Below are 72,089 nucleotides of genomic sequence, written 5' to 3'. Positions count from 1 at the left end.
ATGGAGAAAATTCCAAAAAACAAATCCCTTTTTTTAGAAATCCCAAAAGCCCCGAAGTTCTACACAAATTCCCAAAAGTCTCATGGAATCTTAGAATTCAGCCGAAATTCTTTTAAAACTCCATAAATACCCAAAATATCCAAAAAATTTCCTTCTTAGGGAGCCCAAATTTTTTATAGGATTCCTTGGAGAATCCAAAAAAGAGCCAAACATTTGTTGGAATCCTAGAATTCAATAAAAAGTCAAGGATCACAAAAGTTCCACTTAATTTTTGGATATCTGTTTCTAGTAAAAAAAAGTGATAAGGCGAAGTCCTTGCCCTTGAGTCGAGGGGAATTCATAAAAAATCCATGTCTGTGCAGAGCACCTTCAGCTTGTCAGCCTTTGTCAGATGTTCATACCGAGCACAAGTAATCTTCTAACCCTAGCCGGCAAGATGTAGAATTCATTTTTACCATATTTTAGAATAATATAGCATGATATCTAGCTGTTATGCTATTCATGATAGTATAGTCAATTAAATATAGTATATATTTTTGTCAAGGATCATTAAATTTAGGAGATAATATTTAAATACAAGCATATGACCAAATGACCAGTTTAAGAGGGTGAGGTGCGTGCCTAGCACTTTCCAACCCCTATAACCTGACATAGACCTGTACGTCTAAAAGTGACCATTTATAAAGTTAAAATTCAAGCTTAGATCTCTAATCGGAATTGGGCTTTGTAGACTCCAAATTTTGTCACTCTTGGAAGGGTTGAGCAATGAAGAGTTGGTATACCCCTGAGATTCAATGTGATAATGTATTTATACTCAAGATCTTCTCTCAGACCTAAGCAATGTATCCGTTCTTCCATGCTGGAATAGGATGGTTAATTAATCAAGAAAAAATGTTTTCAACATTGGTTAATGGCTTTGACACATTTAGAATTGACCAAGACCACTTAACAAACCATGGATGGGTCCTAAAATGAGCCAAAACCCAATTAGCTTGGACCCTCTGAGTTAACTCGAGCCAAAGTTGTATTGACTCAAGCCAGGGCCCGACACCATTTGCATCCAGTCCAATGTTGTCCAATTACCATCTATGTCAGCCATAGAGCATTTTGTGTCGGGTTATGTGAAATAGTACGGATTTGGTGAATCTTCGGCCACCACCTCTCCATCAGGATCTGCTACAAATTGAGGTCCCAGTTGCAAACCTGCAATTGTGAAAAGTCATCGAAATCCATATCCCTAATATTCTTCTGGACGACCAGACATTGGTCATTGTACTACTGAAGTATGTAGTCTAGTGACTTATAGTTCTTCATATAGTGAACCTTCCACAAGAGAGTCAGCTAAGAAAAGTCAGTTCAATACAGAGCAATACAAGGCCAGACATTATTATCCATAAAAGATGGTGATAAAAAGAGAAAAATTCCAATGAAATTCTAAATAGAATCCTGAATGATACAACCATATAAACCCTATACATGGGGCTCCACAGAAAAAATAAGTTAAAAAGATAAAGTAATTACAATGTTGGGTGTCCAAACCTGGTTGCAGATGTGGGTAGCCGTACGTATTCCTCAGGTGCTTCCCCATGTACCATCAAGCATGTTCATTGTGCTTGTGCTCATCGTCTATCTAATGGTCATCACCAAATAAGGCCTCCACGTCCTCGGAGCTCGATTGGGAAGATGATTATGCCTCCGGTATTGCCTCCCTCATAGTGTTTTGTGCCTCAAAGATAGTAATGGCACTCCCACATGGCTGGATTCTCCTAGTTAGAGGACTCTCCCAAACCATTGGTCGTTTTCCCTTGTTCTTTGGTGGCATGGCTCAAACACTAAAGGAGACCTATGGTTTCAAGGTTTATACAAGAAGAAGGAAGTGAGTGAGTTCAAGCAAGACCCCTAAGCCCTTCTTATACAAACTCATCTACCAAAAATGACCTTAACTCTACAAAATTTACACCCTAAATTCCCCAATCAATAGAGAAATTATGCACCAAACATGGAAGTAGTTAAAAGCGCAACAAGGTAAGGAAAGAAAATCCATAAAAGTGATCCAAATCTAAGGAATCTTGGTAACTTCAAGAAATGGAACAAGGGCTCACACTCCAGAACTCACATGACTAAGATCGAAAGAAAAAAATGAGGTTCAAAATCCCTTGGACCCACTTAAACCCACGAAGAAGTCCAAGGTTCTTCCGAAAACCCAATGCTATTTGCACCCTGTCCAACAGCCCATGCCATATGCTGACGTCAGCAAAAGCCTAGCGGATGTTGGCTAATCACAACTAATTTCAAATATAAAAGGAAAAATAAAAAAGGGGTGGATACATTTTCTATACCTAGTGATCTCCATGACATGATAATTCAGAGTATCCATTCCCTAAGTAGTAGGACCATATTCCCGTAATCACCATTGGACACAACCAACAATAATAGATACACACTCCCTATCAGATCACAGTTCAACCAAACATTGGAAGAACTTAGAAATGGAATACAATACACATCCCTCGTGAAGCAACTATTGTTGGATTTATGGGCTAAATTAATTATTCGGGTTGATTAAATGGATGAGAGTCAAATTGCATGAACCGGTTTGGTCCACTCTCAAGTTTAGGGATATCCTGGCCCAACCCATTGTGGTTTAGGGTTTTGGGTGCAGGACAGTATTATAAATACTAGATTTTGGGTCCCTACAGCTATTATTCACTCTTCCCCACTTTACCACTAAAGTGAGAGGACTAAGGAGGTTTAAGGGGCTATAGAAGATCCATAGCCAAGCCAAGAGAGCGAAAGTGGGAGTGACCAATATCAATCTTCTTCAACATACTTGGTGAAAGGTACAATTAGATCCTCTATAATTTTATTAGATTCGTGTTCTTATTTCTCTGTGTGGTTTCTTCAATTGGGGTTTTGAATTCGAACCCCATAGGGAGATCTAACAAGTGGTATCAGAGCCGATCACATGGGACAAGAGAATTGATTGTGATGATTGATAATGGTTGTGATTATCTCATTTAAAATAAAATAAATAAACTGAATATTGGCATTGAGTTATTTTGAATTTAAATCTGTTTTTTTTTTTCATATGGGGTTTTGATTAACACTTACATCACTAGTTGTAAGATCAAGAATTTATTCTATCCGATTTTGGTTTGAAATCGGGTTTTCATGAAGAGGGACTTTGGGTGTTTTGAATTGAACCCGCTGTTTCTTATCTTCTACTTATAGTCAAAGAAACAGATGCATATCTTTGGCATATTATTAAGGCCTCTAACCTAGAGAGATAATGATTGCAAAAGCAAAACATTATACACAACTCCATGATCGGTAGCGGCAACGGCGACTGCTGTAATTTAGGTTTAGAAAAGGTATAGGGCAAATCGTGGTTGATGTGGTCTATCAAAGTCTTTGTTTTAAACGTAAAAGGGACTAATGGGTTGAGCCCATGGTAAAATGGTTTGGTTTAATTTTTATTTTTGTTTAAAATTTAAACTTAAATCCATTAGGCTAAGCCCATATGTTTTGTTTTAAAACTTTAAGTAATATTCAATGGACTAAGGTCCACTGGTTTGATCCATTAAAAGGATTAATTGATTAATATGGTTCAATCAAAGAGAAAGGGTTCAATCGAACCGAACCGAACCAAATAATCTGAATATGATCGAATCGATTTAGGATAAATCGAAACATCCAGGTCGGCTCGACCCAAAACCAACCCAATAACCCAACCTTTTGACCCACTTGGGTTTTTCGGTGGATCAATGGAAAAACTTGTCAGGGAAAGTCGTCGGCGATGAATTTTCCAGCATTGACCGGTTTTGACTGGAATGTATTAAAAAAAAAAAATAAACTTAAAGGTATTGTTTGGTTTTTTGTTCTTTTGGGTTTTTATTTTAAACCACTTTAAATTCCATTTTAAAGGTCATTTTAAGGCCAAATTGAGATCCATTATTTGCGTTGGGTTCCTTATTACAGGCCACATTTAATGATCTAATTTGTTATATGACATGTTAATTGAAATTTTATGTTATAATTGTTGTTTGTTTAATTATTGAAATAAGAAGACATTGATCAATGTTATATGTTAATGGTTACCATGAGATTGGGAACGATTTTTAAATTGAGATGTGTTAATATGGAAAAGGGTGTAAGATTCCACTCATTTTTAGCTACAAAGTAATTTTTTTTATTAGAAAACCATGAAAGGGTGAGGTGGAATCCACTAAAGTGGCACATCTTATTCTTTCATGGTTTTTCACAAGGCAGCAATGTAGGTGACATTTGCCCAAAGATGATGTCACCAAAGTTAAGAAAATAACAATAACTTAGAGGTTCCTAAGTCCGAAGGTGAGGGAATTTCAAAAGTTATTGTTCTTTTCACAGTAAATATGGATTTACAAGAGGACCAGTGCATTCTTAGTCAAAAGGATTGGAATGTAGTAACGGTTGTGACTCTTGTATGGTTATTGATGTCCTAATGACATTTAAATGTATGTTTTGAACATAAAGATATATATCTTCAATGGAAAAGATATGATAGAACTGAGTGAAACCCACCAAAGTGGTACATTCAGTTCGATTGTATCTTCCCCAATAATAAAGGTGATACTTTCTCAAAGGTATCATCAAGGTTTGAGGATAATTATCCACGTTTCAGAAAGGGACATTGAATTAGGAGTTCTTTTACCCAAAGGTGATTGAATTCCGAAGTTAGTGTTGTTTTCACAGTTAAAAGAAGAATATAAGAGCATCAGCTAATTCCTGTCCCAAAGGATAGGGATACAGTTTTAGTTGTAACTCTTATTTAAAATATATTGATGGTATTACATGCTTTTATATTATGATTTATATTTTGAAATTTGGCATGTATTGTGTTGTTGTTACTATTGTAGTAGGATGGTCATTCCCTCAAGTTATGTATCTTCCATCCCAATGCTCACTGGTAACAACTATCAAAAGTGGGTGGAGGAATTAGAATTGCATGTAGGTCTTCTTGACTTAGACTTGGCACTTAGGGAGACTCAACCTGAGCCTCTCACAGACTCGAGCAGAAGTGCTGAAAGGACCAAGTTTAAGAAATGGACTAAAGCAAATAGAAAGTGCATACTGGTTTTAAAACAAGGCAGTTCCTAAAATTATACATGGGAACATAGAGATCAAAGACACTATAAAAGAATTCTTGGATGTTATTAAAGCCAAGTTTCAACATAACAAGAAAGCTGAGAAAACCACATTGATGACCAGACTAATGAATACAAGGTATGATGGATGTGGGAGTGTTAGAGAATATAATTTAGGTGTAGCTACTGATGCTGGTAAACTTAAGGATCTTGGAATACAGATCGATGAAGAATATATTGTATATATTGCACTGAATGATGATTGGAGCCTAAATGAGCTCATTTTCATTTGCACTCAAGAGGAAGAAAAATTGAAACAAATTAGGTTTGAGAGTGCACATGCAACTTTCCATAAAGGATCTTCTGGTGGACCAAGCAGAAGGAATAAGAATTTTTCAAACAGAGGAAGCGTCAAGCCATATGACAGGACTGATAGCTCTCAAGAATTTGACACATCTCAAAAGGCTCAGGATGAAGAGAAGACTAACAACGTAGAGTGTTTCTGGTGCCATAAGAAAGGACATGTGAAGAAGGACTGCTTTATTTTCAAGAAATGGTTAGAGAAGAGGAAGAATTCTGAGGCTGATAAGCAGGATGATACCAAGAAAGGGTGAGGTAAACTGATCACCAGCAATTGAGAGCAAGTAAAAATTGGTCCCATCAAGTAGTTAGGATTTCTTTACATACAGCTATTTGAAATGCTTGATTAGTGGGAGCTCTGGTTTTGTTTAGTATTTGTTTATGTTTTGAACCTTAGCCTGTATGTTTTGGGGCACAGTTTGATGAATTATGATAAAGTTTTAGCATTTACATTATGCACAGTTATTTCTTTTATTATTTAGTTTATGATTTCATTTGAGAATGTTTTTATAGGTAGTAATTGTCTTAGTTATAGGTAACATTTTGTCACAGTTCAAAAGGTAATGTGTGCCACATTTTAAGATAGTATTTGTCACAGTTCATAGGCAATATTTGCCATAGTTTATAGGTGGAAAGCCACAGTTAGATATTAACCACAGATCAAAGGCGATTTACCACAGTGAAGGTTAATATCACAGTTAAGGACCTACATGGAATGACAACAGTGTAATTTGAGGATATGTCAATGTTTCTATGATAGTATCCCATATAGATTTGTATTGAGAAACTTACTTATGTTTGTAATAACAGAAAGTTGTATGCTGTATATTGATGTGCATCTTCTGCTGTTATTCGATGTGAGTGTTTTTTCAACTGAATCACTGTAAGAGTGGTTAATGTAATAAGATTTTATGGCCATACCAATTTAAAAGACATCCTTATAATTAATGTAACCCAAGTGGGAGATTGTTGGATTTATGGGCTAAATTAATTATTTGGGTTGATTAAATGGGTGAGCGTCAAATTGCATAAACCGGTTCGGTCCACTCTCAAGTTTAGAGATATGCTGGCCCAACCCATTATGGTTTAGGGTTTTGGGTGCAGGACAGTATTATAAATACTAGGTTTTGGGTCCCTACAACTATTATACACTCTTCCCCACTTTACCACTAAAGTGAGAGAACTAAGGAGGTTTAAGGGGTTATAGATCAAGCCAAGAGAGCGAAAGTGGGAGTGATCAATATCAATCTTCTTCAACATACTTGGTGAAAGGTACAATTAGATCCTCTATAATTTTATTAGATTCGTGTTCTTATTTCTCTGTGTGGTTTCTTCAATTTGGGTTTTAAATTCGAACCCCATAGGGAGATCTAACAACTACAGCCACAATGATAGACAAGTGCACCAAGCAATGACCAAGTGCAATACCCAGTGAAGATACTGATAAGATAGTAGGTGCAACTCAAGTAGCCCAGGAAACGACAACAGAAGGATTCAATCCCCATATTGAAGTGTTCAAGAGAAGGCCTTGTGTTGGTATGACCTCACAATAATCAAATCCCGAGGTTCCAAATCCATACAACTGCCGATGGGAATTTTCAAAAACGTAACGTTTCGAAGACATAAACGGCTGCCATTAGGGATGTTCAACATTTTTATTCAATATCATAAAGTTTCAAAGCTTTATGGCTGCCATTAGGGATTTTCAACATGATCATCTCCAAGGACTCTTGGTTTCCAACTAACACGCCCTATATGTTTTAAATCTCACTTGGTTTTGATTTCGATGATGTTTTAACAAACATGGTGTTATTTTTTATATTTTACCATGTTTACCATCAGAACCCCTAAGCACGTACTGAAAACTTTTTTCTCACCTGATGAAGTGTCCTGTCCAAGAATCACTTATTTAACTTTCGACTGTTTCACAGCCTCAATCAAAGAAGAGGCATTCTCTAGACACCACATTGTCACCTCCAGAAGAGTTAAACAATGATGAGTTGGGAACCCCCTGAGACAGGTAGTGATCATGTATTTACGGTTAAGATTTCTCTCAGACATAAGCAGTGTATCAATGCTTTTATACTGGCGTAGGATGGTTAATGAATCGAGGAAAAATATTTGCAACAATGTTTAATGGCTTTTCCACATTTAGAATTGACCAATACCACCCAACAAACCATGGGCCGGTCCTACATTGAGCCAAAAACTGAATTGGACCAGATTCCCTAAGTCAACTTGGGCCAGACTTGCATTGACTCAGACCGACGCCATTTGCATCCAAGATGACGTCAACCAACTACCAATTATGTTTGCCAGAGACATTTGTGCGGGGTCTACAAAGTAGTAGGATTTGGTGAATCCTTGGCCATAGCTCGTTCCATTCTTTTACTTACAGCCTAAGTCATGCACCTAGACACAGACTAAAACCTCTAGGATATCTAGAAGACTCTATAAATCCATGTAAAAAATGTGTAATTTCTCCACACCTCTTGAGAATTTGCATTTCCCATATATAGATCCAATGTCTCTCTCCAAGGAGGGAAGAGATCACACCCTATTTGGAAGTATTTCTACACCTTCCTTGGTTGGCCAGGAGGTCTCCAAGCTATAAATATATGATCCCTCTTATGTTTTGGGGATCCCCACACACACGTATCCTACACATGACCCAATAATCCCACCATAGTTCTAGCTGCCTAGATTCACGCACTTAAATCGTAAGAGTTGTTTGTTGTACTTCACATCAGTTTTAGCTGTTACTAACAACACTTGAGCCCACACCAATCCAATCATAGTACATCATTCATGAAAGTTTTAGGGGGTAAGTCTTCCTTCTTTTTCTTTTAATGTTTTTGCATTTCGAGTTATGTGCTTTCAATTATTATACTTCTATTGAACACACTCACAGTTGTCTTAATAAAGCAACAATGAAGTGTTATCATTTACATGGTTTTTAGTAGGGATTTTCACGAAGTTCCTTGTTCATAGTTTTATATTTAAGTCATTATCTATTTATTGTTCAATTTTCATAATTTTAGGATTTATTTTATTATTTTTTTCTGATTTATTTCCTTGTTGGTCTATGCAAAATTTGAGATTTCCCTTCAATGGAATCTTACATTACAGGCCTACTAATTTTTTTTTTATTATTTTATATATATATATATATTTAACTTGATTTTTTGTGATTTCTGTAATTTTTATTTTATTATCTACCGATGGTTCTCAACAGTCAAGTTCCTCTTTTTCAACATATTTGTATGCATTCTATTCTATTAAGCACTCTAACACTTCATCGAACTTGAAATGAGTGTTTTAGGAGAGAGAAGCTCTGAGCCAGGTGGATAGGACTTTGGGCGGTGGTTCTACCCCTCATGGTGACCAACCACCCGATTGAGGAAAACAAAAAAGGATTACTGATTTCTAGAGGCCTGTTCTTTGTTCGTAGAGTTACCCTTCTCTTGCATCTACAAATAGGAATGATCTAGTGGATTCCCCTGCGAATGTCCCGACGACGGTGGAGACTGCTCAGCCTATGGAAAAGCTAGCTCCAATAGATAACTCAGGTAGGAATGAGAAGAATAAGGTTGGAGGTTAGAAACAATCCTATGCTACGATTGCTCGTAGAACCTTGCCGGATGTAGAGGACTTGCCTGATCCGATTCATATTGGATCACTCACCAAGGTGGTTATACCATAGGAGGCATATGAAGAGAAGCTTCAAACTTTTAATTTTGCCCTGATTGGTAGGGTGGGGAACTTTTGGTTCATGTCAATGGATGGTGTGCGAAGCAACTCAAAGGAAGCCTAGAATTTAAGAGGAAAGGTCAATCTGGCTCCACTGGGTAAAGTCTATATTTTGTTCCGGTTTGAACTTGAAGGGGATATGGCCTCCATGTGGAAAAGAGGGCTGGTCAAGGTGAAGGGGCAAGTCATACGATTTCAACATTGGCGGCTGGAGTTTAACATCCACGAAGATCACATTCAGACCAAGCTGTCTGGATCTGTTACCCTAAGTTGCCAATGGAGTATTAGCATGAGAAAATTCTGCTCTCTATGGCAACAGCATCGGGACGGCCTGTTGCGATTCATAGAAGAACTTTAACAAGTTCTATAGGGAATTTTGCTCTAGTTCTAGTGGAGATGGAGTTGGCTGGAGGAGATACAAGTGGCAAGGAGACAGCCAAGGAAGGATACTCTTTTTTGGTTTAAACAAAGAATCACCTATGAAGATGATATTGGGCAATGCCGATTCTGTAAAATATTGGGCCACTCCTCTTTTGATTGTAAAGAGAAGACAATGACAGAGATGAGAGAAGCAAACAAGAGGGGAGAAGAGCACTTGGGCAGAGATCCTGATAGGCCGGAGGAGGAAACAACTAAGGTGTCTCAATGCTAGAGGTCCTCGGATGGTAGGAAATCCCTCTTCTCCATCTTTTGTGGAAACTGCCACTCCTAAAACCAATCAGAATGGAAGGAAAAATTCGGTTGCTTCTTTGAATGGGTCTCATGACAACTTGGACAATGTTAATTTGGAAGTTCTTCTCCCAATAAGTAACGCTCAGAATCGGATCACTCAGGATACATTTATGGTGGATAACCCACTCGGGGAAAGTATTTATGGATCTAACCCAGTGGACTCTGATTACGAGTTGGACCGGTCTCAAAATTCCAGAGATGAGGAGTTATAGGTCAGCACAGAGGAAGGTGACATGGGAACGTTGGGAGCTGAAGGATGATCTCTTATGTTCCGTACCTTGCGTCCGCGTAAACCCAAAGTTGTCTATGTTGGTGGTTATGGTCAGGCTTGGGGTGGCAAAAGCGGTCATGGCCAAGAATGGGGGGGAGTAGAGCACATTATATTTGGTTTATCCTTATCGTAGATTGTGGGAGGTAGAATGATCATTCAAAGCAAGAAGTGGCTGCCCTAAACAATGCTATCAGCCGTGCAGAGGGTCAAGTTAAAAGAAAGGAAAAATACACTGCAGCGATAGGGTAGACTTCAAAGTCTGCTCGTCATGCTATCACTAAAAAGTGATTTTATGAAGATCCTCTTCTAGAACATTAGAGGAATGAAGAAGGCGGTTGGGAGACGCGCCAACGAAGAAGGATCTAGAGCTTGTTTGCATTGCTAAACCCATGGTGGATGTGAGTACTTTTCCTAAATTATTTTTCAATAAATTAGGATTTTATTATGATTTTATTCATAATAACCGTGAGGGTAGGACTCTTAATTTATGGATTTTGTGGAGAAATAATTTGAGTTTTTCGATGGTTATCTCTGAATCTAAGCAACATGTCACGATTTCTTTGCTTTAGGGCCTTCATCAGGTCCAAGTATTTTTTGTTCATGCTAGCAGTTTTAGAGTGGACAAGAGGTCTTTATGGATGAGTTCGGTGGAAGATTCCCCTTAATCTCCTACCCTGCGGACTATTCTAGGGGATTTTAATGCCACTTTGTAGACCCACGAAAAACGTGGTCCTGAGAACTTTACTCTGGGGCCGATTGCAGAATTTGGGGCCATGGTTGATGCTTGCGCCATGGTTCAGGTGCCATCTCTTGGTAGAAAATTCACTAGGCAGAATTTGGGGCCATGGTTGATGCTTACGCAATGGTTAGCAAAGGCAATGTTTGTGCGATCTTGGATAGGAGTTTTTGTAAAGAGGAGTGAATTTCTTGCTTTCCCCTATAATTGTCCATTTCACATCAAAAAAATTTGGATGGACCATGAGGACTTTAGTAACATGGTGGCTTCCTCATGGGCTGAATGGTGCTCAGGGATGCTAATTTTTGTCCTCATGAACAAGTTGAAATGACTTAAAGGGGCTTTAAAAAGTTGGGCAATATCTTCTTTTCCCCACTTTGTTAGAGCCCTGCAAGATGCAAAAAAAATCGCTCTTAAGTGGAGGAAATGATTGTGACTAATGGGATGGATGATTAGCTCTTTGCTATGGAGGAAGATGCAAAGACTGCCCTGGTGAAGGCTCTGGAAAATCATGAAAAGCTCTGGGCTGAGAAGGCAAGGATCAGGTGGATAAAGCATGGTGATAGGAACTGTAAGTTCTTCCATTTGTCAGCTAAAATGTGAAGAAACAAAAATACTATTAGATCTCTCAAAAAGCAGGATGGGACAGTTTTTGAAGGGCAGAGTGACTTGGGGGAGTACATAGTAGACTTTTATGAGGATTTTCACAAAGTTGTGCCAACCATTGATCATGTGGTCTTGTTGGACAGCATTCCATCGATCTTGCAACAAGCAGATGTGTTCTGCCTTGATTTTCTTCCTGGGGATGCAGAGATTAGAAAGGCAGTGTGGCAACGAGACCCAGATAGCTCCCCTAGCCCTGATAGCTTCTCAGGTGCTTTTTATAGGTACTGTTGGCAGATAGTGGAAAGGGAGGTGTGCAATGGTGTGAGGTACTTCTTCAGTACGAGTTGGTTGCCCAGAGGAGTTAACAGTAACTTCCTTATTCTAATTCCTAAGGTGGATGGGGTTGAGACTCTGGATAAATTCTGCCCCTTGTGCATGGGTAACTTTTTCTGAAAAATTATATCTAAGGTGATGGCAATGCGTTTTGAGCCTCTTCTCCCTAGAATTATCTCTAAAGAGTAGGGTGCCTTTCAAAAGGGGAAGTTAATTCATAACAATGTCAGTGTGGCATCCGAGCTAGCTAATCTATTGTTTTCTTCCACTAGAGGAGGGGGGTTGGGTCTGAAAATAGACATCAGAACGCCTACGATACCATTTCTTAGTCTTTTCCTTTTCTGGTGATGCGAAGATTTGGTTTTTCGGAAAGGTGGATAATCTCGCTTCATCAGATTTTGATATCAACTAAGATATCAATCCTTGTTAATGGAGGTCCTCAGGGGTTCTTTTCTGTGGAGTAGTGGATGAAACAAGGAGACCCCATTTCCCCTATGTTGTTCATAATAGCAGGAGAAGTCCTAACCAGAGGTCTATCGAAGCTGGTCCAGTCCAACAAGCTGAAGCTGATTAAAGGTCCTAGAGGTGCCCCTCCCCCTGGCCATATTCTCTTTGCGGATGACATTTTCATCTTCTCAAATGCTTCGTCAAGGTATGTTCAAAATTTGAAAGATTTTTTGTTAAAGTATCAAGAGTTCTCTGGTCAGTGTATTAATTTTGACAAAAGCAAGTTATTCCTTAGGAATATTGCTTTAAGCCGAAAGCAGTCCATCTCTGTGACCTTGGGAATTCCAATATTTAACTTCTCTACGAGATACCTTGGTGTGGAGATCTTCAAGGGAAGAGTGAAGAAGGACACTCTGCTGCCTGTGATGGATAGGGTGAAGGGTCGGTTAGTAGGATGGAAATGAAAGCTCCTATCGATGGTAGGTGGAGTGAAGCTGGTTGAGTCTGTGATCTCTGGCATTCCTAATCATAGTTTTGTAGTATATTGGTGGCCTTCTTCCCTTCTTGCTACAATTGAGAGATGGATGAGGAACTTTATCTTGACAAAGGAGGTGGATACCATGAGATAAATCACGGTGAAGTGGGATCACCTTTGTAAGCCTAAGGAAGAAGAGGGGTTAGGGATCAGGAGACTCAGAGATTCGAATAAGGCTATGCTAAGTAAGTTGGTCTGGAGAATCAAGCATAAGAAGTCGGTGGCATGCTCTTTCCTAAGGGCTCTTTTTTTAAGAAGGAAGTGAATTTTAATAAGGGTTGTCAGCCTTCTTCTATAGCTTTGGGTGTTAGCAAGATGTGGGATTTTGTGGAGAATAATAAGAGATGGGTTATTAGAAATGGCAACTTAGCTAATTTCTGGAAGGTCAAGTGTGGGGTCCGAAATTTGTGGTGGAAGAAATTAACTTTGATACCCTTTCCTCTCTCACTAATTTGGCCAATGTGAGTGCCTTTATTAGGAACAGTGATTGGGATCTCCCGGATGTCAACTCTAATCTCCTTAGTAATATTTTTAAGGTTATTAAGGAGATCAAGCTTCCCAATGGTTTATCGGAAGATGTATATGCCTGGTAACTGACTCCGTCGGGCTCTTTCTCGATAACTTCTGCATAGGAGGATATTAGGAGAAAGTCTTCATCGATGTATTGATGCTCTGTGATTTGGTGTAAAGGGCTCCCCCCTAAATATTCTACTTTAGGGTGGCGATTAGCTCATGGGAGGCTTCCTATTGATGAAATAGTTAGAAAAAATGGGGTTCAGTTAGCTTCTAAAGACTCTCTCTATGATAGAGTGGAGGAGAGTATGGACTATATTTTTCTCAATTGTCCCTATTCGGTGGAGATATGGGAAAAAGTCTCAAACTGCTTCAGCTTTGCTTAGTGTTTGAGATTTAAAAGTAACTGTAAGCGTACAGATCAGTGTAGCTATGGGTTGAACACAAGGAGAGCAACCACTTTATTTTTGGCTTCTTCTAGTAACGTGAAAGTGTATCAATTAATTATGGTGATCTTCTTCTAACTACCGTCCTAAAACGAATGCATTTAAAAGCGTCATAACCAACACATCTAGGAATTTAGATACTTCAAACCATGCAGATAAAAAGTAAATAACTGAAAGTAAAAGTGCTGAAATAAAAAGCAATAAAGTAAAAGTGCTGAAATAAAATAAATAAAATAAGAAGAAGAATAAAGTTAGAGAGAGACACATAAGTAGGTTTCTCTACTTAGCCCGAGGGATGCACCGCAAATAATGCAAGCTTCCCTACTTGACTAGAGAGTAACTCTTATAAGGGCTTCACTTCTTAGCTTTAGGAAAATGGAGGCAAAGTAAATAACTAAAAGTAAAGGCAATAAAAGGATGGTTCCATAGCTAGATAGGGGCAAAGCCAATGCATCGTCGAGCCAAGGACCTTGGGGGGAAAGGGAAAACAATAAAGTAAAACAAAAATTAAAAACCTAAGTTAAGAATGAACGGATAGTAAGAAGAGGGAATGGGGTGAGAAGACTTATGTAGAAGCCTACCTACCTGAACTTCAATACTTGAAATTGAAAACTTGGTTTAGATTTGAAATACTATCAGCCATAAAAATCAGATATGGAATAAATCAAATCTGAAATTGCTAGGACTAGAGAAGACAAATCTGAACTTGAAAAGAGATGCTCCACTCTTGGTTCTTGTCACTCAGAACTAAGCCTAGAACTAGAAATTAAACTTACAACTTCAATTGCATAAAACAATAAAAATAAAAACTTGCATTAACAAAGAGAGAGACTTGCATTCACTAAATAAACATCCATTACATATGTGCTTAAACCAAAAAGTAAGATAAAGACTAGAAGAAGAACTAGAGAAAACCTAGAGAAAAGAAAATCATAAAGTGAAGTGCCCCCTCTTCCCTCTTGCATGATTTTTATTCATAGGAAATAGGGGAGAGGGAGTCCAACCATTAGGGTTTTGATGAGGTGGAAGAGAGAGAAGAGAGAAAGGTGAGAGGATCGTAGGAGGTAGGGGAGAGAGAGTCTCCAATGAATTGGGTTTCCTAATTAGGGATTTTTTTTAGGTCTAAGGTGATGATGTGGATGAGAGAGACGAGAGAAAGGGAGAGAGTCGTAGGATAGAAAGGAGATAGTAGTCCAACCGAATTGGGTTTTGATGAGGTGGAGGAGAGAGAACAGAGAAGAGAAAAAATGATTTTCTTTTTTTTTTTTTCTTTCTTTTCTTTCTCTTTAAACTTGCGCACAAAACCCCTCTTGGCCAAATTTCTTTGACTTGGATATTCTTCTAATTTATATTGGAAATTTCGTCCATGCCCCTTGTGCTTTAAGTAGGTGGAAAATAAGAGATCTTCAACAAAATCTCTTAAAAAATAGGAGAGAGAAAGTCTTCAACACACAAGGGGGGAGAGTGTGTGGTCCAAGGTGGGACCCTCTTGCTTTGTTGGCATCTGAAATATTCTTACCTCTGGGACAATTATAGAAGGGCTGGGCCTGCATCTCAAATTCTTTTTTAGTCCATTATTCTTTTTCGGATCCAAAAAGAATAATCACGTGTACGAGTGTGTAAATGAATATGTACTTTTAATGCAATATGCTTATCTTGCTTAGAATTTCATCCTCTTTGCAACCATGAAAAAAAAAAGGATCTCTTTATATTTAAAGTTGAAGATATGGCACCCGATAGTCCCTAAGGGTTTTAAAATACAAAACCCGCAAAAAGAGAGTAAAACCTAAGGTAGCTCCATTCTAAATATGTAAAAATGGATGCTTATATCCTAAGATTTCTCACATAAATGTGCTTAAAAAATTCCTCCACAGTTAGACTTTGCTAGTCCTCAAGCAAAACAAATAGAATTAAAGGTAAACCACAAAAAACCTAACTCACTTTCGTAGGAATCACGGTTGCACTTAGCATGTGCAACAAGCCTTTAAACCCCTAGGTCACCCCTAGTGAAAGAGTTGTGTCTCGTGGGTGTTTGCGGTGAATATACACCCAAAATTTAAAAAAAAAAATCCCCACCTTGGCTAAAGGTAAGGGCCTTACTGATCCGGAGCAAAGATAATTCCTCTTACACTTGATCTAGGGAACCCCACACTTGAATTTTTATTACCCCATATTGATTCTATGGACCAGCATATTTCTTAATTTAGAACTCATCCTATCTCTTCCAAAATATCCTTATCTTAAGGCAAGACCACTTGTAAGTAATAGGGAACCAAGGAATAAGCCGTAGAGTGTTTTTTACCAAACATGTTACTAAGGCATTGATGACATTTGCACATACTTTCCTGTTGTGTGGTTTTCTTTCTTTTTTCTTTTTTTTTCATAATAAACTCTATCCTACTCCACTACTATTGGCCTGAATGACATGGTGGAGCAAACACCAGACACCTAAGTTACTATGTAGTTTCTTTTTTTACATATGACCACATAGACAGTGATATTAGAGTTCTTTCAGAAATTTATTCTTTAAGAGTTTCGATCAAGACACCATGCTTCCTGAGGCACAATGCCCTGTTTATTTCCAAAGAAATTAACTTTTATATCACTTTCCACACTTCATTTAAAATTATGTATTTTTCAACTCATGCCAATCTAAAAAGAAAGTCTCAACCCTAAATCAAGAGTACAAGGAACCCACATACTTACATATGGTCCAACACTGAAAAACAAGGGTCTCTTATTTTTCAAAAGAGAGTCCCACCTTAAGACATAAGCTTGTTTCTTTATTCTCAATAGGATTTTTATGTGTTCAAGATGGGTACCTTAATCAAAATTATTACTTTCATACATTAAGCAACCGAATGGTATGATCATTAGCCAAAAGCCAAAGTAGGACTTTATCCTTCACAAGCTCAAAAACAAAATGAAAAGCAAACACAAAACAAAGGAAAAAAGAAAAAACAAAAATAAACTGGTTTCCCTCTCTCACACTTAAGTCATGCAATGTCCTCAATGCATGGAAAGAATTAAAAGCATACACAGTGCAAGGGGATCATACCTGGGAAAGAGTTAGTCATCTGTGTAAAGAGGTTCATGGAGATCCATGACCTCCTCACTAGCAGTAGTAGGAAGCTCAAGGAATGGTTTTAAACGTTGACCATTAACCTTCGAAATTACCCCTATTCCTAGATTTAGAATCTCCACAGTCTCATGGAGATATATATTATGGACAATGAACGGGCCATCCCATTGAGATTTAAGCTTACCAGGGAAAAGATGCAATTGAGAGTTGGACAATAAGACCTTATCACCAAGTGCAAAAGATTTGAATAGAATATGCTTATCATGGAACGTTTTCGTCTTTTCCTTGTAAATCCTAGAACTTTCATAGGCATCATTCCTAAGTTCCTCTAACTCAGATAGTTAGAGCCTACGATGAATACCAGCATCAGACAAATCAAAGTTGAGCTTCTTGATGGCCTAAAAGGCCTTATGCTCCAATTCAACTAGTAAGTGACATGCTTTCTCATACACCAAACAGTAGGGAGACTAACCAAGGTTAGTCTTAAATGCAGTCCGATGGGCCCACAAGAGATCAATGAGCCTAAGGGATTAATCCTTACAGTTGAAATTAACAATTTTCTCCAAAATTTGTTTGATCTGCCTATTAGACATCTCCACTTGGTCACTAGTTTGGGGCTGATAAAGGATAGCTAACTTATGGATGATCCCATACTTTTTCATCAAGGCCTCAAAAATCCGATTATAAAAATGAATACCCCTATCACTAATTATAGCACATGGTATACCAAAGCGGGAAAAAATATTCTCTTTGAGAAACTAGACCACCATTTTGTGGTAATTAGATTTACAAGGTATGACCTTTATCCATTTAGAAACATAATCAATGGCCAAAAGTATGTACAAATTCCTAAAGAAGTTAGGGAATGGTCCCATAAAATCGATGCCCCACACATCAAAGATCTTAACTATCAAAATAGGGTTAAGGGGTATTATGATTCTCTTATTGATATAGCCAAAAGACTGGCAAGTGGGACAAGCCTTATAAAAATCAAAAGCATCTCTAAAAAGAGTGGGTTTATAAAATCCAGATTGGAGAACCTTTGCTACAGTCTTCTTAGGTCCAAAATGTCTACCACATGCATAATCATGGCAAAAATATAGGATTGAGTGCTGCTTATGATCAGACACACAATGATTGATAATTTGGTCAGGAGAAACTTTGAAAAGATAAGGATTGTCCCAAAAGAAATGCTTAACTTGGGAAAAGAATCGATACCTATCTTTGGTAGCCCAATGATCCAGAGTCACACCCAAGGCTAAGAAGTTGACAATGTCAACAAACCATGGCTCACTGGATACTGCAAGTAACTGTTCATCTGGAAAATGCTCATTGACTGAAGAATCGATAGTCAAGGAATTGGGAAGCTGGGATAAATGGTCTGCAACTAGGTTTTCACTTTCGTTCTTATCCCTAATTTCTAAATCAAACTCTTACAAAAGTAAAACCCACCTAATGAGACTGGCTTTGGCATCCTTCTTCTGAACAAGGTATCTAAGAGTAGAATGGTCAGTATACACCACATGTGAACCAACTAAGTAAGACCAAAACTTTTCTAGTGCAAATACAATAGCTAAAAATTCCTTTTCAGTGGTTGTATAGTTGAGTTGTGCATCATTTAGGGTCCTACTATCATAGTAAATGATAGTGGGCAGCTTATTAATCTTTTGACCCAAAACCACTCCTATGGAAAAATCTGAAGCATCACACATCAGTTTAAAAAGTTCAGGCCAAACAGGTGGTTGAACAATGGTGCATTGTTCAACTCCTTCTTAAGTTGCTTGAAGGATTCTAAGCACTCTTTAGAAAACTCAAAAGTGTGATCTTTCGCAAGGAGTGTAGTGAGAGGTCGGGCTAACTGACTAAAGTCCTTGATGAACCTTCTATAGAAACCAGCATGGCCCAGAAAAGATCAGACGTCCTTAACAAATAGGGGAGATGGTAAATTATTAATTAAATCCACTCTGGCTCTATCTACCTAAATTCCCTCCTTCGATACTACATGGCCTAAAACTATACCAGATTTAACTATAAAATGGTATTTCTCACAATTCAAAACTAAATTCTTAGATATGCACATTTTCAAAATAGGGAAAGATGGTCAAGACAATCAGAATAGGTATTCTCGTGAATCAAAAAGTCATCCATAAATACCTCTAAGAATTTTGACTCTGTCATAAAATATGCTCATCATGCATTGTTGGAACATAGCAGGGGCATTGTAAAGCCTAAAGGACATATGCCTGTAAGTAAATGTTCCATATGGGCATATAAAAGTGGTCTTATATTAGTCCTCTACAGCAATTGAGATCTAGTTATAGGCAGAAGATCCATCAAGAAAATAATAGTATTCATGTCCAGCTAACCTCTTTAGCATCTGGTCAATGAATGGCAATGGGAAGTGGTCCTTCTAGATTGCCGCATTAAGTTTCCTGTAGTCTATGCATACTTTCCACTCTGATTGGACACGGGTTGGAATTAGTTCATTATTAGCATTGGGAACTAAAGTAACACCAAATTTCTTGGGCACTACATGAACTGGGCTTACCCGTTGGCTATCAGAAATAGAATAAATTATTCCATGATCCAAGCACTGTAGGATCTCTTTCTTAATGGCTTCCATCATCACTGAATTAGCTCTTGTTTGGGGCTTCCGTGGATGGTTTGGAATCCACCATAAGATATATATGATGTTGCACAATAAAATGGCTTATACCCTTGATGTCAGACATGGTCCAACTTAGGGCTTCTTTATTGTATTTTTACCTTTTAGTAACTCCTCTTCCTGGCTAGATGTCAAATCTGGAGAAATTATTACAGGAAGAGTCTGATCAGGCCTTAAGAAAGCAAGCCTCAAATTAGATGGTAACTCCTTAAGATCTAGCTTAGGGGGCTCAAATATGGATGGTTTGGGAATGGAATTGGAAAGGGGTCCTAAGGGTTCCACAAGTGTGTGAAGACTCAAGACGTCAGACTTCAGAAAAAAAATTTTACTATCATCTTCTAACTTATCCATACATTCTTGGAATTCTGAATCAAAATCAATATCAAAGTTGGTAATTAAATCATCACAAAAATCTAAAAAATCCTCAAGCATATTGATCTCTTCTTCCATATGTGGTTTCTTTCCTATCCTAAACATATTAAACTCAACAGTTTGGTTGCCAAAAGATATCCTTAGGAAACTATTCCGGTAATTGATTAATGTATTATTGGTAGCCAGGAATGGTCTTCCTAGAATTATTGGGATCTCATTCTTGGTTGAGAAGGGCTTGGTATCTAACATAATGAAATTAATAGGAAAAATAAGTTCTCCCACGTTAAGTAAGACATCATCAACCATCCTTTTAGGAATCTTAACGGACCTATTTTGTCAACTGAAGAGGAATTCCAGTGGCTTTCAATTCTCCCAATCCTAGTTGCTTATACACATGGTAAGGAAAAAGATTCACACTTACGCTAAGGTCAAGTAAGGCATGCTTAATGTAGGAGTTGCCTATGACACAAGCTATGGTAGGGCTACCTGGATCCTTATACTTGGCTACTATAGGCTGAGTAATTATGAAACTAATATTACATGCAAAGAACGTCTTTTTGGGCACACTCATAATACGTTTGGGAGTACATAAATCTTTCAGGACCTTTGCATAGGCGGGGATCTGGGATATGGCATCCAAAAAAGGGATGTTCACTTCGACCTTTTTAAAGACTTCTAAAATCTTGTCCATGGAAACAATCTTCTTTTTATTTAACAACCGATTAGGAAAGGGGACAGGGGAAACATAAGGATTGTTAGGGTTTTTATTCTTTTTTAGAAGAATCATGTTTGGTTTCCTCAACCAAATCATCTTTAGTTGCTTTAGGTTCATCAGATGAACTTGAAATAAGAGGCACACTCATGTCTTCAACAGAAGGAGAGTTAATAGGAGTAATAGATGGGAAAGATTTAGGAACATTGTTAATCCTCTCTACCACTCCTAAGGGTATAAACAATATGACATTGGTCAAAGGGCCCTTGTTGGGTCTGACCTTGTACCACATTCAGTGATGCATTAGTGGGTGCTTGTGAACTAATAGGCTGATGCCTAGGATTAGGCTCTAGTTGACTGGGCAATATTCCTTTCTCCCTCTCACATCAAATTGAGACAACTTGGGTGGATTCTTTTGTAAGATTTTGATGGCTTGTCATGAGGAGGGCCATATTCTTTTCCAAGTCACTTATTCTACTGGCCTCTCAAGTGTTGGTAAACTCAGGGGGTTACGGATAAGATGAGAGGAGAGGGGGCCTAGGGAAACTAGCTTGAGGCCCTACATTTGGCCTAGGAAAAGTATTTGGGGCAAAAGGCTATTGAGACCTTTAGGATCTAGGCTGATTATGAATATGGAAATTGGGAGGCCCTGCTTGGTGGCCCCTGATTCCAAGAAAAATTTGGGTGATTCCTCCACCCTAGATTGTAAGTGTTACTATGTGGATTATTTTGATATAAGGCATTAACACTATCATTAGAAGTGCCTCCAGAGGTATGGGGCATTCTTCTATAATATGTCTAGGGGACTGGCACCAAGCACACATCTTAACTATATTGACTGATGATGGCTCTCTAGGAACAATAGCCTTAATTCTTTTGATTAGGCTATCCAAATGGGCTTCCTTGGCTACTATCCTTGTCATGCCCCATTCCCATAGAACCAAACCAGTGACCGGGTTCCCTCTGGGTAACTCAAAATGGCCAGGATCATTTGATGCAGTAACCACAACACAGCAAGCCACATGTATATAATAATGTAGTTTCAGCGAAAGTCTTGTCATGTATAAATATCTGTAAATCCCCATACACTTGATACCCAATTTGTTATACAAAGTATAATTACATGTGGATCCGTAGGCATAATATTTACACAGGAAATAACAATTTAATTATCAAGAGCACAAAAGGGGTGTATACCAAAAGAATAAAAAATGAGAACAATTACTAGAGTCTACTACTGTTGCCCTATAACACAATTCTTGCATGGGCAACCATCACCATGGTGTAATCGTTCTATGCTTCACCAATCCCCACTGGGGTTTTATCGGTGGGATCCGACACAGGTTCCTCTACCGAGTAGCTTACACAATCATCTAAAAAAAATGTGTACACGAGAGGTGAGCTCACTAGCTCAGTAAATGGAAACAAAGACTCACATAAGAGTTGTAATCAAATGATACTAAATGCATGCAATTCATTTTAATCCTATTTCACCTAAGCAACATTTGCTAGGTCATAGGTTACATATTATTCACAACCACAATGTGTGTATGCCCTGTCCCACGATTTGCCTATAGGGTTGTTGGAGAAGACCAACCGTGAGCACTTAGAAAACTAAATCATGGCCGAACCACAGCAGAAATATAAATCATGGCCGAACCATAGCAGAAAATAAAAGTAGTATAATTAGCCCTCTGAATATATCACCAAAGTTGTTGACTGCCCTAATGATCAACCGGGCATACTTCTAACTGCCACAACGGTCCGTAATTGGTGCTTTCCCCCAGTGATAACCTAACATGTGAACCCTTGTTTGGAAGGGTTATAGCACGAGGGAATATGAAAACCGAACCACATGCTCCTACATGAGATAGTATGACTGCATAGTACTTTCTCGTCCCATTCCACGGTGTATCAATGCATTCGTTTCCAAGCTGACTACAACATCTATTCTAGGAATCACATACATATTTGGTAAATTCTCATCATACTCCATTCATCAATAAATTTATGCTAAAAAATTCTCAACAAATAACGAACAATTGGAAATTTATAGATACAACATGTTCATTTCTAAATGCATTCAATAGCAGTCAAGCATATGCATGAGAATGGCATTCGTAATGTCAAAATGGTATATGAATGAACAAGATGCCAAAAACACTCCCAAAATAAGGTCAAAGTCCTCTCCCCACTTACTTATTTTTGTAGGAGAATATGCACTTACTTATTTTTGTAGGAGAATATGCACTTGTGGTATGGGTAAGATCCAGAGTGAAGACGAATGTCTCAAAACCTAACACAGATAGGAATTTAGAATACGTCTATTTCAGAATTATAAAAAGACGTAAAATATGGTCATGATGCGTTTAATAGCATGAAGAAGGTTGTCGGTGAGTTTGAGTTCCATTGGAGCTCATTTGGGCTATAGGTAGGTCATACAGGTGGGTAGGAGAACCCACCTGTGCAAACTACCCAGGCAGATAGCACACAGACACAGACCAGTAGGTCAAACCGATGGGTCTGGTACCCATCGGTCCTACCTGCCGGTATGCCTAGAAGCACTGGCGAGACTGGTGGGTTACATCGATGGGTTTGGTACCCTCCCATAGGTCTAGAGAAAACCGGTGGGTGCTACCGATAGGTCTGGTACCCACCGGTCCTGCTCGTCGATATACCTAAAAACATTGGTGAGATCGATGGGTTACACCAGTGGGTCTGGTACCCACTAGTCCTGCCCGCCAATAGGCCTAGAAGAGACTAGTGGGTCATAACAGCTGCCGGTCTTACCCACCTTTTGGATCAGAAGCCCAGGTCAGACTGGGGGGTCACACTGGTAGGTCTGACGACCCGCCAGTGCTATGCACTAGTGTTCTGCGGTTTTTGGTGAACTTCTTCTCTCCTTCATTCCACCTCTTAGGAATCCAAGGGGGTTGTTCCCACTTCATTTTCCACACATTTTAAGCTTCATTTACTTGATTATTCCATATATCTAAGTTAACATCAAGGTTTTGGGGAATGAAATTATACCTTAGCTAAAAAACCCCAAAACTTAAGTTCTTCTTTCCAAACTCAAAATGTCACCCCAATACCTCCAAATCTTAGTTTTCCTTTCCTCAAAGCTTCAAAGAAATCACACAAGGTTTCCATGACACCTTTGATTTGACCACACACAAAAGGGTTTCATTACATCTTAAGGGTTTATGGTGTTACATACCTCAAAACATAGATCTGAAGGCACCGGTGACGAAAAGGTAAGTCGGGGCTCTAGAATCCAAGGGGAAACCTTCTTCCTTCTTCCTTCTTCCTTCTTCCTTCTTCCTTCTTCCTTCTCTTCTTCTTCCTCTTTTCTCCCTCCTCTTTACTCCTCTCACCAAACTTGCTGAAATCATAAATGAGAGAGAGAGAGAAACAAAAATTCTATTTATACTATTGTTAATAAATATCTTCTAAGGCCTATTTGATTTTGCCCCTTCATGGACCAAAACACATTAAATCACGATTTTGGGTGAAATAACTGACATTATCAGGCATACAAGACCTCATTATGATGAGGAGTCTGAAATACACGTGCCCACCCAAGTTGGGCTTGCTGGGGCCCACGTTACCCCTACAGGTGGGTCACATTGGTAGGTCTCGCACCTACTAGTGACCACCCACCAGTTGGCCGAAATAAGGCCAACCTTGCTGTATTTTGGTGGGAAACGGGATTTTAACGCATATCTCGCTCTCGCCACGTATTGCAAACTAAATTCTCATCATTCAATGCCATAACGTACCTTTCCTATTCGTACATGGCTTTGTGATATGTGCAATGGCACGGCTTAGGCATGTGAACCACCTTAGTTACTGGCTCAATTTTGTCCGGCCACCCCACATTTGACATCACCCTTGTAGTTATGCACTATAGGGTACCAGCATCGACCCTTACCGGTTCTGATCCTGTAAGACCAAACCAAACCAATCGGTCAATAAACTTGGTTTAGAAAGTAGGGCTCTACAATCCTATCCACAAAATATTTTTTCCCTCTTATGGTTCTTTTATTTTCTTGGGTTGATTCCCACTCATGGGTTTTGTTAGATAAGTCAAGTAAGAATTCTCATTCCTTTCCTTCATTTGTAAAGGATGTGAATCCCTCAGGGCACATAGGGTCTATCACTTGTTTAGTTGGGTAACCAATACCCTCATAAATTATTTAGCATAAATGCCATAAGTCTAGGCCACGGTGAGGGCATTCGCGGAGTAGATCCTTGAATCTCTCCATAAGTTTAGAAAAGGACTCACTAGGCTTTTGCCTAAACTGAAGGATATCGCTTCTAAGTTTATTGATCTTATGAATTGGGAAAAACATTTTAAGGAAGACTATTGTGCATTGTTCCCATGTGGTTATGGAATTTGTGGGTAACCCATACAATCACATCTTAGCTTGGTCTTTCAATGCAAAAGTGATGAACCTAAGCTTAATAGCATCATCAGAAAGCTATTGAATCTTAATTAGAACACATACCTCTTCAAATTCCCTTAGAAATAGGTATGCATCCTCAGAAGTCAGCCCATGGAAGTGGGGCAACATAGTGATGTACTAAGATTTAAGCTCAAAATTATTGCCCTAGGCTTATGGTAGAACTATGCAAGAAGGTTGGGCTACTCAGTAGGATAGAACCTATCTTTCAGAGATTTAGGTGGAGGGTTTTGCTGTTGGTCTCCCATTTTAAAAAGTATTGATGAGAGTATATGTATAAGGTCATTACTTGTTGGATCTCTTCTTTCTAACCTATTCTTAGTACCCACCTAGCACTCATGCAACAGAAAACTACCCATAACTAGAGACAACCACAAAAGAACGGAATTTGTTTTTTATTTTTTTGGATTTTTGGGAGCTTACCAGTAGGGATCCAAAGGTTGCTCAATTCTTGAGGTATTGCTACAGGACGAACCTTGTATTTACCATACTGTGAGGCTTGGTGACCTCCACTGATATAACTATTATTGCAAGTTGTTCTTCTCAGGAATAAATGATGAAAGAAAAAGAAAAATAAAGCACTCCGATTTACCAAAAGAAAGCGAAAATAACATGGAACTGTCTCCCCGGCAATGGTGCGAAAAACTTATTTGAGATTTAAAAGTAATCGCAAACGTACGGATCAATGTAGCTACGGGTCGAACACAAGGAGAGCAGCCACTTTATTTTTGGCTTCTTTTAGTAATGCAAAAATGTATCGATTAATAATGGTGATGTATTTCTAACTACCGCCCAATAATAAATGCATCTAAAAGCATCCTAACCAACACATCTAGGAATTTAAATACTTTAAACCACGCAGATAAAAAGTAAAAAATTGAAAGTAAAAGAGCTGAAATAAAAGGCAATAAAGTAAAAGTGCTGAAATAAAATAAATAAAATAAAAAGGGGAATAAAGCTAGAGAGAGGCACACAAGTAGGTTTCTCTACTTAGCCCGAAGGATGCACCGTAAATAATGCAAGCTTCCCTACTTGACTAGAGAGTAAATCTTACAAGGGCTTCACTACTTAGTTTTAGGAAAAGGGAGGCAAAGTAAATAACTGAAAGCAAAGGCAATAAAAGGATGGTTTCATAGCTAGATAGGTGCAAAGCCAATGCATCGTCTAGCCAAGGATCTTGGGGGAAAGGAAAAACAGTAAAGTAAAACTGAAATTAAAAACCTAAGTTAAGAATAAATGGGTAGCGAGAAGAGGGAGTGAGAGGGGGTGAGAATACTTATGTAGAAGCCTACCTACCTGAATTTTAATATTTGAACTTGAAAACTTGGTTGAGATTTGAAATACTACCAGCCCTAAAAACCAGATCTGGAATAAACCAAATCTGAAATTGCTAGGACAAGAAAAGACAAATCTAAACTTGGAAAGAGATGCTTAACACTTGGTTCTTGTCACTTAGAACTAAGCCTAAAACTAGAAATTAAACTTACAACTTCAGTTGCATAAAAAAATAAAAATTAAACCCCCTATTTCTAGACTGCAATTTTAGTAATAATGTGTGGAGAGATATTCTGTATTTTCCCCAGGTCCAATGGAGGAGCTTCCCTTCAATTGAGGAGCTTTTTTCATGGTGGAAGAGGAAATCAAATGTTGTCCAGCTATCAACTACTTGGTTGGCCCTTCTAATATTTATTCCTTTTCATCTTTGGAAAGAAAGGAACCTGAGAAGACATGATAATGGTAATTCGAATGTTAAAATTGTTCTCAAAAGAATTCTTCATGATCTAGAAGAATTTTCAACGATGGGTGCCATTTCGATAAATGGAGTGCAGGAATTGATCTTATCCAGGCAGTTACACATCAAAATATCTCCAAAGAAGACACAAAATATCAGCGAGGTATTTTGGACTCTGCCCAGAGAAGGGACCATTAAGCTAAATATAGATGGATGCTCTTTGGGAAACCCAGGGCGGTCAGGAGCAGGGGGTTTTCCGTGACCATACTGGGAATCATATCCTAAGCTTCACAAGTGGACTAGGAATCACAACAAATTTTTTTGCAGAGTTGGAAGTGTTCTTTATGGGAATAAGGGTGGCCAAAACCTGGAATTGGGAGAGCTTGTGGGTGGAGTGTGATTCATAGCCAGTGGTAACCTATATCAAAAATCGCACCAGTCCATGGTTCTTTCAACAACATTAGCGAAGCTACAAGGCTTACTTAGACACCACTACATGGTCAGTAACCCATTGCTTCAGGGAAGCACATAGTGTTGCAGATAAGTTCGCAAAACAAGCAGCTCTAGTACAAACTGAATCAATATGGCATTCTCCTCCCACTTTCACAATGAATGATATAACATGGGATGCTGAGCTAAGGCCGAGATAAAGTTTTCATAATAGTGTTGATTTTATTTTGACTTACTATTATGTTGATGGCAATGCCAAAGGTGGAATAGTATTTCATCACTAAAATCAAAGATTTAGTTTTTTTCTGTCTGTGGTTGTTCTCCTTCTCTGTTGATGGCAATGCCGAAGGTGGATTAGGGGTTTAGTGGATTATTACTATTTTTTTGTAAATGTATTCTTTCTCCTATTATAATATAATATACTTGCTGTCTCTTAGCAAAAAAAAAAACTTGCATTAACAAAGAAAGAGACTTGCATTCATTAAATAAACATCCATTAAATAAGTGCTTAAACCAAAAAGTAAGAAGAAGACTAGAAGAAGAACTAGAGAAAAGAAAACCCTAAAAGTGAAGTGCCCCCTCTCCCCTTTTATATGATTTTTATTTATAGGAAATAGGGGAGAGGGAGTCCAATGATTAGGGTTTCCTAGTTAGGGTTTTTTTTTAGGTCTAAGGTGATGATGTAGATGAGAGAGAAGAGAGAAAGGGAGAGAGTCGTAGGATAGAATGGAGATAGGAGTCCAACCGAATTGGGTTTTGATAAGGTGGAGGAGAGAGGAGAGAGAAGAGAGAAAAGGAGTCTCCAACGATTTTTTTTCCTATTTTTTCTCTCTTCAAACTTGTGCACAAAAGCCCTCTTGGCCGAATTTCTATGACTTGGACATTCGTCTAATTTGTAATGAAAATTCCGTCCATGCCCCTTGCGCTTTAAGTAGGTGGAAAATAAGAGATCTTCAACAAATCTCCTAAATAATAGGAGAGAAAGTCTTCAAAACACAAGGGGGGAGAGTGTGTCGTCCAAGGTGGGTCCCTCTTGCTTTGTTGGCATCTGGAATATTCTCTTGTACCCATGGGACAATTGCAGAAGGGTTGGGCATGCATCTTGGTTCTCTTCTGGTCCATTATTCTTTTTCTGGCCCGAAAAGACTGATGGAGTGTTCGGGTGTCTAAACGAATGTATAATTTTAATGCAACACGTCTTCCTCAAAATTTCATCCTCTTCGCAACCATGAAAAGAAACTGGATCACTTTACGTGTAAAATTGAAGATATGTCGCCCGATAGTCCTTAAGGCCTTTAAAATACAAAACCCGCAAAAAGAGAGTAAAACCTAAGGTAGCTCCATTCTAAGTATGTAAAAATATAGGCTTACATCCTAAGATTTCACATATAAATGTGCTCATCACTTGGTCTGTGCAGCAGTCGGTTGAAGAATTGATTAAGTGGTGGAAGAGGAAGGTGATGAGTATTAATTTAAAGATTCCCTAGTTGATGGGGTTTACCATTACTGCTGCTCACATTTGGTGGGAGAGAAATAGAAGGCAGAATGAGAAAAAAGAAAGACCTGCGACTTCTTTTGAATATATTCATCGGGAGCTTAGCCTCTGCTTAGGGAATTCTAAGGGTGAGGTGAAATCTATTATTGATGTCTTGTGTTGCAGGAAGTTGGGGTTGGCGATAGAAAATCCCAAATTTTCTCTACCTCTGGAAGTGCATTGGTGCAAGCCCCCAATAACCTGGATTAAAGTCAATGTTGACGGCAGTTCCCTGGGCAATCCAGGCAGGGTAGGGCCGAGTGGTTTTCTTTGTGATAGTGAAGGTCAGGTCTGCAACTCTTTTAGAATATTTCTGGGCATAAAGAAAATATATGAGGTGGAGTTTGAGGCTATAATGGAAGGAATTTTGATGGCGAAATCCATGAATGCCAGGGGGTTATGGATTGAATCTGATTCGGCCATGGTGGTGTTGGCGATCCATAAGAATTAGATTCCTTGGTTTATTCTTCAAAGATGGGTATTTGCCCTCTCATTCCTAGAGTCTATCCCTTGGAAGATCATCCATTGTTTCTGTGAAGCTAACCCCATTAGCCTACAATCTTGCGAAGAAGGCGTCAAAGTCAGGAACATCTGACTACTCGGTGGCCTTTTTTAGGCATATTTAGGTTGATTTGGAGAATGATGCTATGGATAGGCATTGATTTAGATTCTGCTAGGGCGCTGCTTGCTCTCTCTGCTAATGGCCATACCAAAGGTGGAGTTAGTAAGTTGCTCTAGTGGTTTCAGCCTTGTCCAGGATTTTTTTGTTGTATTTTTTATTTTTTTCTTCTTAATAGAATCATCTTTTAGCCAAAAAAAAAAGTCTAACACTTTGTTCTCAATAATTTTTTTATTACAATTATTTTATAAATCTGTGTGCATGATGGTGGTTGTATACGTTGATCCCCATCCTTATATCCCCAATGTTGCTTGCACCATATTTCGTGAGATGAATGTTGGGGCTAGTTTTGTCTTGATTTCAAAACTATACATCATGTTTGCTATATAGATATGTAAATTTGAAATTTCCCTTTTATTTTTGGTCAATTTTTCCTTTTAATCCATGTGTGATATTGTTGCTTGTACGTACTTTATAATTTGTGTATCAACCTAGGTTGAACTCTAGTTTTTATTAGGTGGACCAACGTGCCTAACCCCTTCCTTGCACTATAAGCTGACATGAACCCTAACCTGTCGTTAGACAGTTCAAATAGAGTCATTTCAATATCAATTTCAATTACCAATGGGGCCAGCATGTCATGCTTATCTCTTTTTTAAAATAATGAGTATGCATAAATAATAAAAAAGAAAAATATAGAATACAATAACAACTCAGTCTTATCCGTAATTAAAAACATGCAGAATATATGGATATAAAATGTCAAAGAATAAAAAAATTTATGAGTATTTTATTTCCATTGAATAATAATCAAAGACTTCAAGTCATAATTATCCAAACCCCTATTGTACAATATAGGGAAAGAACCAAATCTTCTCCGCGCCGAATGCACATCCAACAGCTGATGGAACTTGGGATACGTGCCCAGTTGGTAATTATCCTGTAACCCCTTTTGTGTTGGGGTGGAGGAAAACCGCCCACCCTTTTGTACGCGTCTTGACATCCATCACGTTTCCATCCACGAATCAAGAACACATTTTCCATCGAAGTCAAGAATCATGAACTCGTTTTGCTAATTACAAGTTTGATCAGATGTTTGACCTCTTCCAAAGTCTACCATAAAAATCCACATCTCTATTTTTTTATTCTAAGTCAACAGGATATTAATAACAACCCGCTGTAGCAAACCTCTGACTGACAGGTGCAGGACTGTACATAAAACGGTGGCGGCTGGAACCACCAAAATCCATCTCCTTGTCGCTATCTATAAATATCTGAAAGGAAGCCAAAGCAGCAAATCCCACATACCCCCAACGCAAAAGAAGCTGAAAGCAAACAACATGTTCCACTTTTGTTCCATCTTCAAGTGCAAGCCATCATCTATTCATCCCCCTCTTCAATCTCCATTCAATCCCCGAAGATTCATAGAAAGAAATCATAACATGTCTGTGCAATTCCAAGTGTCTGATAGGATGCTGGAGCTGCCTCCATCTAATCCCTCTTCTTCCTTCTTGACTAGAAACTACGCATATGCCTACATTATTAGTTCACCTTCTGATGCAGTTGATGGACCAAAAGCAAAGGCAGCGGCAATGAACAAGAAGGAAACCATTAACTCGACCATGACAGATTCCGAGTCCTGGGAGGACCATATACCTGTTGCTCAGCCTTGGCCGGAATCTAAGCCTACCTTCCCTACCAATGAGTCTTCTCCACCCTCATCAGCAGTGGAAGAAGAAGAACACATAGATACGCTGCTGAACGTAGCATTGGAGTATTTACGGGATCTGTACAGGAAGGTATTTCTTAAGAAAAAAAAAGATCATTTGTTGAAGAAGCAGAAAAACGCTCCCAAAAGAAAAGTTTCTCTGGAGGTAGGCAAGAAGAGAATCTCCAGAATCTTAAAGCAGACCAAACAGAATCAGATGAAGGCTGGGATGTTGCAGAGGAGCTTGAGCGTAGATTCACCTCGGACCCCTCTTGGGCGCTTCAAAGTAAAGACTCTCGATCTAGGAGGAGGTGGGGGTCCATATGGTATCAAGGGATCAAAAAAGGATGGTTAGACCTCACCAAAAAACAAGTTACATACTTCTACCAAAAAAAAAAACAAAAAGCTGTATATACATGCATAATTCAAGGATTTTTTTATACTTCATTCATTCATTCATTCATTCTTTCATTCATTCATTAACATATATTTCAATGGAAATTTCTATTGTTATTGCAATTTATCTACCTTATGGGAAAAAGGAAGTTACCGATAGTGTTGCATACGTCTAGACACATAGGGAAGTGGAAACTGACTGTGAGAGACACCCATGCCCCAGCTCCACTTCCCCATGTGTCTCAACGTACACAACACTAGCTGGTAGCTTTCTTTCTGCTTTACCTTATATTTAAACTCTCCTACTCAAAGTTTTGTTTATGATAACCCTAGAAAGCAAACTCTTTTTTTTTTTTTTTAATAAAGAAAATCAAACTTAAAATTAAATTTCTTCCTTGCTAATTCTTAATCCCTAAATTAACCCTACTTTCCTCCCTCTCCTCCCACTGTTGATACCCTACTCCTACCTCAGCACCACCTCTCACCCAGCCTTCCCTTCTATCGTGAGCCATTCCTCTCTGCAACCCTCGCCCCACACCCTTTCTGCAACCCCTGTCCCACCCCTCATCTACCCTTTGACCCAGCAAAGACCTACAAAAAACTTCATACCTCCATTCTGGGTAGAAGGATTCAGATAAGAATTTTGCAAATAAGAAATGTTTGTTAAATTGAAGTTGTAATCTGAAGATTTGGTTCTGCCCCACCCCCCTCATCTCCCCTCGATTGAACCCAACAGTTCAATCTAAGCCAATTGAATTTAATCAAAGTTGTAACTAGAAGGAATCTTGAATGGACTTTAGTATTGGTATTGGTATTGGTATTTGGATCTAAGTATTGGTATCGGTATTGGATCTGCCATATCAACTGTAATAAATTGATATCAACTGTATTAAATTGATATCAACTGAGGCTGATATCAATACTAGATCAATTAACATAATGAGTTAGGGGTAAGACCATAGGGCTGTGTTTGGTAGCCAAGAAAAGAAAAGAAAAAAGATATAGAAAAGAGAAGAAATGAAAAGAATAGAAAAGAAATCAAAATGGTAAGAAAATAGAAAAAGTATGAATGTTTGGCTACCATTAGGCTGCGTTTGGTAGCCAAGAGAAGAAAAGAAAAGAAAAGAAAAAGTACAAAAACTTTTTTCTTGGTCTAAGAAATTCTTTTAGTGCTTGGCATGTCCTGAGGCTATGTTTGGTAGCCAAGAGAAGAAATGAAAAGAAAATAAAAGAAAAAAGAATCTAGAAAAGAAAGGAAAAGAGAAGAGAAGAAAAGACATGAAATGGTGAGGAAAAAAAAAAGTTATGTATGTTTGGTTACCATTAGAAGAGAAGAAAAGAAAAGAAAAGATTTTGTATTTTCTAATGATTTCTTGTGTTTTTGGTAAGAATTTTTTTTTGGAGCAAACGAAAACTTCACAATTCCCAAGGGGAATTTTGAAATTCGAAGAATGAATCTTCTCTTGGATCAGGACATGCCAAGCACAAAGAGATATTCCTAATTTTTGTACTTTTTCTTGTTACACCCCACTCTCCGAAATAGGATACTAGCGGTGTGAGAAAGATGCTTACCCATCTCACAACTCTACCATGATCTCTAATATCAGTACCTTAACCATCACAATCACGTAACACCAAACCAACACATAAATAGATCGGAATCAAAGTATATAATAGCGAATCAATAAGTTAGCGGGGATAATATCTAATGTTAAAGTATTATATAACCAAGTTATTTCATCTACATCTACATAGGACTTACATATAACTATCCCAAAAAAATACCATTCATAGTTTGGTATCAAAATAACAAAAGACAACCACTCGTCTCAGGGTGTTGCATATGCACAAGTGTCACATGCACAATCCGAGTCATTCTCTTCCGCCTCTGGCATCTATTAGTCACCAGGTAGTTTAAAATAGGTTACTAGAATCAACCATCGGCCACATCGCATCCATATCCAAACCAATCTAGCATACAAGCAGTTGAGTATGGGATACGTGATACCGGAATTACCATCAGCCACAAAGCATACCCATTTCCAAGTATAGTCCTGGAATGCACGATATCGGAATCACCATCAACCACAAAGTGCAATTCACAACTATATCTAAATCTAATGCAGACATAATAAATGAATGCGACATCCACACAACGATCACAGTAACAGAACAACCTCGGCCACAAAGGGTCCCGACACACCATATGCATCATATATCAAATTTCCAATTCTACAAAACGTAACACAAGTCTACAAAACGTAACACAATTCATATACATAGCATGTCATGTGATTAACATAATCAATTAAACAATTAAATAATCATTCCAGAATTTCTAAAACATGTGAGCAATTCTAAAATATTAAACACTCCAAAATTAAAGCCAACCACCACTCACCGTGGTTGTAGCTTGGATGGATGAAGTTCCAAGTATATCAACTGGTATCAACTCATGTTCAGTCTCGTTGTACATGATTACCTTTGTCCTATATACAAGGGTAGATGGAAGTTTGCGGGTGTCAGAAACATAGGAGGGGGACCCACAAGGGTTGCTCCAAAGGGTATATACACTGTCAAATTTGATAGCATAGTGAAGGTCACCAGAAATAGGAAAAATCCACCAAAAATATCAGTGGTGTTTCTGGTGGCCTTGGCAGAGGGTTCCTAAGGGCTTGGGGTTCACTGAAAATATGCCATCGGATCCTGCTCAGGTGTTTTTGGTGGTTGTTTCCATTGTTTCAAGTAGGTTAATTCGTCAGTTTGGACACATGGGTCCACCTCCTTAGACTCATAGGGTGTACAAGTAATGGAGAAGAGTGTGAGGGAGTGTGGGAGGTCAATCGGGGCTGGCCACGATGCAGGAGACAGGGTCCATGGGCATTAGAACACAACCAGCAGCACAATAGGCCACCGAATTCTGCCCAGGTGCTTCCGGTGGCCTTGATTCCAGTGGTCAAGATAGTGTCGTGTCTTGATTGCTTGCTGTCCCCTCTTGGTCACTCCATAGGGGGTTTCCCTAGGTTATGGGCAAGGTCTTTCAGCAATTCTAGTATGTTTCGGATCTTAGGTGTACATATGTGAATTCACATACTGCTTGCGATCGGAAGGTTTGAATCCTCTCCGGTTGGACTAGCATGAAATGCATAAGCAATTAGGATCATTCCTTCCCCTTTGCAGTGGGTTGCCATAAGCCAAAACCCGTTGGTACTCTATATCTCTAGTCCAAGATCTATCACAAAGGTTCAAATTCGATCAGGTTAGGGAACGGGTGTAACATTCTGCCCACCTTACAAGAATTTCATCTTCTAAATTTGGACAAACCTGGTAAGTCAAATAACCTGGGGTACTGCTTCTTCATTTCATGTTTTCGCTCCCAGGAGGCTTCTTGTTCTGGATGGTTCATCTACTTCACATTGACAAATAAAACAATACGATTGCAGAGGATATGATCCTTCCAGTCAACAATCTTCTCCAAAAACTTTATGTAGGCATAATCCTCATCCAACTCATGTGGTATGTATGTCAGAACATGAGTTGGGTGAGGTATGTACTTCCTCAGCATTGATACATGGAAGACATTATGGGTGCCTTCCAATTCTGGTGGTAGAGCTATCCTGTAAGCCACCAACCCTATCCTTTCTAATATATCATAGGGTCCCATATACCTAGGACTCAACTTTCCTTTCTTGTTGAACCACATCACCCTTTTATTGGGGAGATCCACTAGAACACTTTGTCTCCCACATAAAATTCTAGATGTTTCCTACTGACAACCTCATAACTCTTTTCTCTAGACTGAGCTGCCTTAATTCTCTCTCTGATCACACCTACTTTCTCACTAGTGGCCTGTATCAAATCCGTACCTAGGATGTATCATTAGAGTGGGGTTTGGCATTTTTGACCATACTGTGCTTTAAATAGAGACATACCGATGGTGGCCTCATAAATGTTGTTGTAGGAGAACTCAATAAGCGAAATGTGCTCATCCCAACTATAACTCATATAGAGAGCATATGCCTGGAGCATGTCCTTTAAAGTCTGGATAGTCCTCTCTGACTGTCCATTGGTTTATGGGTGAAATGTTGTGCTGAAATTCAGCTGTGTACCCATAGCCTTCTGTACACATGTTCAAAACTTAGAATTAAATTTGAGATCTTGATCAGAGATAATGCTAACTGGTACACCATGTAGTCGCACGATGTTGTTAATGCACAACTTGGTCAACTTGTCCAAGGAAAAGGTGACTTTAATTGGGATGAAGTGAGCTGCCTTAGTCAAGAGGCTAACAACTATCCAAATCGCATCCATGCCCTTATTAGTGCGGGGCAGTCCCGTGATAAAGTCCATGGTGATATTCTCCCATTTCCACTCCGGAATAGGTAGTGACTGTAGTAAACCATGGGGTCTTTGTCTTTCTGCCTTGCCTTGCTAGTAAGTGAAGCACCTAGACACATGTGTGGCTACATCATGTTTCACCCCCTTCCACTAGTAGGAGGCTTTTAGGTCCTTGTACATTTTGGTGCTGCCATGTGAATGGACTATAGAGAGCTGCGTGCCTCTCTCAAAATAGTATCTCTCAAGTCACCATCACTGGGTACGCACAACCTTCCCTTGAACTTGAGTATTCTTTAAGGAGAAATCATGGTCCTTCTGTTTCCCTTCTTTATGGTCTACTATCAATTTTTCTTACTCTTCATCAGTAACTCGAGTTACAGTAATTTTTTCTACTAGGCTAGGCTACACTAGGGGTGCAAGTTTGGCCCTGATGGCTTGAACCCACACTTGGCCCACCCTCGATCCAAAACAAGAACCGACCTAAAAAATTTAGCCCTGAGGGCCGGCCCGACCCTAAAATTTTTGACCCTGAGTTAGGGTCAGGGTAGGTAAGGGTTGATGTCTTTGGCCGCCCAGCCCGCATTGAACCCAACCTTGATTTTTTTACACAGACTTTTGGCCCTGATTTTGGCCCGACTCGGCCCTGGTTTTTGCCTCTAATGTTGACTTTGGATTTTTTGTTTTCTTAGGATGTTCTCCTCTTTGTTTAATATGACAAGAGTTTTGAGATCTTCAGATTGTTTGCCTTATTAAGATGATCTCTTTGTTTATCATAACAAATAACTGAATTTTTTTTAGATTATTTGCTTTGTTAGGATAATCTCCTCTTTGTTTACCTTAATAGTTGGAGTTATTTATATTGTTTGAATGTTTGCATTAGGATGTCCTCATGACAAGTAATTCACTAATTTATGACTTTGTGTTTTTTTCTTCTCTTTATTATGAATATTTTTTATTTTTTGTTATTTCATATTTTGCAGGGTTAGGATTAGGGTATACCCAACCGTTGATGGCAAACCATGGTCAATCAGGGTCAGGGTTAGGGTCAATCAGAGTCATCTCGGCCTAACTTTGAAAATCAGGGCCAATCAAGGCGGGTAAGGGTTGGGTTTAACCCTGAAGGGTTGGGCCTGGGTTGAAGTTTTTGTGGCCCTGATAGGATCAAGGCAGGTTTGGGCCTAGTTAAGGGGACATAGGGTTGGGCTATGATTTTAAGAAGCCCAGCCCAACCTGGCCCTATTGCACCCCTAGGCTGCACTACCAATGCCGATAGTGACAAGGTGACACCTTCCACTAGTAGTTCCAAATCCATTTTCCCGGCCTCTTCGATAAGATGCTCATTTGTGGTCAATGACGCAAGAGTTAGGGCCTATGATTTCTGACTAAGTGCATCAGCTACTACATTAGCCTTTCTTGGATGGTAGTGGACAATACAGTCATAATCCTTCATCAATTCTAACCAACGCCTCTGCCTCATGTTGCATTCCTTCTCGGTGAAGAAGTACTTAAGGCTCTTATGGTCACTATATATCTCACTCTTCTCACCATACAAGTAGTGCCGCCAAATCTTCAAGGTAAAAATCACAACTGCCGGGTCTAAGTTATGGTTAGGATAGTTCTTCTTATATTCCTTCAACTGACAGGATAGATAAGCAATGACTTTCCCATTCTGCATTAACACACAACCTAGGCATAGTTTGGAAGCATCACTATACACAACCATACTAGCTGTACTGGTTGTAATAGTTAAGATTAGAGCCGATATCAACCTGTGTCTAGTTCTCTGAAGCTTTTTTCACAAGCATCAGACCACTCAAATTTCACACTTTTTCGTGTGAGTCAGGTCATTGGTAAAAAAATGCTGGAGAATTTCTCAACAAACCTCTTGTAGTGTCCGACCAATCCTAGAAACTATGAATGTCTGCCACATTCTTGGGAGTGTCCCACTCTAGAACTGCTTTCACCTTCCCTAGGTCTACTTTTATACCCCTATTTGAGACAATGTTGCCTAGGAATGCCACTTGTGGAAGCAAAAATTCACACTTGCTTAACTTGGCGTAAAGCTTCTTCTCTCTCAAATGTTGTCGAACCAGTCTTAGGTGGGTAGCATGTTCCTCTGTATTCTTGGAATACACCAAGATGTCACCAATGAACACAATCACAAACTTGTCCAACACATCCTGGAATACCTAGTTCATTAAGTCTATGAATGTAGCTATTGCGTTGGTTAACCAAAATGACATTATGAAGAACTCATAGTGTTCATACCATGGTTTCAAGTATCGGTCTAGGATCAATCGTATCGACTGTATCAGATCAATTTCGACTGAGATCGATCCTTAATTCGATACCAATCCAAATCGGTTATCCGAATCTTTTCAGGGGTAAAACAGTAAAAGAATAGTAGCTTTTATAAAAATCAAAGGTAAAATAGACTGATACCCAAAACCATCCCTTAAATCCTTAGTTCATACTGAGATCTAAAGGTTGTCTTGCTGACATCACTATCTTTGATCCTGAGTTGGTGGTAGCCTGACCTAAGTTCAATCTTGGAAAATACTTTAGCACAGTACAACTGATCAAACAGATCATCAATCCTTGGCAAAGGATATTGGTTCTTGATTGTTAGCTTGCTAAGCTCTCGGTAATCAATGCATAATCTCATACTTCTGTCCATCTTATTGACGAACAATACAAGTGCTCCCCCAGGGACACACTAGATCTAATGAATCCCTACTTCAGAAGATCTTGAAGCTATATTTGTAATTCATTCAAATCTGTGGGGGCCATGTGGTAGGGGGCTTTTAACACATGTGTCGATATTGGGAGTAAGTCTATGACAAACTCTATTTCTTGGTCTGAGGGCAATCTCATCAAATCATTTAGAAACACATCGAGAAATTTCCTTACCACATCCAACTTGGTCAATGGCTTGACCTCTATTTCAGTATCCGTCATAGATGCTAAGTAGCCCTAACACCCTCGATCCAGTAGCTTCATCATCTGGAGGGCAGATACAATAATCCTCTTGTGTTTTTTGGGTTTATCTTCCACAAAGGTGAATTCTCCCTCATCACGGGGTCTACAGATTATCATCTTCTCTGCACATAGCACACTGGCTCTGTATGCCAACAACCAATCCATCCCTAAAATCACATCGAAGTCGATTATGCCCAACTCGATTAGGTGTGCATTTAAGTCATTTCCACCAATAGTCACCGGACATGGTTCATATACATAATCTAAACCCACCACACTTCCTATGGGTGTACTAACTACTAAGCATTAAGTTAATCTCTTTGGTGGAATTCCCATCTTTCTCGCAAATGTCGATAACACAAATGAATGAGAGGCTATTGAGTCAAACAACATATGGGCAGGCAATAATGAAAACAATAGGGTACTTGTTACCACAGTTGGAGCTGTCTCGACATCCTCTATCGTTATAGAAAACACTCGTCTTTGTGGCCTCTGGCCCTGTTGGCTGGGTGAGTCTACTGGGGCCTAAGAGGTAGTGTGTTGGGTGCATCACCCGCCGATGGTGGGCGCATGTCTTGGCCAAGTGACCTGACTGATCGCAGTGAAAACATCGAGGGTTTGACCTCAATGACTGAGACACACCACTAGACTGAAAGATTGGGAGGTTTGGCTTGCTTCCGGTTTCCTAAACTGAACTACAGCTGGGTTAAGATATGGCCGTCTAGAAAGCTTGCTAAGTTCCCTAGAATCAGTTGACCCCATCAGTCTTTTTTCCATTCCTTACTGTGCCGTGAAGTTGTCTTTGTGCTAATCCTCAATGGATTTAGCCACTTACACAACCTCAACATAGGTTTGCAATCTTAGTCCAACCATCATCAAACTAATGCTAGGCCTCAATGCTTTCTCAAAATTTTTGACCTTGGCCAGATCATTCCTGATATTTTCAAGAGAAAAGTAATACAACTCCTGGAACCTCTATTGTTACTCCAATACCTATCAGGACCTTTGCACCAAGTTTAAAAACTCATTCTCCCTTTTATCCCTGTAACTATCGAGGAAGTAATTTCTAAAGAACATTTCCTTAAAGTCCTCCCAAGTAGGGATGGGATTAGTAGGCCCTCGGGATAGGTTTAGTGGACCTCCACCAACCATCCGCTTCATTCTGGAGTTGGTAACCGCACATAATATCTTTTGTTCATCATTACATCCCATCACATGAAGACCTTCTCCATGCCTCCGACCCATTTTAATAGCAAAAGTTGGTCTTGGCCAGAATTAGAGAAGTACGGGGGTCAGAGCCTCTAGAGCAGTGGACTTGTTCTTTCCTCTATATTGCTTTTTCTTGAGAAATCTCCATTTTTTCTTTGGAGAAGGGAAGGAGAATTTCCTTTTGCTCCTTGGCTTCCATTTTTGATGCTGAGAGAAAGGGGAAACCTTCTATGGTGAGAAGTCTTCTTGGTAGCACAATCACAAGATTTGTCACCTTTGCACTTGATTTTAAGATAAGAAGTATTACAAGCAGAGGAGACTTAATCAGAACGATCTTGCAAATCTTTCCAGACTTTTTTGATGTTGCAAAGCTTATCAAGGACAGTGAAGGCATAGCTGTAAAGAGAACCAACAGTACATGAAGCCAATGGAGTATTCTGGTTCTTCAACAACTGCTGTGTATCTGCTCCAAGAGGTTCTGGAAGAGAGTTCAAGAAAACTTGCTTTAAGTTTTCATAATCAATACCACCGATTTTATGGAATCGGTTGGTCATTCTGGAGAAATGTTTGTCAAGATCTGATCAAAGAAGAGAACAACACTTCATTTGAAGAAATTCATCATGGGCCTTTGAAAGATCATTTAATACGGGGCCAAGAAACTCTTGATAGAGAGTGGTAACAAACTGGCTCTCAGTAAGTTGCACAAGTTGCAGTTGTCTGTAAGGACCAAGAGCTAAATACCATTCCCTAAGTTTTCCTTAGAGTCTTGCAACAAATTTGGACAAGACAGTGACAGTTGACGCTCCTTCATGAAGTAGTTCAGCATTAATCCATGCATGAAAATCAGAAATTTGAGACCCCCATTTAGGAACAGGAATATCATCCAGGGAAAAAAATTACTTGGGGTCCTGGTTTTGATATGGGTTAAAAGGAGTGGGTGGGACAGGGGGTTGTTTGGGTGTTTCCTTAGGATTCTAGACTTCAGGATCATCATCCATTTCAAAAACATGAGGTGCAGCAGGCGGTGGTCCTTCATTCATAAAAGAAGGAAGGGGGAGAGGATCTGGGATGGTCAGGGTTGTGAGGAACTCAGATAAAGTATTTTCTAAGGGGGACACGATAGTATGGATAGTTTTAGGAGGAGTAGTAGACACAGGGGTAGGTGATGGAGGAACTGGTGGGGTTGACCGATGTGGTTCAGGAGGTGGTGGTGTAGGATATAGGATAGGCATAGGATAAGGGGTAAATGGAGGTGGTGTTGGTAGGGCATCTGTAAATTCATCCTCATAATCACTAAGATCCATCAGGGCAATAGTAGATGTCCATACTGGTGGGAGTTTACTGCGAGCACGTCCTCTGGCTGCTCATGTTCTTTTGGGAAGAGCATATTGTTGTCTTTGAAGTTCTTTCAGTTCTTCAGTAGGAAAAGTCCTTGAAGAAGAGATGACAGGTGGTGCAGGAGAGACATACATAGCAAAAGGATCTTGTGGAACAAAGCTGGAAACTATTTTTGAAAGTGGTTGCTGTTGTCTGTGACGAGAGGAGGCAAAAGAAGGAGGTTGTGGTTGTTGCATCTGTTAAAGTTGGGCTTCAAGGTACCTGAGATGCTTTTCCTTCTGGCCAATATGGGCAAAAGCTGTAGTAGTATTAGCAACACTAGAGGCAATTCCAGCAAGTTCAGTGTGGACCTGATCAATTTCTCTACGGAGAGATTGGAGAAGATGATCATGATGGGATAAAGTGCCATGAGTTTGTTGAGTTTGGACCAATATACGCTCAAGATATTGGTTCTGTACAGTAGCATTTTCTACCTGCCAATTCAAAGCTGCTTCAGCAGGAGATATTGGTTCAGATCGACTAGTGGCCTGAACGGATGGTTTAACTTTCCAAATTTGACGGATACCATGAACATCGGGACCAGAATCATGGAGTCAAAGAAAGGGGTTTAAGGGGAGAAGAAGAAGAAGCACCTGGAGTATATATACAACAGGGAGGAATGATTGGAGAGGGTATATCAGGTTTTGGAGGAGGTTTGTAAGGAGAAGGATTAGAAGGAACCTTGGCAACCTTGGGGTTTCCATACTTAACAAAGAAAGGATAATTTGATTCAGTACTAAGGAGACCAACAGAAGAATCACCTACCTCATAGCATTCTTGTAACTGATGTTGGGTAGACTTTCATCTAGAAGAATGACGAGAAGGAGGGAAATTATCTTCAGAGTCTTGTAGACAATCATCACAGTCACAGAGGTCAAAGTATTTATGACCAGTAACTGGATCTTGGAAGAAGTAAATCAGATCACCCTTAGAATCAAAAGACTTAATAGGAATTTTTTCTTGGATCATACCAAAGGAGGTGGCAAACGGAGAAGGACGGGGTCTAGGAGGAGGAAACCGAATTTCTACTTCTCCATTAGGATGGGTGATATATTTCAGATCTGTAGACTGAACTAGTTTTGGAGGGGTTTGTGGCTGAGAGGCTGAGACTTGTTGTTTAGAAGCTGTAACCCAAGAAGTGGGAAGGAGACAAAGAAGTTCATCTCTGGATATTTGTCGGGGGGACTTGGTTAGAGTCCATAGTGATGAACAACGCATCTTCAGAATGGCCTATAAGAAGATCAAATGCATGGTTTTGCAAGCAGTAAGCCATCTGATAGTGCAAAGTAGCAGCCTTAGCAATAAAATTCTGGGGAACACCAGTAATTTGGATCTAGAATTTTAGGGTAGTGGGGAGCAGAGGGTTAGGCAGTGGAATATTAAAATTAAGATACAGAGTTAAAAACACTGTTCCAGCATTCAAAGTTGTCTAAACAGTGGCAATCACGGCATGTTGGTACCGTAAAAACCGACTGTCAAGCAAGGCAACTCGAGAGACCACCGGGAGTCCTTTTCTACCATGGAAAAAGAGAGAAAACTTGATGACTCCTAAGTGGAGATGAGTATAACCTTGTTGGATCTATTGAGGGATGAGCTCCAAAGGGATCTCAAGAGTGAAAATCTGTTCTTTTTCAGTAGCAGGAACCTAGAATTGATCAAAGCAAGAGGCCTGTACCAATTCTTTCAAGGGAGGAGTCTTATTGGGTTTAAGAAGAGTAGTCCATTTTGACGGTGTTGGATTTTTAGGGAAAATAGTATATGGATTTAGAAGAGGTGTAGAGGTAGCAGGGATAACTTGATCATCAGGAACATAAGAAAGCTCATAAAGATAATCTAAAGTAGAAGAAGAAGATCGGGAAGAAGAGCGGCGAGGAGAAGAAAACAAAGAGGAAGAAGGCGAAGCCATTAAATCAACAAAAGGAAGTTAGAAAAATCCAAATCTGAACCATCACTACCTGCTGGAGAAACTGGAATAGGTAAAGACACAGCTAGTCAAGGCCGATCAAGAACCCCTCTGATCATAGTACTTAATGGCAATGCAACCCGAGCCAAACAGGGCACTAAACGGCATCCTTAGCTTGAAAGCCCACAATGCTCATGGGTCTTTTTCTGCTAGGAGGAACCATAAGCAAGGATTACATGCAAAAGGGCGTGGCCTAGACTGTATCTTTAGCTATAACAGGTTCAATCCAGACAAGAGTGATAGCCAGAAGAAGGAGTTTAGCCGGAGAATAAGAAACGTGGCTCTCTGGAAGATAGATGGTGCTATTTTGAGACCAAAAGGCATGATTGTCCATTGCATATGATAGTTTGAAATGTAAAAAGCTGTCTTTGGTCTATCTTCTGGGACAATTCCAAGTTGCCAAAATCCTAAGCCATTTTAGAAGATTTTCACACACGAACACTTTTGATGTCTTTCATTCATTCATAATCCCTATATATAGAGTGCAATACAAAAGATAAGAGGACTTAGGATTCCACAGATATGTGGACCCTATACATCATGACACACACAACTCAACAGTACATTGCCATTATGACACACACTACACAACACACTACTTTTTCTTTAACAAAACCCAAGATGATAAACCATACATAAGATAAGTGGGGGACCAACCATTAACTGCTATCTGTGCTGTTAGAACTATTGGCTATGTACTAGCTGGCGGTATCTATTAACTAATCATTGTGGGCATGCCAGTTTGATGAAGTTCCCATGCAGTATCAAGTCAGAGGAGAAGTGGGGCTGGGACCTGATGTGGGAGAACATCATTAGCAGCGCACATGGTAGCCAGAAAGGATCTCCATTCATTCCGGTGCTGGACTCGATTGGTATAGAGTTCATAAGTCCTGATGTTTAATATGTGAAAATTAGGAGTGTAATGGATGTAATGGCAGGATTGTTACTGGTCAAAGGTTTGGTGGATGAGAGGAGGTCGGTGGAACAGGATGGTAATATAGTGTGGATTTGGGTCATCCTCATGTGGAAGATGGGAGGAAAAAAGATGGAACCAGTGAGGAATAGGGGCAAAGAGTTGCAAGAAGTGGAGGATTGTTAGGTTAGGCCGAGAACATCCTGGACTAGGAAACATCCAGCGAGTGGTAAACCAGTGGATGGTGCTTAAAGGGAGGCTTAGGGAAATGGTGTAGGCTGAACAGAGATGCCAAAAGATACATTTGTAAATGAGAGGGAGATCTTGGAGTTCTTATAAGGTGGTAAAAGAGAAGAGGGTAAGATATGGATAATCTGGGTGAAAAGAACTTCCTGGTAAAACTAATCCTTCACGACGAAGAGCAATCATGAGAAGTTGGATGGTTGTAGTCTTACTGTAAGAAATGACTTTTCTTTGGGTTAAATCTTGGATAATTTATGGGGGAAGGCATGGTGGAAGGGAACAGTAGAGGTTATGACTAGGTGGTGGTGGTGTCTGAGAAGTAGAGGTTCCAAGGGTTATGGGGAAAAGTAAAGGTATGATGGCAAAGGTTGAGGTAGGTCGGGAGAGAAAGTCTGCCAATACATTTTCTTTTCCTTTTATGTTTTAACATCAAAAGACCATTGAAAGAACCATTGAGCCCATTGGAGAAGTTTTGCATGGGGGAGAATCTTCTGGCGAAATTCAAGCATGCGTGGGAAACTGGACCTATCAAGTTCAACGAGGAACTGATGACCAATTAGATGAAATTGGAATTTTTCTATGCCACGCTTGACTGCTAGGATTTCTTTGAAAGTAGAATGATAATGGGCCTCAGAAGGCTTGAAAGATCCACTTTTGTATCCACAGACAGTTCTTGTAGTGTCAGGAGTCTGTTCTTCAAGTAGGACTGCACCCCAATGAGTATCACTGGCATCTGTTTGTGAAATTCTATTTCCAGTAGATGGAATCTGGAGTGTGGGGAGGTTCTCAGAAAGCTTTTTTAAAGCTTGTATAGCTGATGTGTGAGCAGCAGACCATGGAGGAGCTTTTTTACTCAAAAGCTGGTGTAGTAGAGAAGTATGTATGATCTGTTGGGGAAGAAACTCTATCATATAATTGACTATCCCGAGGAACTGTTGAACCTGATTTTTGGTGAGAGGGCCATCTGGAAATAACTGTAAAGAGGTTGCAATATGTGGTTGCAGATGATATTTCCCTTTGGAGTTGGTCACATCGAGAAAATCAATAGAAGGGATGCCAATTTGCATCTTCTTAGGAGAGAGCATAAGACCATATTTCTAAACAATTTGATGAAATTGTTGGAGAAGTCGAAGATGATTTGTGTCATCTTTGGAGAAGAGGAGAATATCATCAATATATATGAGCATGGTCTTGGATGGGAGCAAAGATCTTCATCATGGCTCTTTGGAACAGAGATGGTGCTGTTTTGAGACCAAAAGGCATGACTGTCTATTGCATATGATAGCCTGGAATGCAAAAAGCTATCTTTGGTCTATCTTCTGGGACAATTCCAAGTTTCCAAAATCCTGCTTTCAGGTCAAACTTGGAGAACACAGTGGCATGGGCTAACTGGAGAAGTAAAGCTGGACGAGTTGGAAAAGGAAATTTCTCATCAACCGAAAAGAAGTTTAACGGTCGATAATTGATCACCATTCTCAACTTTTCAGAAACTTGTTCTGCTCATTTGTTGACATAAAATGCCTGGCATGTCTATGAAAAAAGAGTCGGTTCCAAAAGACCTTGGGACTGTAGTTGCTAAATCTCTTGAATAGCCAAAAAAAGAAGATCTGGATTTAGGCCTGGATGGCTGGCTTTTGTCGGATTGACATCTTCATTTTTCTTAAATGGCAATGTGATGAAGAAGTCAGGGTTCTGCCAAAAAGGCTGAGAACACTTGGTAAGAAAATCCCAATGAGATTCCACACAAGATGTGGTGAGGATGTGTACTTTGAGTTCTTCAAACATAGAGGAACCTACAAAAAAGAGGTTAGAAATAGGGGACCAAGGAAGAAGCTGTTGTTTATAGATGAGACCTTGGGGAGTCCATCGGAGAGGGAGATGGCTGAGGACATCAAAACCTATGATGAGGTCTTTTCCTGGAAAATGGGTTCCTAGAACTGTATGGGTAACAGACAAGGTGGGAAAAAGCTAGATTTTTATAGATTGTCTAGACACTAGGGTGGTATGGAAGATTTCACTATTAGCTACAAGGAAAGGTAGGGGTGGATCCTGAGTTTTTTAAAAAGGTTTGGGAAGAACTTTTGGGTTTAGAATTGTTGTAGCAGCTCCTGTGTCTAAGAAGGCAATAAGGGTGATAGGTTTAACATAGAGTTCAGGAATTATTTGGACTGAGACATGAGGAAGAGAAACTGACTGGCTTTGAAGAAGAAGGGGTTGAACACTAGTCTGAGTAGGAGAAAGGAAAGGGATCACTTAGTAGAGGGGATCAGATTCCTTGGACTCGGAGAGAGAAGACTCTAGGTCTGAGTCTGTGTCAGGGAAATCAATTGCAAATAGAGAAAGATCGGTAGGTGCTTCATTAAGAGAATATAAAGTATCAAGGTCTGCATCCTGAAGATCTTCATGGTGAAGAGAGGATAACATGTGCATGGCCTTATCTTTCTTGCGAGACATAGGATAATTTTTAGCAAAATGGTTGTCTTTCCCAACTGGACGATGTGGGACTAAACCGTGGATCGCACAGGATAGACACCCACATTTTTTCCCCAGGGCCGACCGGCTCTGATACCAAATTTGGGCCTGCCAGCACACCCTCAAAACCGGCTTATCAAGGGAAGGTATGCCCACAATGACTGGTTAATAAATACCACCAGCTGTTACACAGCAGTTTTTGAAGAACTAGAAAATTCCATTGGCTTCATGGACTATTGGTTCTCTTTACAGCTATGCCCTCACTACCCTTGATAAGCTTTGCAACATTAAAAAAGTTTGGAAAGATTTACAAGATCATTCTGATACAGTCTCCTCTGCTTGTAATACTTCTTATCTTAAAATCAAGTGCAAAGGTGACAAATCTTGTGATTGTGCTACCAAGAAGACTTCTCACCACAAAAGATTCTCCCACATGCACAACTTCTTCGATGGGCTCAATGGTTCTCTCAATGGTCTTTTGATATTTGGTATCAGAGACTGTCGGCCCTGGAAAAAAAATATACGTGTCTATCCTGTGCGATCCACGGTTTAGTCTCACATTGCCCAGTTTGGATGCCCCTTCTATGCTTAAATGACAAAGCCCTACCTTCCCCTGATAAGCCAATTTTGAGGGTGTGCTGGCAGGCCCAAATTTGGGGTGTAGGTGGGGTAGCAAGGCCAACGGGTGCTGGTGCTAGTATCGGTGGAGTGGGAGGTACGAAAGGTGTGCTCCGAGCCTCTATGGCAACCTGGATCCAGATATCGATTTTGACCATAAACTATGCTTGCCTTTGTTCCATACCTTGCATTATATTTCCCATTATCCGCAACATCTTGTGCGGTAAGGATGGTTGGGGCCAATGGTAAATTAGGTGGTGTTTGAGATTTAAAAGTAACTGCAAGCATACGGATCATTGTAGCTACAGGCCAAACACAAGGAGGCAGCCACTTTATTTTTAGCTTCTTCTAGTAATGGGAAAGTGTATGGATTGATGCGTGTGATCTATTTCTAACTACTGTCCTAAAACACTTGCATCTAAAAGAATGTCCTAACCAACACAACTACAGAAATTGGAATTACAATTGAAGTTAAAAACCTAACCATTCACATCTAACCCTAACCATTCATCATCGAGGAATTTAAAATACTCAGAGCAAATAATAAAAAGCAATAAAGTAAAAGAAAAGAAAAGAGCTTAAACAAAATAAATAAAATAAAAGGGGAATAAAGCTAAAGAGAGACACACAAGTAGGTATCTCTACTTAACCCGAGGGATGCACCATAAATAGTATGAGCTTCCCTACTTGATCAGAGAGTACTCTTACAAGGGCTTTTCTACTTTGCTTTATGAAAAAGATGCAATATAAATAATAAAAGTAAAAGGATGGTTCTATGGCTAGAGAGAGGCAAAGCCAAAACATTGTCTAGCCAAGGACCTTGGGGGAAAGGGAAAGCATCAAAGTAAAACTGAAAATTAAAATTCTAAGTTAAGAATGAATGGGTAGCAAGAAGAGAGAATGAGAAGGGGGTGAAAAGACTAATGTAGAAGCCTACCTACCTAAACTTCAATCCTTGAATTAAAACTTGGTTAATTTGAGATACTACCAACCCTAAAATCAGATCTAGAATAAACCAAATCTAAAATTGCTGGGCCTGGAGAAAATAAATCTGAAAGAGAAACTTGCACTTGAAAAGAGATACTCCAAAGCTTGGTTCTTGTCATCTAGGTCTAAGCCTTGAACTAGAGAAATAAAATTATTACAACTTGAATAACTTGAATAGCATAACCAATAAAAGTAAAAGACATTGCATTAATTAAATAAAACCCAATATAAAAGTGTTTAAAGCTAAAACAAAGAACTAAAACTAGAAGGAGAGAGAGAGAACAATGAAGACTAGAAAAGAGAAGAAGTGAAGGATAAGAGGACCAAAGGAAGAACGAGAGAAAGTAGGGAAAAAAGGAGAACGTCCAAGTGTGGGTCCCTCTTGGATTGTTTGTGATGAGGTGGAGGGTAGGAGAGAGGAGAAAAAAGGAGAGAAAGTAGGGGAGAAAAGTCAAGAGAATGATTTGATTGGTGGGTTTTCAATTTGGTCTAGATTAGGAGATAAAATAGGAAAGATTCTTATTTCTCTCTTTTTTTTTTTCCTTTTTTTTTCCTTTTTTTTTCCATTTTTTCTCTTTCTTCTTCAAACTTGCACACCTCCTCTCTTGGAAGATTTTTCTGATTTGGAAAATCTTCTAATTTAAGTGAAAATTCCATCCATGCCCTTGATTTTAAGTGGAAAGTAGGTGATATGAGAAGATCTTAAAAAAAAAAATCTCCAAAAAGATAAGAATCTTCAAAATCGTCCAAGGGGGAAGAGAGAAAATAACATCCAAGGTGGGTCCCTTATGTTGGCATCTAGACTATCTCTTATACCCCTGGGACAATTGCAAACGGACTGGGCCTGCATCTCGGTTCTGTTCTAGTCCATTATTCTTTTATTTTTGCCTGAAAAGAATAATCACATGTACGGGTGCCAAAACGAATGTGTACTTTTAATGCGATGCATCCATCTTGCTCAGAATTTCATCCTCTTCATAGCCATGGAAAGAAGCAGGATCTCTTTACGTGTAAAATTGGAGATATGGCACCCAATGTAAAATTGGAGATAAGACCTTTTAAATAAAAAAACCTACAAAAAGAAAGAAAACCCCAAGGTAGCTCCATTCTAAGTATGTAAAATGCATGGTTTATGACCTAAGATTTCACACATAAATGTGCTCATCAGGTGGCCTACCCCCGTTCTGGGTAGGGGAAGTAGGAGGCAACGCATTGGAATTGGACCGGGTGTTCTGGCGTGACATAATTCCTGTTAAGGAATTCCCATTAGCCACACACATATGCAATTAGCATATTATGGTTAGGCATGCATAGGAGGGCCCACATGGAAGCATAATAAGGCATATGCACAATTAATAATAAAATAAAATTTTAACCCACACTATAATGTTCATAGAAAATAGGGGGAAATGTTCACCGGAAGCAGGACAAATCCGCTGGAAATATCATTCTTGTTTAAGGTGGACAAAACAAAGGTTAAAATCTAAAAAAAAAATCACCGAAAATAGTCACCATATTCAACCCAATGTCTCCAATGGACCAAAACACGGGATATGTAGGTGCGAGGGTCTCTTTCTCCTCACTAAATCATATTTCCTCTTGTGGAGCAAAAATGGCTAAGGAAGGTTGCCCCAGCCATTCCCCACCATTTGCATGTGTTTTCTCACTCAACCTTTATTGTCTATGTGTTCATGGTGAGTTATTTCGTTTCTAACCTAGGTTTTTGAGATTTTTGGCTATTTTCTCATTCCCTAACCTGGGCTTTGATCTCCAAAACCCTGGTTTTTCACTCTTTGCAACAATATCTGGAAGCTGAGCTCTTCCCCATCGTGCTGCCATGCAGCAACAAGATGCTTTCCCACCAAAGGAATAGTACAACCATTATTGGCTCCGGTATTGATTCTAACCATAAACTTCTCTTGCCTTTGTTCCATACCTTGCATTATATTTTCCATTATAGCCGCAATGTCTTGTGGAGTAAGGATGGGTGGGGCCAATGGTACATTAGGTGGCCTGCCCCGGATCTAGGTAGGGGAAGCAGGAGGCAACTCATTGGAGTTGGATCAGGTGTTCTGGCGTGACATAATTCCTATTAAGGAATTCCCATTAGTCACACACATATACAATTAACATATTATGGTTGAGCATGCATAGGAGTAAGACACATGCAAAATTAATAATAAAATAAAATTTAGCCCACACTGTAATATTCATAGAAAACAGGGGGAAATGTTCATCGGAAACAGGACAAATCCAATGGAAATATCAGTCTTGTTTCTGGTGGACAAAACAGAGGCTCAAATCTAAAAAAAAAAAAAAAAAAAAATAGTCACCGTATTCAGCCCAATGTTTCCGGTGGACTAAAACATAGGATATATAGGTTCAGGGGTCTCTTTCTTCTCACAAAATCCTATTTCCTCTTGTGGAAAACAAGAGGAAACAGCCAAGGAGTTACCCCACCATTTGCACATGTTTTCTCCCTTGATCGCCGTCATCTACGCATTTATAGCAAGTTATTGATTTCTAACCTAGGTTTTTAGATTTTTGGCTATGTTCTCATTCCCTAACCTAGGTTTTTATCTCCAAAACCCTAGTTATTCACTCTTTGCAACATTGTCAGGAAGCCAAGCTCTTCCCCGTCGTGCTGCCGCATAGTAACAAGGTGCTTTCCCACCAGAGGAATGGTACAACCATTATTGGTTCTAGTATATGGTTGAGCAAAACCGTTGGATTCCTTTGAAGACAAAACGTCGACCTCGGCAAGTATGTATATGTGAAGGACTTTCAACAGTTCCGTATCCATCAACGATTTGATGCCCCTGGTTGGTTCCACATTCTAAAGTCAGATAGGCTATATTATCCCCGAGTCATGAGATACTTCTATTGTAACCTTCGGTATGAGAATCGTGGCACTGAGAACATGAGGATTATCTCGAGGGTGAAGGGGGGTCAACATCTCCTTCAATATGGTGGAGCTAGCAGAGATTTTGAGGATATCCAATATAGGGGAGTTAGCCTACTATCCTCCCAGGACCTTATCCTATGAGTTTTAGAATGTCGATATCTAGGCGGAGATGGACCGTATGAGAGTTGGATGAAGGCCATGAATGAAGAACTTAATCAGATAAAGAGGAATCACACTTGGGATATAGTCCCTAGGCCAGTTGACAAAAATGTGATTGGTACTAAATGGATTTTCAGAAACAAACTCAATGAAGATGGTCAAGTGGTGAGGAACAAAGTAAGACTTGTATGCAAGGGGTATGCTCAAGTGGAAGGCATTGACTTTGAGGAAACTTTTGCTCCAGTGGCAAGCTTGAGGCTATCAGAATGTTCTTGGCTTTGTCAGTGTACAAGGGGTTCAAGGTCCATTAGATGGATGTTAAATCAGCCTTTCTGAATGGAAACTTAGAATAGGAGGTTTATATAGAGCAGTCTGATGGGTTTCAGCTGAGTGAGGACCCCACTTTTGTGTGTAGATTGAAGAAGGCATTGTATGGTTTGAAACAAGCTCCAAGGGTATGGTACTCCAGATTGGACTCTTACTTGTGAAAGTTAGGTTTCAAGAAAGGCCTGCCTAGTGGACAATAATCTCTACATCAGAACTGAAGAAAGCAGTCAACTTGTGGTGGTTTTGTATGTAGATGACATCATCTTTGGAGGTTATAAAGATGAGTTGCGTAGAGATTTTGCAATGAGGACGCAAGATGAGTTTGAGATGTCTATGTTGGGTGAATTGTCATTCTTCTTGGGTTTGTAGATCAGTCAGAAGGAAGATATCTTCATATCTCAGTCCAAGTATATGAGGGAGATGTTGAAGAGATTCACCATGGAGGATTACAAGCTAGTTAGTACACCTATGATGACTGGGTGGAAGTTGAGCAAGGAAGATGGCTCTCATTAGTTGACCACACCTCGTATAGGTCAATGATTGGTAGCCTATTATATGTAACAGCTAGTAGGTTAGACTTCTTACAGCTGTGTGCATGGTAGCCAGATTCCAAGCAGGACCAAAGGAGACACACGTGGCAGCAGTGAAGAGAATTTTCAGATATCTGAAGGGGACTAGTGAGTTTGGGTTATGGTATCCGAAAGTCAAGAGCTTCATTTTGTCAGCTTTTTCAGATGTAGATTAGCCCAGATGTGTGGATGACAGGAAGAGCACCAGTGGTGGTGCATTCTATTTGGGGAGCAGCTTGGTGGCATGGCATAGTAAAAAATAAGAGTCAGTCTCTCTTTCAACTACAGAGGCATAGTACATTGCAGCTACATCTTATTGTACACAAGTGTTGTGGATAAAGTAGATGTTGAAAGATCTGATTGTGGAGGTTGAGCAGGCAGTGCCACTGTATTGTGATAATACGAGTGCTATCAATATTTTCAAGAATCTGGTGATGCATTTTAGAACAAAGCACATTGCCATCCGGTATCATTTATTGAGAGATAAGGTGATGGAAGGTGAAGTAAGGATAGAGTTTATTCCCACAGCAGAGCAAGTGGCTGACATCTTTACTAAATCACTTCCCAAAGATCAGTTTGAGTTCCTCAAATATAAATTGGGAGTGATTGTTCTTCCCAAGTACTAGAGCCATTGGGAGAGGGGGAGCAAGTTGCTTGATGTTGCTACCCCCATATTGGGCTTAGGGGGAGTCCATTGATTCTACCCTTCGTACTTGTTCTCAAAGGGGGAGAGAGTTACTCATCAGAGCCTTGGAGTGTATTGGTGATGAGGTGGTGGCCAACAACTCCAAAGGGGGAGATTGTTGTTGTATGATTATCCTTATTGGCAACCAGGCCATGTGGTGGTGATGATGTGGCCAGTTTGGGTGACATGGCTGAAAGTGATGACATGGTAGCGTTCAATGTCACCGATGAGATAACATAGCCACATTGTGTGCATAGAGAGGTTTGATTTATCCATGGTAAGTGGTGTGGGTTTCTAGGTCAAAATTGGTAAAATTAGCCTATTTATGCTTGGGGGCATTTTCAGTAATGAAAATAACATTTTTGGAATACCATTTCTTCATAAAAAAGATAGATTGTAAATTATTTAATCCAGTGCATTTGATTTTGTCATATTCCGATACCGTATGAAGAAGTTACGGTATTTACGGTAGTCGGGGATAATTTCAGCATTGAAGATGATTTTTTTAAAAGAAGTGTTATCCATGTAACTATACGATAAAAATTCAATCTTTCCAACGGTTCTAATTTCATCGAGTTCTGATTCTGTATGAGGAAGATGCATAATTAGAAAGGCTAAGGGGCATTTTGGTCTTTTTACATGGCTGAGTCAGATGATCAGGTCTTCTGAAAAGTCACAGAACGTCTAGTTGTGGTTCCAACACACTTCGTTTCATCTCGATCAAATATCGTATGAAAAAGTTACATGTGTTTCTGTGAATCTGGTTCGAAAATCAAAACAGGAATATCAACAGTTGCTCTCGGTGTTGGGTGGATTTTCCAGATTTTAATTTTGAAATTTGAGACACTTTTGTGTAATTTCAAGATTTTGATGGTCTGAGTATATAAAGGGTGTTTAGCACTGGAAATATGAAGGCAGGGGCTTATGTGTATATAAAAGAATCAGATAGATCCTTAATGGACGGCTCAGAGTGAGCCACATAGGCTTAATTCCCATCTGAGAGTGCTCACGATTTGGTGATGGATCGTTGCTTAATATGCTTGCACGAGGTCTACCATTGATTGGATCTATAAAGAACCATATGCTGGCATACCGTAGGATCAACATGCACTACGGTGTTACGCACATGCAAAAAGGGGCATGGATAGATGCCATTTTCTATATTCTCATGAGATCTGGTTTTACCCAGATCAAAGGATCTTGATCCAAGGGTTGGCAGCAGACCTTACTTTATGAGATGTACCCGAAAATCCATCGTGAATCACGCTGATCAAACCAATGGGATGTCGACAATAATTCTGACCGCTGATGCAAGCGTTGACATCATGAATCAGCATGACATCATCGGATTCTAGATCTATGGCTTGTATTTACTGTCCGTTATTTAAATCAGACGGTTCAGATTATGAGATTCCTTTTGATGAGATCTACGGACAGCCGCCGGTGTAGCCTATGCCACTCTTACGAAGATTCCATTTCAGGCTATCTCATTGCTCCAACTTCAAATGGCCATATCTCCCTCATTTCAACTCCGATTTGGGTGAGCCAAATTGCAGATTCACCTCTCTGAGCTCTACACATTGGCAGAGAGAAATAAGGGTTTTAGAGATTGTAAGGCTACGATTTTTGTGTGTGAATCTCCTCCCACCATTGTTGACCGTTAAAAAGCATGAAGGCTTCATGTGAGTTGTTTTAGACTCCATCAATGGTGGTTTAGAAGGGTAGTTGGGTGGTATTGATGGTATCTTATTTCTAAGCTAAGGGAAGAAGAAGAATGAAGAGAGGAGCTTCCCCTTTGTTGGTAGAACCATGACTGGGTTTTGTTGCTCAATGGGAGTTACTCCATTAATGAGGGTTTGAGGAGGTGATTAATGTCTGTTAATGATGCATTGATTCAAAGCCAAAGAGGAAGAGAAGAAACCAAATGAGAGTTTCCTTATGGTTACTCTGAAGAGCAAGAAGTCAAATAGTAGAGAAAGTATGAGTACCAAGCTTGTCATTGCAAGTTTCCAGTCATCCCAGGCAACTGGTTGTGAGATTCCCTAACCTTTGATTTCCATTATATACATGTATGTGTGCTAGGGTTAGTTATGGATGAATGTATACATGCTAGGTTAGTTGTGGATGAACTGTAAGTATGCTAGCATGTTGTGGATGTATATGCTAGGTAGGGCTTGACTGTAGGGCATTGATATAAGCCCAAATTTACTGTATCCTTTATTGAGTGCTTAGTGGGTGCTAAGCACTGGGAGTGGGTGCTCCCATGTAGTAGGTGCTACACATTGTACTGGTACTAGGAGTGCCATCTCAGCTTCGGCTTGAGAAAATTGGGTGTGGATGCACTTGACTGTAGATGCAGAGAAAAGTAGTGTATTGAGTGGGTACGGAGCCTTTATAAGTACTACTCCGGGGATGTAGGAAAATTGCCGAACCTCATAAAAATCCTGTGTTGTGGGTGCTTGTTTGTATTTTATATTGAAGTGTATAGAATACGGAATGAGTGTACACACTTGGAAATGCCTATGAGAGGCTAAGTGTGCATAAGACTGTGTGTAAACAGGGATAGGTGTATCAGGGTTTTTCGTGTCAGATATCAAACAAGTTTTAGGGATCGGAATTAGACTCACTGATTCACCCTCCTCTCAGTGATTGACGGGTTATAGCAGTGATGTCATTCAAGACTGTGGAAACATGGATGCTACTGAGATTGATGATGTTAAATCATTTGAAAGGAAAGAAGAAGAGAATGATTTAAGTTTGGTGAAGTGGGAAACTGCCACTGATGAAGGAGTTCGGATCAAGTCCTCGTACGTGAACATTCTCATATGGGCCTATGATGAACTCGTGGACTCCACTACCTCTCTCCCTTAATTGTATTATTCTATGGATTTAGTGGAATCCATATGTTCATCACAGGCTCGTATGAGAACGTTCTTGTACAAAGACCTGATCTGCTCTCCTGATGAAGGGTCTGATGGAAGGACTATAGATCCACAGACAATATCAGATGACCAAGCCATTAAGGAGGAAAGTTAGGCTAATGTTGAAATCCTAAACAGTAGGGGAGACATGCCTCCATCGCTTGCAACTTCTCCGACAATGGATGCATTGCTTGCATGTGCCACAACACTGATGGGATGTACTGTGCCAAGCAGACAGCTGTGGTGAGAGCTTCTAATGACTTCTACCCCCGAGACCCAGCATTTCACACTATCCATATCTCCTCAGTGGCATACAACACTCTTGTCCTTGGTGAATTCATGCAACCCGATTGGGATATGTTCCATGTAAATTATCATCAAACATCAACTTCTTTATTTTTATTATTTGATTCTAGCCATAAGGTATATGTGCACTAGTTGCTTGGTAGCTTGAAACATTCAAAGATGCGCTATCTATGTCAGGTATAAATTGCCTTGTATTAAGCATTTTAGATAGCTTTTGTTTGGGTTGCAAGATGCTGGTTATAAAGTATTCTTTGGCTTGTCTTCTATTATTCCTTTAGAGCTCTAGTCAATTGAGTCTTACTGGAGGATTTTTGTTTATTTTGCCTCAACAAGTGATAAGCCAGGCAACCACAACTTGCCTTGAAGAAGCTGGTTCTCCCTGATGGTCCTGTACTGCATGCCCAAACTCCCTGGCCGGCCTACCTGCAGACTGTCTTTTTGTGGACCCTGCTAGAGAAGGAACCAGGTATGCTGTCCATTCTCATCTTCTGCTTCTTATCAAAGAAATAACTAATCAAGTAATCATAGTAACCCTTGAAGACTTGCAACTAAGTGGATGTGCTGAATTTTATGAGTTGTAAATGTGATATGCAGCTTGCTGAAGATATGGAAAACAAACAAATGCTCTTACGTGGTGGCTGTCTTCAACTGCCAAGGCGCTGGATGGTGTAAGATAGCCAAGAAGACACATATTCACGATGCATCCTGTTGAACTCTCTCTGGCTTTGTCCGTGCTACTGATGTTGAAGTAATAGATGAAATTGCTGGACCTGATTGGAACAGCGAAACCAGTGTCCATGCCCATAAATCAGGTGAGTAAAGCCTTCTGGATGTGTAGGTACCAAATATGTGGTATCAAACAAAAGCTCTTACATGGTAATAGGGAGACTTTCTTATGGTAATAATGATGCATTTTTCTCCATTGCAGGGGAGTTGATTCGGCTACCAAAGGGTGCTTCACTGCCTGTGACCCTCAAGGTCCTGGAGTGTGAACTCTACCACTTCTTATCCTCTCAAGTTGAGCCCTTAATGGTTCTTCGTTCTTGATGAGTTTTATCTCCATCAATGGTGATCTTGATTCTTAGTTGGCCAATTGCATATATGCCAACGCTAGCAGAAATGCTTCAGCTAATTACATTCTTCTCCCCTTCCATGCTCTTCTGTGATGCAGGAAATCGCATCCAAAATCTCCTTTGCACCTATAGGACTGCTCGACATGTTCAACTCCAGTGGTTCTGTGGAGCAATAAGAAGTTCAGAATTCTACTGGCAAGAAATAAGAACTGTTTGATGGTGAAGTTTCATCCGAGCTTCCAATTTCGCTCGGTGAGAACAGGTCTCCAACTACAACCGTGGTCCTCGGGGGATGTGGCCGGTTTGGTGCCTACTCATCACAACGCCCACTGAATTCAGCTACAACCCTGAGACTGGACTACTTACTTTGACCATCCCGGTTCCTGAGGAGGAGATATACAAATGGCCTGTTGAAATCCAAGCTTAAGTAGATGAGATTTGGTGACTGAAGAAAATGAAACTAAAGAAAAGTTCACCATTATTGGGGCTAGCAGGGTTTAGAGGGGATGAGAGAGAGAAAGGACCAGTATTGGCTTGGGGCGTGCTGGGAACAAGGTGTATTTGGTGAGAGGTGGAGATGTATCTCATTTATCACTAATATGCTATGTATGCAAAGAGTGAGCTAGGGGAAAAGAAACTCTTTTCTGCAAGTGAACTAAGTAGGGAGCCGCTTTGTATTGCTCTTTGTAATGAAAGTGGTTATTAGCAGTAGCCTTCTTTGATTTTATCTCTCTCTCTCTCTCTCTCTCTCTCTCTCTCTATAGCGAGTAGTACACTCTCCTACTGCGTTCCTTCGAGTTCAACAAAGTTGCGCTTGGACTCAAAGAAAACTTTAAAGAGAGACAATAGAACAGAGAAAACAGAGGAATGCTCTGTGAAACTACAAACACACAATAGAAGAACTTGAAACAGAGGAAGAATAACATTTAGAATTGTTTTCCAAGTTCTGGGGGCGTCATCTATATATAGAGGAGACATGCCATTTGGAAACACTCCAAGAGAACCCAAAAGATGAGTGTCTCAAAAGATAGACATACAAAGGAGTATGGATCAGGTCCTCATTCTCGTTTGGTGTTTCATTCACTTAGACTCCAGTTAATCTCTCTTCTTTAATTGGTTTTTTATTTTGAATGGAGTTCAAGTGTGGATCAAACATCGTATAAGAATCATTGTGGTACAAAAGACCAAATCTAGACTCCAATAAAAAAGGGGGCTAGAACTAATCAAAATTTCCCTAAAATTTTCTTATATAGAAAATTTCCTAGAATGAATCGGTGTCCAGGCCTCATCAAATTTTCCTAAAACTTTCAGGATAATACTCTTTCATTATAAAAAAGGCTAATTCTAGACTATGATGCAAAGACAACATTGAATGGCCATTAGTTCATCAAGGTGCTTTTTCTGTGGGACTGTTGCTTTGGGTGTAGTTTGACTGTGTTCTTGAGAAAGGATGTGGTGAATCTTTACGTCGTTAGATAATACTAAAAACTATCTTGTTGAAGATATATGGAACATCAAAATCTGACAAGAATATTCTAAGTTCATTGTCAGAAAATCACCCCACAAAATTAGCTCTCCCAGATGGCATGCCCTTTGGAGTCTACCATGGGTCTTTCATAAATTGGAAGCCCCTCCACATTTTCTCACCAGTTCATTTCACACCTCTACACTCCCCCTTCTCCTCCCTTTTAACCCCTCAAGAGCCCTTTCCGTTGGAAATCCAAAATCCCTCTGAAAACCTGGGGAAGGCTTGAAACTAAGGGAATCCCAGAAAAATCTCTGTATGATTGAAAAATCTTAAAAGATCCAAAAATTCTCAAAACACCCCTAAAGGTCAAAATTTCATCAGGATCGAAGGGGGAGCACGAAAAATCTATAGAACTGTGTTGATAAGCCCTTTTAGTCACCAAAATGTATTTTCTCTCTCCTCCCTTATGTACATTTTAGTCCCTTTACTTGATTAATCTAATTAATGGTTGATAATTAGACTGCTCAAGTACCCATGTTAGGGTTTCTATTCTAAACCCGAGGGCCCCCTTTCTATCATTTTGAACTGTCTACTATTGCCATTGTCATAATCAATTATTATGTATGTCGTTACCATGTTAAATCAGTATAATATATATGATATATGTTATATATGCATGTGCATTTTCAAAACCCTGGTCATGTAGTTACGCTGCCGGATTTTTCCAAATAGTTTTTTCAAACACATAATTTTCACATGTAGTTCATGCCATGTGGAACTACATTTGATCTCATCCCTAGTAAGTAGGGATGTAAACGGGTAACTGAAAATCCATATGCAATCCATGATTTTCGAATCCAAAATTTTGGTTTCCATACAAGATCCGAATCTGTTCGAAATAAATCAGATTTAGATTTGGATGTTTCCATTTCGGATAAGATAATATTGGGTAATTAACTATCCGATTGTAAAATTTGATTAATTTACTATTTTTTTTTTTTAAAACATATGATATTTTACTATATTACCCATAATATAAGTATATTTTATTAATATACCAATCCTAAAGTCCTAATCCAAATAGTCCATAATCCTAACGAGTATGACAATAATTTATTTCCAATGAAATAAGTAATCAGAGTCGAAATTCCGTAATTGATATAGCTCAAATTGGTTTACTAATCGGATTGTTTATCGGATCTGATAATATTCAGATATCCAATAAATTCCCAAATTCAGATATAATATTAGTTTTCTAAATTCCATTGGATATCGGATTGGATTTGGATATGTTATTTGGTAAATGGATTTGAATTCAGATAGTAGTGAATCCGAGCTGAATTGGATCCGTTTAGATCCTTACTACTGCAAGGACAATTGGCATCCTCTGACTGCACATGCAAAAACTCAAGGGGGAGTTCGGTCCAATTCTAAATACTAAAAGAAAGAAATAGGAAGGAGAAGAAATTACAATATTAACCTTGCTTAATAAGAGGTGTAATTACTATGGCCAATAGCAGAAAATAGAGACTACAATAATGGAAAACAATCATATACTTCTCTTATCGACACTAAGACCCTTGTGGTATTTATCCCACTCCTACTTTCTTCGCCTCACATCCCTCTACAGCCACAACAAAGGTACATGTAGTGAGCAACCAGTGGCTGGGAATCCCTTGGGGTGTGTGCCCAAATGCTTCTAGCCGCCATATGCTCAGTACAACATTGCATCGACTGCAGAGGATGTGGAATCTATTTCTTCCATTTTGAAATATGGGGCAGTTACAAATCTTTCACACCTAAGGTTCGGTGGTTACAATTCTTAATGCATGTTTTATGGGTTACAATCATCAACATCGAATACCCATCAGTGGGTTGCCCAGATGGTTAGGGCAAATTGGGGATTGTATCAAAAAATGGTGCACGGTCCCAGGTTCGATTCCCCATCTGTGCATTTGCCATTTAAGTAGAGATCGTGGTAGTGGGTTATTGTGCTAGTCTCCCCGAGGATTAGTCAAGGTGTACGTAAGCTGGCCCGGACACCTTGGTTAATAGAAAAAAAAAATCATCAATATCAAAAGTTTCAAATGCCAACGACTAGTTTATGGATAAGTGTTTATATGGGTTACAATTCTTAATACCCATTTCATCGGTTACAATTATCAACATCGAACATTCAAATTCCATAAGTATTGATGTGGTGTTACAATTCTTAATGTCCGTTTCATCGAATACAATTATCAACATCGAATGCTCAAATCCTAACGACTAGTTTATGGATGAGTGTTGATGTGGCAATCTTGGGCCACACCAACTTACAAATCTAGCTGGTCTTAATGGCCATATATTGATACATATAGCTATTTAATAAATGGTTAGGTTGTCAAGTGAATGTACTACAAGGTTATTTTGGTAAATGCATGTGAAACATCTGTTGATTCTAGAAACTTCTTTTGCTTATAAATTTTGATAACTTCTCTTCCTTTTATCCTCCTTATTTTTCACCAAAAGCCTACTACCTGTAGACACCCAATTTTGTCACCCTCCCCTGGCTATGATGACTTATGGATCTTGGACGCGATCTTTCACTTCCGATCGACAGAGATGACAACTGACTGAGGTAACTATTCCCAGAAGCACTCCATACTCACCAAAATCCCCAGAAGACCCATGTGAGAGAAAATAAGGGTCCAATTATGACATCATATACGAAGGAATTCGGTCCTAAATGACTATACATATGCATAGTACTCAGAATCATGATTCCAACGATATATCGTATGTCAAAATTGGACCATCAGATCTCCCCCGCAATCATTCCCAGAAGTTACTCTATGAACACCCAAACCCTGCCCATGCGAGCACTCACGCCTTGCCTTAAGTGCCCAAACCCCGCCTATATGAGCACCCATGCTTTGCCCTGAGTGCCCAAACCCTGCCCATGCGAGCACCCATACCTTGCCTTGAGTGCCCAAACCCCGCCCATGCAAGGCCCCATGCCTTGCCTTGCACCCCACCCGCACCCCGCGTGTGCCCGACCAAGCCCTGCGTGCACTTGACCAAGCCCCGCGCATACCCGACCAAGCCCTGTGTATACCTGGTCAAGCCCCGCGCATACCCAACCAAGCCCCGTGCATACCTACCAGAGTTCCAACACCCATGCCAGAGTCCCTGCACCCATACCAGAGCCCCAGCACCCATATCGGAGCCCCCCTTTCTGGAGCTCCATCACCCCTACTGAAGCTCCTGCACCCCTGCCGAAACCTTCGACAGCCCCGCCATGGATTGGAATTCCCCTTCCGACGATCTATTTGGAGAAGAAATTCCCTCTTCACCCGCTTGTGTACCCTACACTACCCCGCTAGCCTCCCATTGGTCCATAAAGGAATCCTTTTATCCTATTGGTACAAAAAAATTACCTTTCCCCCATTGGCTAAAGAAAATTACTCTCTACCCCATTGGTCCAAAATTTTTGACTTTCACCCCATTGGTTTAGAGAAATTACTTTTCACCACCATTGGTTAAGAATTTTCTCTCTCCTCCCTATTGGTCTAAAAATTCTATAAATACCCCCCTCCCTTTGGTTTTAGATGCAAACAAACAACAATCCAAGCCTCCTAGTGAGCATCCCATAGTAGTGAAGCTCTGCCCTCTCTCCTCCCCTTAACCCCCTTGAGGTTTTTCAAGTCTTCGAGGTGATCTTCATAAGATTCGAAGTGTTCTTCGGGCCTTCGAAACTCTTCAATCCCTTACCTTATTTGAGTGAGATTTTGTGTAGGAAAAGTTTTCCCTTAGTTTCCCACCCCATTTTGAGGTTTTTCAAGTCTTCGGGGAGATCTTTGTAAGATTCCTTCAAATCTTTGAAGTGTTCTTCGGGCCTTCAAAGTTCTTCAACCATTTAGGTTTCAGCCCATTCCTAGTAGAAGCTCTGCTCGAGTGCCACCTCATCCTAACCATCCCATAGCAGATCCTAAGCGGAAGCTCTGTCGGAGTGCCATCTAAGCCTAGCCCTCCCATAGCCTATCCCCAACAGAAGCTCTGTCGGAGTGCCACCTCAGCTTAGCCCTCCTATAGCTTATCTTTAGCGAAAGCTCTACCAAAGTGCCACCTCAGCTAAAATTTGAAAGTAACCGTTCCTAGCTGGAACTCTGTTCGAATATCATCAAGTCAGCATCTCTTGAGAAAGGAAGTTAGAGGTCATACCATCTTCCCCTAAGCTAGGAGAATCAACAGGAAAGTTCGTACTAGTATCAACCAGGGGGTCTACCCCTCTTGACCCGAAATAGGGGTCAAGCTCAGGTATAATTTCTCAACAGAATTAGAAAAATGTAGACTTTATATTGACCTTGTTTTAGTGTATATAGTTTTTTAAATTCAGTCAATGTATATATGCATGGTTTTAAGTATCTCCGATACCCATACGATACCCTCCGATATGTATCTTAAATTTAGTCGACTGATACGATACACACCGATACGATACATTGCATTTTTAAAATCATTTCGTATCAATATATATCCTACAATACATACCGATATGCATCAATACACCACTAATACACATCGATACGATACGACATGCCTCGATACGACTCTATGAAAAATATAAAATTGAGGTAAAATGTACGTTTTTGTATGTATTGGTACGTATCGGTGAGTATCGGTATGTATCGATCGGTATGTATCGGTATATATCAACACGTATCGGTGAGTATCGATATATATATCGGTACGTATCGGCGAGTATCGATACGTATCAGCGCTACGGTCATATAATGACCAATATGGGTAATTTTTCAGAAAAAAAACGATTTTTGAAGGGTTTTTGTTCCAAAGTTGTTGTCAGCCATATTTTTTCTCTAACTAAAGTGGAAATCAAGGTTGGGAACAAGGATTTTACATTTATGGGACAACTACAGACCTTGAATTCTTAGTACGATACCCTCAATTTAGTGTTTATGCATAATACATGTTATCAATAGCTTTTTTTAACAAATTCTTTATGCAAAAGTGTTTAAAAAAATGTTTCCTATCCATTTATGTGTGTATCTTTAGCGTATCTTAGTGTATCTTCGATACGATACGATACCCTCGGATACGTATCTGAATTTTGACCGACCGATACGATGACCGATATCGATACTTTAATCCTTGGCCTCAATCCTTTTGATTAGGCTATCTAAGTAGGCTTCCTTGGCTACTATCCCATACACAACATATCATTTCTCTCCTATGGTTCTTTCATTTTTTTGGCTTGATTTCCACTCATGGGTTTTGCCAACTAAGTTAAGTAAGAATTCTCATGCCTTTCCTTCATCTGTAAAGGATGTGAATCCCCCAAGGCACATAGACTCTCATTTTTTTAGTTGGGTAATCAATACCCTCATAAATTATTTGGCATAAATGTCATAAGTCTAGGCCATGGTGAGGGCATTCTTGGAGTAGATCCTTGAATCTCTCCATAAATTTGGAAAATGACTCACTAGGCTTTTGCCTAAGCTGAAGGATATCACTTCTAAGCTTATTGATCTTGTGAGTTGGGAAAAAGTCTTGAGGAAGACAATTGTGAAGTGTTCCCATATGGTTATGGAATTTGTGGGTAACCCATACAACCACTTCTTAGCTTGGTCTTTCAATGCAAAAGTGATGAACCTAAGCTTAACAGAATCATCAAATAGCTGATGGATCTTAATTAAAAAACATACCTCTTCAAATTCCCTGAGGAATTGGTATGCATCTTCAGAGGTTAGCCCATAGAAGTGGGGAAACATAGTAATGAATTGAGATTTGAGCTCATAATTATTGCCCTGGGCTTGTGGTAGAACTATACAGGAAGGTTGGGTTGCTCTAGCAGGATAGAACCTATCTTTTAGAGGAGGGGGTTGTGGTGGCAGGTTCTGGTGTTGGTCTCGATTGGCTTGTTCTAGTAGGGTAGCTTAGTCTCCCATAATGAAAGGTATTGATGAGAGAATACGTATAGGATCCCTACTGTTGGATTTCTCCCTTCTAACCGATTCATAGTATTACGTACCCACCCAGCACTCATGCAATAGAACACTACCTACAGCTAGAATAAGACTACCACAAACACAAAAGAATGGAATATTTTTTTTTAATTTTTTTGATTATTTATTTTATTTATTTATTTATTTATTTTGCTTTTTACAAGCTTACCAGCAGGGATCTAGGGTTGCTCAATTCCTAATGTACTACTATAGGGTAAAACCTGTATTTATCATACTGTGAGGCTTGGCGACCTCCACCGATACAACTATTATTGCAAGTTGTTCTTCTTAGGAATTTAATAAATGATAAAAGAAAAAGAAAACAAAGCACTCTGATTTATCAAAAGAAGGTAAAAAATAACATGGAACTATCTCCCCGGCAATGGCACCAAAAACTTGTTAGAGATTTAAAAGTAACCGCAAGCGTACAGATCAATGTAGCTAATGGGTCAAACACAAGGAGAGCAGCCACTTTATTTTAGCTTCTTTTAGTAACGTGAAAGTGTACCGATTAATTATGGTGATCAACTTCTAACTACCGACCTAAAACAAATGCAACTAAAAACGTCATTACCAACACAACTACGGAAGTTGGAATTGAAATTGCAAAAAAAATTGAACGACTTAACCATTCACATCTAACCCCAACTATTCGTCATCTGGGAATTTAAATACTCAAACCATGCAATTAAAAAGCAAATAACTGAAAGTAAAAGTGCTAAAATAAAAAGTTCTGAAAAGTAAATAAATGTGCAAATAAAGGGGACAAAGGTAGAAAGAGGCATACAAGTAGGCGTCTCTACTTAGCCCGAGGGATGCATCATAAATAATATGAGCTTCCCTACTTGACCAGAGAGTGACTCTTACAAGGGCTGCTCTACTTAGCTTTAGGAGAAGGGAGGCAAAGTAAATGACTGAAAGTAAATGCAATAAAAGGATGGTTCTATGGCTAGAGAAGAGCAAAGAAGGAGCGAAGGCAAGTCCGTCAACTTTGGCGTTGCTATGGGGCCTTGCTTAGCTCAAGGGGAGCAAGTATTGGCTAAGGCAAAGTGGTGCCTCAATGTTACGAGCAAAGTGGGGAGGAGCTCAAAGGCCATGTGGAGCTCAGGGAGGAGCTTGATTGCCAGATGGGGGAGCTAAAGGGGTCCCTACAAGGTGCTCTCAACACCATAGTAAGTAACCAAGAGGAGATAGTTGCCACCTTCAAGGCTCAAGTATGCAAAGGGGTTGGATAAGGTGGAAGCTCAATTGGAGAAGAAGTATGGGAAGAGTAGGAGGACAGCAGCGAGGGAAGCCACTACCTCTCATGACATGTCTAAAGGAGAGGCACTAAGGCACAGGCGTGATAAGAGGAATCGGTTCAAGCCTAGAGACAAGTGATTCCTATGTGATGAGCTACATTCGTTTAAGGATTGCCCCAGGAGGAAACCTCTTAGTGCCCTATTGAGAGAACGGAGACAACCCGACGACGTTGTAGGAGGCTCAAGTTATGTGACTACAACAAGAACCCCAATAGACGTTACTCCTTGCGAGAGGGAGGCTAATTTGGTTTCTGATCCAATCATTCAGAGACACAAACTATCTGCTTATGTAGAGTATTTAGTCAAGTGGAAGGGGCGACCAGAAAGCGAGATGAGATGGGAGACAACTGGCATGCTAAGGGCTCGTGAATAAAAGTGCCACAAGGAGGTTGCGACGAGGGCATCACAGATTTAGTGGGGGAGAGTGTCACGACCTGCCCAACATAAGCCCACAGGCCTAGCTCACCAAGCCCATGGACTTAGGCCATTGGGCTAAGGTCCAAGTTCTAGAGTTTTCTACAAAGGTGTAGTAACTCTAGATATTTTATTGTAGATATTTATAGAAGATATTTATAGGAGATATGTTGGGAGAGATTTCTAGAGCTCCACTAAGGAGGTGGGAAGCTTCTAGTTTCCTCCCTGACCGTTGGATGGAGGACATTTGTAAATATCTTAGCCATCCATTGCAAATTTGGGTGCCTATAAATAGGTGTTGTCTCATTTGGCAAAGGCATTCACCAAGGACCAACCAAGAGTATTCAACCAAGCAAGTGAGTTCTCAAGCCTTGTACTCAAGAGTTCTCTAGTGCAATACAAGTTCGTTCTTCTCAAACTCACTCTTGTGTTCACTTCTTCTCTTCCGAAGTCCCTTAAGGAGGGTGGGTTAGGTTAACTTAGTACTAGTGGAAGTGCTAAGTGCCGGTGTGGTTGCTTGGAAAGGTCTAAAGCTGTGACAACGTGCTCTTGAATGGCCCAAGTGTGTGCCTATGCATGCCCCCAAGTGTTGACTACATGTGCCCATGTGTGCACATTGAATGGCCACATAACACCCCAAGTGTTGACTACACGTGCACATTGAATGGCCCAAGTGTTGTCTAACTGTGCCCATGCGTGCCCACAACTGTTGCCTAAGTGTGCACCCAAGTGTGCCTGTGCGTGCTCTTGAATGCCCCAAGTGTTGTCTTAAGTGTGCCTATATGTGCTCCTAAGTGTTGAATAAGTGTGTCTAGGCGTGCACCTATATGTAGCCCAAGTGTCACCTAATTGTGCTCTTGAATGCCCCAAATATTGCCTAAATGTGCTCTTGAATGCCACAAGTGTGCATATATACGTGCCAATGACTATGCCTACGCGTGCCCCCCTAAGTGTGCCTAAGTGCATATGAAGGCAGTGCACAAGGTAGTTGTACCGCACGCACGGCCGCACAAGGTGCATGCATGGCGGCAGGCTACCGCGCACTTGGCCACAATCAAGGCCTTACCGTACGGACATGGATGCAAGCTGTCGGGCGCACGGGTGCAAGCATGACTGTGCTACCCCGCACAAGGTTGCAAGCCAGTGCACACACGACTGTGGGCAAGGCTGCACTATTGCGCACATGGATGCAAGCATGGTTGCACATGTCATGTGCATGATGGCAGGCTGTCTTGCACATGGCTGCACTACCGAGCGCGCATGTGGCTGGCATGGCCTAACAAGGTGTAGGCTACCGCTTACGTGGCCGCAAGCAAGGCTGTGCCGCACGCACATGGATGCTGGATATCGTGCATGTGTGCAGGCATGGCTGCACTACCACACGGAAGGCAGCTGGCATGGCCGCACAAGGTGTAGGCATCGCTGCGGGCAAGGTTGCACTAGCTCACGCAAGGCTGCTGGCGTGGCGACAGGCTACCGCGCACATGGATGCAGGTGTCGCTGCAATACCGCACACATAGTTGCATGCCACCTCTCGCACAGATGCAGGTAAGGCTCCACTATCATAAGCATCGATGTAGGCTACCGCGTGCACATGGTTGGGGGCAAGGGTGCACCAACACGCGTAAGGTGGCAGGCAACAATGGACATTGCTGCAGGAAAGGGTGCACAACCGCACTCAAGGTGGCAGGCACAGCCACACATGACTGTGGGCAATGGTGTAAGCTGCGCGCACTGGGCTACTACCCATGCCGCACTTCCATGCACATGGCTGCGACCATAGCTGCACATGCCCTGCACAATATTGTGAGTGTGGCCAAACAAGCCGCAAGCAAGGTTGCAAGCATGGCCGCACATGACACATAGATGGCTGCACAGCCGTGCCCAAGGTCACGTTCCTCGCCGCACATGCCATGCCCTTGGCTGCCCTACCACTCGCAAGGTTGCGTGCGTTGCTGCACATTGCCCTCCAGGTTGCATGCATGGCTGCATGTGCCACGCCCATCGCTGCCTTGCCGCGCGCTTGGTTTTGGGAGTTACCAGATGTGCCGCACACGAGGTTCCAGGCACGGCTGCACCGCCGCATGTAAGGTTTCGTTACGTGGTCCCACATGTCATGCTCATGGCTGCACTACCACGCGTAAGTTCACAGGCATGGCTGGCATGGCCGCACATGCCACGGGAATTTCAGCACATGGAGCGCGGAAGGTTGCAAGCATTACTGCACTTCCATGCCCACGTCTGCAGTCCACCGTGCACATAGCCTCACGCACATGGATCACACATGGGTGCTACCGTAGTCCCCATGGCCCATGCAACAGAGGCTCCTTTGCGGCCTTCGGCTGCACACGAGGCACCGACTGTACACGTCAAGGCCATGCCCGCACAACATAGTTTGGGTCTTTAAATCATGTTGTGCAAAACATCCCTTTGGGTTAGAAAAGCCTTGCAATTGGCTATTTGGCACTCAAAGTACAATCATTTTCACTTAAACCCCGCATTTCCTTTTTTTTGGGTATTTTTTGTAATGTTTCAATCATAAAATATTAGAAAATATCAAAATATGTTGGAATGGTCTAATAATCTTTTCAAAACATTCTATCAACCTTTGGAAGAAATCCAAAATTTAGTTTTCAGAAAAATACATTAAAATGAATTTTTCATAGTTTTTTAAATTTAAGATGTTTTTTAATATTAAAAAATTAATAAAAAAATAAATATTTATCAGAAAACTATGATTTTTATATGAAAATAATCTTTGGAGTTTTCGCTAATTTTATACGATGTTTCATTTGATTTGGATATTTGAAGCTCAAAAAATAGTCCGATATATTTTTTTGGGGGGGTCATATCTCCTTCTGAAAAGGGGCAAAAAGCATAAGGGCTACCTTGAGAGAGGGGGGTGCCACTCTCCCCGGGAGATTTCTGAGGTGCCGCACAGCGGGGCACCAGACAATGAGCGGACATGGTAGGCAAACCCAAAAGACCTATGGCATGGGAAAAAAAGTTAAATGGCACGTCGGTTTGGATGAGTTGGCCCTTGGTGTGCGTCGAGGCTTGCCACTGCGTGTGGCTAGACGCGCATGGCTGCCTGCCTTACATGCCATGACCCCACAGCTGCTATCACATGTGCCAGTTGCCGCACAGCATGCCCAACGAAGGTGCACATCCTTGCGAATGGTTAGCCCTTCAGTCGTACAACGCCACCCCCTTCTGCCGCACAGTGTTACCTGCCACCATGGGCTGCTGGGCACACATGGATTCCTACCATGTGCTGCCACACCCTCACTTTTGTTGCCACGTGTGCCCGTCGACTCACAGCATGCCCAACGAAGGTATGGCGTGTGAAAACATGTACATGGCCCGTCCGTCCCATTGGTCAGCCCCTCTGTCGCACACAGTTGCCTGCCATTGTGTGCTGCTGGGCACGTATGGCTACCTACCCTAAGCTACCATGCCTCCAAATCTACTACCACATGCGTCTGTCGCCATACAGCATGCCTAAGAGTGGCATGGCATGTGTAAAACACCTGCATGGTATGTCGATTTTGATGATTTGGCCCTTTATGTACGTTGCGGCCTACCATGGCGTGTTGCTCGACCCTCATGGTTGCATATTATATACCGCTATGCCTCGATATTTGTTGCCACCTATGCTCATAGCTGCATAGAAAGCCCAACAAAGGCTTGGCATGTATGTGAAAACAAGTATACATGGCTCGTCTGTCTAGATGGTCAGCCCATCTCCCACACACAACTGCCTACAACTGTGTGTTACTAGGCGTGCATGGCTCCCTACCTTCCATTGCCATGCCCCCACAGTTACTGCCACATGTGTTCGTAGTTGCACAGCATTTTCAAGAGGCATGGCATTTGAAAACAAGTAAATGGCCAATACGTCCCGATGTTCAGCCCCTCTGCCGCGCATCACTGCCTGCCATCCTGGGTTGTTGGGTGTGTAAGGGTTCCTGGCTTGTGCTACCATGCCCCCATAGTTGTTGCCAGATGCGTCCATAGCCACATGGCATGCCCAAGATAGGCCTGGCATATGAAAATCACCATCAAGGCACGTTGGTTCCGATGACTGCCTTTGTTGTGTACTGTGGCCTGCCATGGCGTGCTGCTGGGCGTGCATGGGTGCCTGCATAGCTACTGCCACATACGCTGGTAGCCACACAAAATGCCCAAGAGTTGCTGCATGGCATGTGAAGGACAGCAACATGGCATGATGGTCCAGATGATTAGCCCCTTGTTTTGCACCTTGGCCGGCCAATGCGTGCTGGTGTGTTTGCATAGCTATCTGCACACTGCACCTACACCCTCACTGCAGCCTACTGCCACTTTTGCTAGTCTCTGTACAGCATGCCCAAGAGAGTCATGGTATGTGAAAAATGTGGAAATGACTGATTGGCCCCATTGATTAATCTCATCTAGGCACCGTGGCAGTTTGACGCACTTTGCTTCCTACCATGTGCAGTTGTGCTAGTGCCACTTTTTGCGAGCGTGGCCATATTCATGCATTTCCACCCCTCTGTGCTCTTTGGCTTGTCGTCATATGTAGGTCATGGTGCAAGGGGTGGGCTGTTGTTTACAGTGACATGCCCAATGAATGGGTTTCACGAAATCATTGGTCGAGTCAATGTGCTCAACAAATATTTGGGTGGTCCCTCCCCCCCATCCCATTGTTTTTCTTTAAATTGCATTATCGTGGGTTTGTTGCTTGCAAGTGTTTTTTCATGCTCGGCTTTGTGGCCTATGCTATTTGGAGAAGTGAGTTTCTAAGTCGTGCCTAGGTGTGGAGGTGTTTGCATACCTTTTGCTGCCAGTGTTATAATACGACATTAACGTGGGTCTCTGGAGAACATAGGTTGCAAGCTTGCAGGTGGAGATAGATCATGAGTCCCTCCCCCCTCCTTGCTTTTTAAAAAAATTTCCATTCTCATGGGTATGTTGCTTGCAAGAGTTCTGTCATGCTCAATTTTGTGGCCTCTGCTATTTCGAGGAATGCATTTCTAAGTCACGCCTAGGTGCGGAGGTGTTTGCATGCCTCTTGCCGCAAGTGTTATAATATGACATTAACATGGGTCATTGGAGAACATAGGTTTACAAGCTTACAGGTGGAGACAGATCACAAGTCCCTCCCCCTCCCCCCTTTTTGTTTTTAAAAAGAAAATTGCATTCTCGTGGGTTTGTTGCTTGCAAGAGTTTTCTCATGCTCGGTTTTGTGGCCTTATGGTATTTGGAGAAATACGTTTCTAAGTTGCGCCTAGGT

General features: G+C 40.4%; 2 non-coding genes and 1 pseudogene across 2 annotated transcripts; all 3 read left to right on the top strand.

Moving 5' to 3' along the window:
- Positions 1-24,901: 24,901 nt before the first annotated feature.
- LOC122062189 lies at positions 24,902-25,008 on the top strand. The gene has a single exon (XR_006134818.1). It is a non-coding gene; the product is annotated as a small nucleolar RNA R71 (small nucleolar RNA).
- A 31,458-nt stretch (positions 25,009-56,466) lies between these two features.
- Positions 56,467-58,243, top strand: LOC122061055 (annotated as a pseudogene).
- Positions 58,244-64,513: 6,270 nt separating this feature from the next.
- LOC122062183 lies at positions 64,514-64,620 on the top strand. The gene has a single exon (XR_006134813.1). It is a non-coding gene; the product is annotated as a small nucleolar RNA R71 (small nucleolar RNA).
- The last annotated feature ends 7,469 nt before the right edge of the window (positions 64,621-72,089 follow it).

Source organism: Macadamia integrifolia, chromosome 14, assembly GCF_013358625.1.
Source record: "Macadamia integrifolia cultivar HAES 741 chromosome 14, SCU_Mint_v3, whole genome shotgun sequence".
In the NCBI taxonomy this organism is placed as follows: Eukaryota; Viridiplantae; Streptophyta; class Magnoliopsida; order Proteales; family Proteaceae; genus Macadamia; species Macadamia integrifolia.
This window is presented reverse-complemented; position numbering and strand designations above follow the sequence as displayed.